The sequence below is a fragment of the Sturnira hondurensis genome, unplaced genomic scaffold (genome assembly GCF_014824575.4).
Source record: "Sturnira hondurensis isolate 20B ecotype Veracruz unplaced genomic scaffold, ASM1482457v3 Scaffold0006413, whole genome shotgun sequence".
Lineage (NCBI taxonomy): Eukaryota > Metazoa > Chordata > Mammalia > Chiroptera > Phyllostomidae > Sturnira > Sturnira hondurensis.
Window position 1 is genome coordinate 46441400 of NW_028079044.1, and position 72089 is coordinate 46513488.

Genomic DNA, 72089 nt, shown 5'->3' on the forward strand with positions numbered 1-72089 from the left:
ATGGCTGCAGAGACTGGATGACGGATGGGCCTATAAGCTGAGGAACATTAAGGGCTGCCAGCAACCACCAAAAGCTAGAAAAAATCAAGGAAGGCTCTACTATGGATTTCAGAAAGCACGAATTGGCTGAAACCTGTATTTTGATCTTGTAACCTTCTGAACTATGAGCTGATAAATAACAATTATTTTAAGCCACTCATTTTGAGGACATTTTTTAAAGATAGCATTAGAAAACTAATATACATACTGTACTTTCTCTCATTTGAACTACATCTATCTCTTAACTCTACTTGCTGAAAGCCTGTTTTCAAGGACTTTCTCATATATCATCCCAGCATCTTGCTTCATAGTAAACTACCTGATGAAGAACCAAGTATCATTGAGAATATATGTCTCCTTGTATTTTTTTGCATGAGAGTAATGAAAGGAAAATCAACATTCATGTAGTGCTTTCTAAATTATCTAATGTGATACACTTAGCAACCTTGTAAGGTTGAAAACACAGGTATTATCTTAATTGTGTAAGTGAGGAAATGGATGATCAGAGAAGTTAAGCCACCCAACTAAACACCCACAGCCAGTTTACATCCACAGGCAGATGGCAGAGAGAGGAAGGGCCACCACTTTGGATCTACAAATTTGGGTTTGGTATTCTTCCTGTGACATTTGCCAATCTTTGTTATCAAAAAGGCCTAGTCTTTTTCTCAGGCAGTATGTGGGCTCAGTGTAAACAGTCAAAATACTTTCTAACTATATGAACTTCAATGGATGTTTTCCTCCCAAGTTTCAGAAAGTGCTCATAAGCTCAGACTCAAAGAGAAGCAACATGCCTAGCCAATAATGTGCACTCAGGAAATGCCTATTGAGTGGATATGGTCCACTGACTTCAGCTCAGCAATTCCCAACACTTCTCACCAGGTTGGAATACTAGGCTTCTTCCAGTGGAGAGCCTGGGCACAATTCCATGTAAGCACAGAAAAGGGGGAGCAGAGGGATTCTGCATTATTACCCTTTTGAGAGAAATGCTGAACACCTCCCTGGCTCCTTTTAAGTCTGAGCAGTCTCACAGCATACATCATAGCTGATGAGCAGGTATGAGTCCACATCTGGGTGGTAACCTGCCTTCCCAGTAAGCCCCACCAAGTCAGGGAGGGGGAAGTGTGACTTCCACATTCCAGGGTGAAAAGGACCTTGAAGGTCTAGATTTATTCATGAACTGTTTCCTCTCCCTGTTATGAAACAAATGGAAAAGGATTAGGGTCCAAACAACGTTGTTTGTTGGCATAAATCACACAAGACACCTGCTATTAGAAATCTTTTATTTTAATTATTGTCCAAATACAATTTTCTGCCTTTTACCCCCATCCCAGCCCATTCTCAACCCTCCCCACCTCCTTCCCCTCCCTCCCATTTCCACTCCCTCTTGTTATTGTCCATGTGTCCTTTATACTTGTTCCTGCTATTAGCAATCTCATTGATGAATTGATGCCTTTTCCCAGTCTTCGACTCAAGTTAATCTCTCTCCCTCTTGCTCTCATTTTTAAAGTGTCATAACTTTATCTATAGAATAACTGAGGTTTTAAAAAGATGTCCTCACTCTGATTCCCATCTTTGGCATCATCAAATGCTCTCAGTCCATCCATTTGTCTGAGAGGCCCCTAAATAAAATCAAATCACAAGCCNCCACTCCCTCTTGTTATTGTCCATGTATCCTTTATACTTGTTCCTGCTATTAGCAATCTCATTGATGAATTGATGCCTTTTCCCAGTCTTCAACTCAAGTTAATCTCTCTCCCTCTTGCTCTCATTTTTAAAGTGTCATAACTTTATCTATAGAATAACTGAGGTTTTAAAAAGATGTCCTCACTCTGATTCCCATCTTTGGCATCATCAAATGCTCTCAGTCCATCCATTTGTCTGAGAGGCCCCTAAATAAAATCAAATCACAACCCCCTATGAGAACAATAGGTTTGTTCTCTCTCCCAGGGTCAGGCCAATCTGTATCTTTTGCTTTGTGCTTCATGGACATCTTTACAAACTGCTGAAAGCTTAGCTTGGAGCTGTTCCCAGCACATGCTGGTATCAATCTACGCATTTGCAGTACGCTCTTCTTGGGGCCTGCCGGACAGTTATTAACATGAGCAGAGGGTTGAATGCCTGGGAAGAAGTGAATTTCACCCTAGATTCCCCACATCAAATCTCAGATTGGCATGTTGCACCCTAAACACTCAGAAGGCAAGATCTTGATTTTTCCCAACAGAAACCACCATCTGTCTTCCTGTCAGGTAGGATATGAAATGAGGGAGTCTATTTGGGGTGACGATCTTGGTCAAATACTTTAAGGACCATTTGGGTACATGTCATTGTTTGAGAAGTAGTCTAAGGCAATGATTCCCAATATGCATAAAAATATTCATAAAGATAATTCAGATGAAACAGGCCACTGGCTAAGGGAACCTCAGCCCACTTGTAACCCACTACGGAATGTGTCAGTACCACTTTTGCTCTGCTGGGTCTATCAGTTGCTGGCAGAGCTGTGAAAACACCTCTATATATGAGCGTAGAATTGTTGAATCAATTTTGCCAGGATTTTGCTGTTCCTATTTTGTACTTATTATCAGATTTACTGATAGTTAGAATGTGGAATTGCTCCCTTTATCACGAGGCTGTGATCCCCTTTGTCACTGGGGATTTTGCAGGCAGGGAGAGAGGTGGTCAGTATCTGGGCTCTGTGGTGAGTGGGAGGCAGGAACAACAGAAGGGAATTCAGTGATCAATTTGGAGGCCAGGACAGTCACCTGGGAGGGAAACGATGGCTGCCCTAAAGAGGCAGACCTCAGATTTGCAATGTTTTGAGTTGACAGGATTTTCTGAATAACTGAAGGTGAATATGAAAAAAAGCCAGATCCAGGATAAAATTTTGATTTTGGGCTTGAAGAACTGACCGTGACTGTGTCCTTGTTTTCTGACGTGTAAAGATGCAGCACATGGTGTTCTCCCCAAATGGCTACAACCATGTTTTCATGCTCTCCTAGAGCCTTACCGCTCTCCCAGGTAGGGTCTACGGTTTCCTACCTTGATCCTGGTCAGGTCTTTGTGTCTTCCTTAGCCAATGGAGTATGGAACAACATTATAGAAATGACACTATTTAACTCCTGAGGTTAGGCCATAAAGGGTGGACAGAGCTTCTGCCTCATCCTCCTTGGGGTGATCCCCCTTGGAACTCAGCCACCATGTTGTAAGGAAGCACAGATCACCTGGGGAAACCCATGTGTAGAGGAACCAAGGTCCCTGGCCCTCAATACCCACTGGACTTAACAGCCAGCACCAACTTGCCAGTGGTGTGCACATGAGTCCCCCTGTAAGTGGACCATTCAATCTTCAGCAGAGTGGCCCGTCTGATGATGGATAAAGCAGAGACAGGCCTGCAAATTTGTGGGGGGAAGTTATCTCCCTTAGTCACCAACTCTTACAGTTGTTTTTTGCTTGGGGTTATTTCACACCACATGTAGACAAAGAGGCCTATATTTTATTTTATGCAGCAACAGACAACTGCATCAGACATATAGAAGACTACGTTGAAGAAAGAGTGTAGGGCATGGGAAGATAGCTCTCTTTTGGCTATGTTAATCTTGAGTCCCATATTAGACAACCCTTTGGAGATTTCAAATGAAAAATCAGATATAAAAGGCTGGAGTTCTACAGAGGGGTCAGAAGTTCTAAAGAAAATGTTGAAATTATTGACATGTAAACAATAGTTTAATCAATACAGCCAAATAAGTTTACAAAACAGAGCCCTTGATAAGGAATAAAATAAAATCATCGTGGTTCTGAGCTGCAGTCCAAAGGAACTACCTGGCATGCCTTATTCCTCAAGCCTTTGGAATGTTGGAACAGGCAAATTAACCTTCAGACTGGGCCCGAAGCAGCACTGTACCCCAAACAACTGTTTGAAAACATAAAAAGAAAAAAGACATTATGACTATGGGGCTGAAAACTGAAAACATTCTTTCGCATTAGCGTCACTGTTCATGTTTCAGCACCTATAGAAATGCCTTCCTTCTACTGATGTAATTGTTCCCCTTCCCTTTCTCATAAATGCCCCTTGCCTTTGTCTCCTAACTGGGACACTATTTGGGTTTCTGCCTGAATCAGTACTTCCTGAATGGCTATTCTTTTGGATCTCTAAGAGGTGCTTATAGCCTCTCACTTTGGCCTTTATTTTTAGGAAATACTATTTTATCTTTTCTTTTAGCATATTCCATAATATATAATCTTTCTCCTTTGGATTTCTGGATTTTTAGATCCAATTCCAACATGTGTATATTGTGGAGGCTGGGTGTTTCCCCACCAATAAGCAATACTGATATACTAGCAGGGTGCCTGAAAATTCAACTCAATTCTGAAACTATCTACCCAGCAACAGCATCAGATTCCACAGTTGAAAAGGCTCAGTCCCACAAGACCGACTGCCACTTCAGACACCTACCACAAGCCCAGGTTATTACCTGTGCTTCTGAGGAACTGGCTACAAAATGGACATTCAAACAACCTGCATTCAACACAGGATGCCAACCAAAAGTCCAGGTGGTCACCTGTACTTCTGACCAGCTGGCTCGAAATCACAGATTCCATGACCACCTCCCTGGGTTTGGTTAACTGGCTAGAGCAGTTCACAGAACCCAGAGAAACATTTTACTTATTAGATCACCAGTTCGTTATATACGGCTATAACTCAGCCAGATGAAACAGCTAAATACAGGCAAGGGAAGGGGGAGGGCATCGACCTTCCACGCTTTCTCCAGGGATGCCGCTCTCCCAGGTCTTCACCTGTTCACCAACCCAGAGAGTCTCTGAACCCCATCCTTTTCAGTTTTTACGGAGGCTTCATTCACGGCACGGCATGACGGATTACAGCATTGGTCACCAGAGACTGATTCAACCTCTAGCTACTCACTCTACCCTGTCAGGAGGTCAGGGGATGGGACTGAAAGTCTCGACCCTCTAATGACATGATCTGTTTTTCTGGCAACCAACCCCTATACTCAGGTGATCTAGAGACATTCCAAAACGAGGGGGCATTGACATGACAAACGACATCTTTATCATTCTCACCATTTAAGAAATTCCAAGGGTTTTAGGAACTCTGTGACAGAAATGGGGGTAAAGACCACATATTTCTTAGTATAAATCACAATATCACACCCTCTAAACTCCAGAATTTGACAATGATTTCATAAAATTGAACAGCAGTTCTTCAGGTTTTTAAAGTGGTAGTTATTTATTTAGCATTTATCATGCATTAAATTCTTCACACATATTCTCCCTTGCCCTAAGTAACCCTGCAATGTAGGAAGTGTTAACCTTATTTTTCAAATGTCAAATTTGGCACCCAAATACTGGAGCGAGGATTAAACAAAGAATTAAACAAAGAGCTCTAGAGCTTGGTGCTCACCCACTCAGTCACTCACTCTACTGTTGAGAAGGCAATGAGGGCACCTGGCATCTCAGCACCCTCACTCATTCTGTCAGGAAGAAACCAAGGAACACACAGAGATTGCTCCAAAGCTTGTAAATATTAGAACTAGCATTTGGATTTCGTTCCTTCTGGCTTCCAACCCAGAGCTCTGCCACCCCAGTCACCATTTTGTTCAAGCTTCATCACTGTAGTAAGGACATATATACACACACATATTTTCCTCTCAGCAATATCATGGCCTATAAATTAGGAGCTTCTGTCTTTCTCTCTACCTCTAATGTATTTGCCTTCATGAAAAAAAAAAAAGAGATTATGAAGAGTCACTTTTTGACTTTTTTCAGATCTTTTATGGGACCTGCCTTCCTGTAGGTTAGAGTCTCCTCTCTGAGGTAAGCTAACCAGTGCAGACTACAGCACATGTGGCTGGGACGGTGAGTTTAGTGCAGCCGGAAAGGAGAAGAAAGGTTTCTTTTGTGCAGGGCTCCAAGCTGTACTGCATACTCTGATCTTGCTTTGTCAGTAAGGAGGCAATTTTTTGAATCCCTGTTTTATTTCTATTTATGTGTTCCAGTAAATTCGGCATCCAGAGAGAGAAAGGTCATCCCAGTAGTAAAGCGAGGAACCTGGACGGTCATCAGCCATTCACCATTCTCAGAAACGCCCCTCCGAATATTACATACAACCCACAAGAAATTAATTTTCAAGACTCCCGCTCTCCTCTCCCAGGTGTGCTCCTAACTCCCTTCCAAATAGAAATCCTGGAGCTGTCGCTGGGGAGAAGGGTTAACTATTGAGACAGTCCTAGAAACTGCAATAATGAGAACCAATCGGATCCTATTAAAAACTCCAATACTCCTGGATTAGTTTAACAGATACAAAAGTGCCAGCTAAGATCAAGAGTGTATTGACTGTGGAGCCAATTTTTATCTACAAATCCTGCTGGTTCTGGAGCGGACATAATGGCCTGGACTTAAGTAGCTGCAGTAGCAGAGCAGGGTATGCAGGAAGAAAGTGTCAAGCATCCAGGGAGGCCCCATATTAATGCCATCACCACTCATTTTAATTTCCATGAAACAGTTGATTTCCTTCAAGCCCACATAATTCCTTGTAAGGCTGCTGAGCCTGAACAAATGGGCATGACCATCCCACTGTGAACATCCATCTGTCAAAAGAGAAGATGAGGAGCAAGTGAAATTAGACCATGGCTCTCTGGTTTCCCCTAAAAGCTGCCAATGAATGAGAGCATCAGCTGCACCAATTGGGCTAGCCAGGGCTCTCACCCTCAACTGAACACTCTACACCCAGGCAGTGAGGCATATCCTGTGAATAGGGATGACTCAGCCTCAACAGGTGTCTCATGGCTTTGCCAACCAACCGCCTGTTCCAGCAGACCGGAGCAGTAGCACATTCTTGATGGCATGCGAAGACTGTGATAAATAGCAGGCTTGTGTCTCCTCACAGAGGGCAGGGATTGGGTGAGAGCAGGTGTGAAGGGCAGAAGCAACCACATAAATGCACATTCTCAACCCCAGCGGTACGTACTGTCAATTGGCCCATCAGTAGACCTCTAGTTTTTGAAACACTCTTTTATGGTTCTCTTCTATGGAGCCTGCTAGTCAACATCAACCATCAATGGAAGTAGTTATAAGAATTTCTTACAAAGTTTTCAGGTTTTAAGTTTTCAAAATACTTTCTTATCTATTATCCTATAAACAACTTCATGCTGTGCAAGTGTTGATGTTACATTGTATGTAATACAGAGAAATAAACAAAAGCAAAAAGTGAAGCAAATAAGTGAATATAAGCAATAAGCAAAAAGTGAATTCTTGAAGTCACAAAGTTTGTTCAAGAAGGAACAGGGCAGAATCCAGGCCCTTGATTCCAGCTCTGTGTGTTTTCCAACCCTCTGTACTTGTGAAATATGCATGGCTTACATTTAATTCCATGATACTCCTGGGAGAAGAGTTGAATTATATTATTCTGAAATAGACTGGGCTGGAGGACAGTGTACATTCACTTACAATGTTTAAAAATATTTCTTCACTCATTCATTCAGTGAACTTAAAGAAAGAGGGATCAAGATAGTCTTGTACCCATGCAAATAGATTATTGTCCTGGATATTTTTATCCATAGGCATTTTCTCAGCCAGCTCTGTAGAAATCACTTGATTCCATGTTGCCAAGGTGATACCTATCAGTATGATCACATAACTTTTCCTTAACCTCAATTAGCAGTGACTTCAATAAAATATGACTACATTTCTCATACTCAGCTATAAATCCTGATAGAAGGTTCAGAACTGCTCTGGTGACTCCATAATCATCAGAGTCTCGGATTCCTTCTGTTTTTTCTGCTCTGCCATCCTCCAACTTATCAAACAAGTTTTTAATTTCATATTCAAGTTCATGATTCAGTTCCAGCCAAAACATTTACATGAATATTGACAAAATATTATAAAGGATACAGGGAGTAGAACACACCACTTACAGCCAAGATGGAGGTGTAGGTAGATACACTGTGCCTCCTCACAAAACCAAAACAAGGACAACAACAATTTAAAAACACAAAAACAACTAGTACTGACAGAAAATTGAACTATATGGAAGTCTGACAACCAAGGAGACACATTCATCCAGACCAGTTGGATGGGCAGAGTTGGGGAGCAGGGACACAGAGGGCTCCAGCAGGGTGGCCAGTGGACCCCAGGTGTGCACCCTGGGTGTGCAAAGCAGCAGCGGGCAGATCCAGTGAGGCTGCAGACTACAGAGGGGCACGTCGTGGCTGGTCCCACTTTCACGTGCAGATAAACCAGGCAAAACTGGGGGCTGAGACAGACCACACAACCCAGGATCCCAGCACAGGAAAATAAAGCCTCAAAATACCAATTGAAAACACCTGTGAGGGTTGAGGTGCTGGGAGAAACTCCCAACCTCACAGGAGAGTTCATCGGAGAGACCCACATGGTCCTAGAACATATTCACCCGCACAGGAAACAGCACCAGAAGAGTCCAATTTGCTTGTGGGAAGTGGGGGAAGTGACTGAAATCTGGCAGAGAGCAGAGCACAAGCCATTGTTCCCTCTCAGACCCCTGCCCAACATATAGCATCACAACCCAACAACTCGGTTGACCTACCCAAGTGAACACCTAAGGCTCCTCCCCTCACTACATAACAGGCACAGCAAGACAAAAAAAAATGGCCCAAATGAAAGAACAGATAAAAGCTCCAGAACAAATACAACTAAGCGATGAAGAGATAGCAAACCTATCAGATGCACAGTTCAAAACGCTGGTAATCAGGATGCTCACAGAATTGGTTGAATTTGGTCATAAATTAGATGAAAAAATGAAGGCTACACTAAGTGAAATAAAGGAAAATGTACAGGGAACCAATAGTGATGGGAAGGAAACTGGGATTCAAATCAATGGTGCAGACCAGAAGGAAGGAACATCCAATCAGAAAAAAATGAGGAAACAAGAATTCAAAAAAATGAGGAGAGGCTTAGGAACCTCCAGGACATCTTTAAGCATTCCCACATCTGAATTATAAAGATACCAGAAGGAGAAGAGGAAGAGCAACAAGTGGAAAAGTTATTTGAACAAATAATAAAGGAAAGCTTCCCCAATCTGGCAAAGGAAATAGACTTCCAGGAAGTCCAGGAAGCTCAGAGAGTCCCAAAGAAGTTGGATCCAAGGAAGCACACACCAAGGTACATCATAATTACAGTACCCAAGATTAAAGAGAAGGAGAGAATCTTAAAAGCAACAAGACAAAATGAGAGTTACCTACAAAGGAGTTCCCATAAGACTGTCACCTGATTTCTCAAAAGAGACCTCACAGGAAAGAAGGGGCTGGAAAGCATTCCAAGTCATGAAAGGCAAAGACCTACATCCAAGATTGCTCTATCCAGCAAAGCTTTCATTTAGAGTGGAAGGACAGATAAGGTGCTTCTCAGACAAGATCAAGTTAAAGGAGGTCATCATCACCAAGCCCTTATTATATGAAATGTTAAAGGGACTTATCTAGGAAAAAGAAGATAAAAAACATGTACAGTAAAATGACAGCAATCTCACAATAATTAACAACCACACTAAACCAAAAACAAAAACAAACTAAGCAAACAACTAGAACAGGAACAGAACCACAGAAATGGAGATCACATGGAGGGTTATCAACAGGGGAGTGGGAGAGCAGAGAGGGGGGAAAGGTAGAGAGAATAAGTAGCATAGATTTTAGGTAGAAAATAGACAAGAGGAGGGTAAGAACAGTATAGGAAATATAGAAGCTAAGAACTTATGAGACATGGACATGAACTAAAGGGAGGGAATGTAGGTGGGAGAGGGTGTGCAAGGTGGAGGGGAGTGAAGGGGGGAAATGGGACAACTGTAATAGCATAATCAATAAAATATATTTAAAAAAAAGGGAAAGGAACACACAACCTAGGAGTTATCCATACCGTTTCTTACATCCTATTGGGTAGCAGTTACATCACCATATAGATCTACAGGGGAGACTTAGAAATTCAGTTTACAATTTGGAAACCAAATGCCCAACCAACAATGGGAAGTTTTACAACTGGGGGAGTCTTGGAGTTTGGATTTTGGTGGACAATTAGCAGTGTAGCTGATCAGCACATGTGAAACTAAATAAAAAAGATAACACTGGAAAACATAGGAAAGAAGAAATGGACGATGAAAGACATTTCAAAATGCAGACATAACAAAGCTAATTTTTGCTGACTGCTTTCAAAGTATGACACTCCAAAATAAGTGTTTTATGGGTTGTTATGCTATTCTTTACAAAAACCCTAAGAGGTAGTTACTATTTTCACAACAATTTTACAGGTAAGGGACCAAAGACATAAGCAAGGTGAGTCAATTGCCCAAGATTTCACAGCAGTGACGTCGCAGAGCTGGGATCCTCATCATTGCCATCTGATTCCAAAGCCTTTGCAATTAACTACTGCCTTCTTTTGGCTCCCACACGACCACATTCAAGCCTCCCCACGGGAGAAGAGGTGTGTTTATGCTCACACAGCAAGTGGCCAAAAGGAGATTTTGATCCAATTCTTTCCATTGCTCCATGGTGCCTACAGATTCATATGTTAACAGGCTTAAAGTCAATTTATAAAGCAACCACTATGATTAAGAATGAGAGAGGGGAAAATGTCTGCACAGGGTCCTTCATTTGCTCATTCCTCAATGCAGCGATGGCTTTCATCACCTTCATTGTATTTGAGCAGAGTTCAATGGGTGGATCAATATGGTGCTGACATGCTTGTAGCCGATCAATTGTTTTGGGCTTGATTGATTATTCAATGATGGAACCATGAAGGGTCTGTTTGATTGACCTTATGTTACCAGGCAGAGAAAGAGATTAATTGGAACCACCTAAGTATTGTGGCATTATTCAAAGTATGATTCTCAATGATGCATGAGGAGAAACACATAAAATACAGTTCTGGAGCCGGTGGGAGTGCAAGGAGTTTGTAAAGGTAATTTATAAGAAGAGCTTCACTTTCACACCAAGTTAGCTCTTAAATTTAATTTTTTTTCAAATTTCAACTAACATTATATGTGACTTGAATGGTATTTTCTGATCTTAAAGGGAATCATGGATGTTTTTATCCATTCTTAAGAAAAAATAATGAATAACTAATAAAATATGGCTTTTGCTACTTGGTGACTGGAGGCCCATAACAACATAGTGTCTTTCAGTGAATTGTGTGTTCACGGTTACTTCCCAGTACATGGCCAAAAGAGAACTTGACACTCAAACAGCAGCAATTTGCAAAATGATCGTCTTTTGGAAAGACAAAGGGTAATGAGTACTACATATCACTGAGTGCCAACATTGTGTGTATGGTACTTTACATAACACTTGTACAACACTGCTTCATTTCAGTGTAAGAGTGGCCCTACAGCATAAACATTCTCATCCCCACTTCACAGATAAGGCTATGAAGCTTTAGAGGTGTTTTCAGTCTCACCTAACTTTTCCCATATGAACATTGTTTCCCAAGAAACCTCCAGGATAAGCACAAAGACTCTTATTTGATAATCTGAGACAGATAATTCATCAAGAAAATGGAAGGACATTATTGAACCAGAAATGGTAACACAAAGTATATAATAAAAAGATAAATATACAAAGGCAACACTACACCTTCAAGCTATTTATTATGGGAAGACATTTTAACTTTCACAGACACACCTCAAAGATATGTGGGTTCAGTGCTAAAAGTGGTGCTATAAAGCAAATACCACAATAAAGCAAATCAATGACTATTTTGGTTTCCACAGTATATATAAAAGTTATGTTCACATTATGCTGTGGTCTCATAAGTGTGCAGTAATACTATGTCTAAAGAAAACAATGCACATACCTTAGTTAAAGAATACTTCACTGTGCTTGGCTAATGTGGCTCAGTGGTCGAGTGCCGGCCCGTGAATCAGAGTTGCATGTTGGATTCCCAGTCAGGGCACATGCCTGGGTCGTGGGCCAGGTCCCCAGTAATGGGTATGCAAGAAGCAATCACACACTGATGCTTCTTTCCCTTTCTTTTTCCCTCCCTTCCCCTCTCTGAAAAATAAATACATTAGTTAATTTAAAAGATATTTCATTGCTAAAAAAGTGCTAATTATCATCTGAGCCTCAATCTTTTTTTCCTAATGGAGGGTCTTTCCTTCAATTCTACGAAATGCAGTATCTGCAAAGAACAATAAAAGGAAGCACAATAAAGCAAGGCATTCCTGTACAGTCATTGAAAATTACATATAGGCTTGTTTGGTAGGTACGTGGGTGTGACAGTTGGTGAAAGCATGACATAGAAGACAAATGTTTAGCTGACAAAGTACTTCCAGACAGGATGTTTGCAATATAATTTACATCTCTGTAATGCACTGGTTACAGATTAGTCTCTCCACTTTGTTAAAGTGCTAGCAAAACTGTGTCTAGTCATACAAGCCAGCTTCCTCTCCTATTCTGAGCACTATTGCATGGTGTATTTTAATTCAATTCATCAGGGACTATCAAATCCCTATTAGATACTAGGCCCTGCCCTATGTAGATAAGATTTGATCTCTGACTTCAAGGGGCTTCCAGTTATATTATCTGTGGTTGTTGCTGTTTTAAATATTGATGTTGAAAATTGTTGTTGAAATGTTACTTTTATTTTTTTATTACTCAAGTAGCCCATATTTAACATGGAGNTGTGTCTAGTCATACAAGCTAGCTTCCTCTCCTATTCTGAGCACTATTGCATGGTGTATTTTAATTCAATTCATCAGGGACTATCAAATCCCTATTAGATACTAGGCTCTGCCCTATGTAGATAAGATTTGATCTCTGACTTCAAGGGGCTTCCAGTTATATTATCTGTGGTTGTTGCTGTTTTAAATATTGATGTTGAAAATTGTTGTTGAAATGTTACTTTTATTTTTTTATTACTCAAGTAGCCCATATTTAACATGGAGAATAACACAAAATAAAGTTCTATGAAAATACCCACACACACCCCACCCTGAATTCTACCATAAAAGGATCATCACTGTAAGCATTATTAAAATTATTAGCATTCATATACATTTATTGAGTGCTACTTATGTCTAAATCAGTTTTTAAACCTCAGCGCTAATAATATTTGAGACCAAGAAAATTCTTTGTTGTGGGGTGCTCCTGTGCATCACAGGACTTTCAACAGCACCCCAACTTCTCCCCAACAGATGCTAAGAGCATACCTTCCTCCAGCTGTCACAAACAAAAATGTTGCTAGACACGGTTAATGTCACCTTGGGAGTCAAAACTGCCCCTGGTTATGCATTTAACACACCATTTCATCAGAATAGCACCAAGAGATAACTATTTTTTCCTTCCTTTTACAATCAAGGAAACTGATGGTCAGAAAAGCTAAATGATTTGGGCTAGTCTCTTCACTATGAAATGAAAAAGCAGAGATTTAAATGTAATGGTGCCTGCCTTCAACTCTCTCTGTCCCTCCCTTTCTCCATCCATCCCTCCTTCTCTCATTGAGAAGAATGAATGAAATAATAAAACGTACTGTCATGAACCTGCCCTTCTCAATGTTTAACAATAGGTAATGTGCATCTTTCCATGGAGGTCAATATTCATTTAAACCATTATTTTTAATAACGATGCCATAGTCACATATGGAAGTTCCCGATATTAATTTAGCCAGTTCTTCATTGCTGAACATGCGTGTCACTCCTCTCTCAAATACTACAAATAATATCCTTCTGTATCGACCGTGAATACGGCACTTCTTTTAAATGTCCCGTTAATTGGAATTTCAGCCAGAAATTTGTTATTGCAAATGTGGCTTTTCTGATTGGGAAAGGGGGTGCTACTAATACCTATACCAGGAAAGATAAGAGTCATAAACCAGGATCATTCCAGAAAAACTGATAGGGATTCTTATCTAAGTTTCAGTCACTTTTCCCAAATCAACACATATTTAGCAAGATGTTTACCTTGTTATTTGGATTTTTTTCCCCAAAGAGATGGCATATTTTCCTTAAATTCATTGAGGCCTTCCCAAGAAATAAAACAATTTCTACCCAAGTGAGGAATGTGGGGATCTAAACCAAAATATCAGACTCCAGGGCCATAGATGAGCCCATACATTTCTGAATAGTGCCTCCTTTCAGAAATATCCAGACTTCTTTTGTCTGGGACTGGGAGATGTTACATATTTTGCTTACCTATTTTTTAAATTGCCCTGGTTTGTCGGGACACAGAACTATATCTCTATTTTTCAGTTATTTATTTTATTCAAGTATTGAATACTCTATGCCAGACAGCATACTGGATGCTAAAGTTATAAATATGCCTAGGATTCACCAGGTCTTAGTAGTATGGGTATAAAATACAGATTTTTAAAACATAAAATATGAAGTGTTCCTACTGTTATGCCAGTCTATTCACCTAGGACCTCAGTTCACTGAGCTTCCATGCCTCAGTTGTCCCACTATCCATCCTTCCTCCCGCAAGTGATGTCCTGCTCTCCATGCTGTCCCCTCTGTCATCCACATGAAAAACTATGTCTCTTAATTCAAAATTAAGAGACATATCCCATGTAGATAAAGGATCCTATGTAGATCCTTTATCCACATAGGATCAGATCAAGCATCTCCTACTTTTTAAGTGAAACTGCAAATAAGGGGATATTACCATATACAGTAGGACCCTATTTAATGGTCCTTGAGTTTCAGAACAGTCTTTAGCCCCCACAGAAATTTTCAGTAACCACGTAAGAACTAAAGCAAAAGGTCCTTTGCATACTCCAGGTGCTTTCAAGAGAGAAAGGCCTTACCAGCAATCATCTTAGACATTTTAACCAACCCAGTGGTGGTCTGGAGTGAGTTTATATCGGCTTGCAAGAACAAATTGTTCAATATTGAGGAATTTTGTGTGCTACTTGTTAACATCTTGGTAGCTTGAAATTGGCCATACGGGAAGCATTTACAGCCCAGAAATTGGCAAACACTAAAAGCCACGCTTCACTCCCACTGCCCCACAGTTCCCTCGTCACACCACTAACTCCTGTAGTCCTGAGCCCCAGGCTCCAGCTTTCATAGCTAAATAAAGCATTGGTTGTAAATGTTTAGTTTCTCCTGCTCAAGAAGCCTCTTACAGTTAATGGCCAACAGTTTAGGGAAAAGGAAAGAAAAGAAACTCATTTGTGTAGTTAGGTTAATACCATTTGCACAACTTAGCAGATGAAGGGAAAGCACGTACATCTGTACCAAGAATCTCTTTGCAGGATAACTTACTTGTTGGCTCTGAGCTCCAGCCTCTCCATATGTGATTGGGACCAAATCTACTTCAGACACCTGCCTACGAGTATAAAACAAGACAATGTACAATAAGAAAATAACAACCATCTCTCGAACCTGTATCAGCATATATGAAGGATGCTGTTTCAGGACCCCCAATTCCTCATCTGAAGCCCATGGGGCCTGATGGTTTTGACTTTAGAGATTCTGAATTTTTAGGAAGATAATATAGTTGAAATACTGTGTGTATGTCTTCTTAACTACACCAGAGAGGTCTGGGACAACTCTTTGTAAACAAATGTATTAATTTCTCTGTAAGGAAATACACAAAGATTCACATTAAATAAAAGTAAGAACTTATTCTACATAGCCTCAAGTTAATTCAGGTCAGATATGGTCATCAAACGAGACTGCATCAAACTGCAAAAGTACTTGGTTTTTCGAGCCATTTAGATTTTGAACTGTGATTGCTGATTTGGACCTGTATCACTGATGTTGTTAGTTGGCCATGCCCAGGGGAATGATTTCCTAGTCAGTATTTTCTGGGGGATTCTCACTTCAAAGAGCCAAATATATTTTTTCCCAAACCTTCAACATGGTCCAGATACTTTGTCTCTCATACAGGCTTTCACATTCTGAAGTGATATAAACATTCTTTGTAAAATTCAAGAATGAAGGTAGTCACTCTCAATGGAAATCATCTTGATCTTTGATAGAACTTCGGCTGTAAAATGTTTTGCCAGCTTTTAGGGTATTTGGAAAAGCTATCATCAGCTTACACTCTCTCATAAGAAATCCCTCTTCCCTTTTAGATACTTTCTCTTTAAGGAACAAGTCATTACATTATGACCTTTCATCCCCTCAAAAGTATAAAACTATGGAACTGCATTTGTATTTTAATTCCACCAAAAGTTGAAGTGACTTTTTGTGGCTTTTTTTTTTTTTTTTTTTGATGAGAGACCATTTCATTGCTAGTCACAAACTTCGCTGAAGACACAGTAGCCCAAATTTCAACATTCTGACTCAATGAGGCATGACATTCTCTTTATGGCTTCTTAACAGGATAATGGCTTGGACATTTCTAGAGTGGATATGATTATGTTTGTTGATTGGGTTTGTTAAAGATGCACTCACATTTGGCTTCTGTGAACATGAGCATAAACTACATCACAGACATTAACGATTCCAGATAGTCTACCCATTAGGACATTAAGAAGCAGATCTGATTAAAGGGACGTGTACCCTATACCTTACAGGCAAAATCACTCATACTTCTTTGGATTATTGAATGTTAAAGACTACAGACATGAAGCTCTCCTCGGCAGAAGCTTTTCCCTTTAATTTGCTTGACTAAGAAGAAAAACAAGGGCAACAACAATGCCTAACTTTCTAGCCACTATTATTAGGTTGGCCAAAAAATCCTTGTGGTTTTCTTTCCATAAAATAGAAGACCCATTTTTCATTTTCACCAATAACTTTATTGATTTAGATATTTTGAGTATGTTGCTTATCTCCCACATGGTAAATGTTGACTGTTCTCAATTAATGTCTCGATTTGATTGCTACCAACTTCAAGTGGTCTACCTGACTGTGGAGCACCATCCAGTAAGAAATCCTCAGCACAAAACTTCGCAAACCACATTGGACATGTTTGATTAGTCATAGCACCTTTTCTATACACTGCACAAAACTGCACAAATATTTTTTGCATGTTTACCTTTCTTAAAATAATAAAGCATAATACGCCGAAAATGTTGCTTATTTTCTTGTATCTTCAATGTTAAAATGGCTACACAAAAATTCACTTACTTTGATATGTTTTTTTAAATGCACACTGATATGACAGCTGTCACAATATAAGCTAACAAAATTGTTTGGAATAAAGTTAAAGAAAACTAAGTGCTACTAGAATCATCTTACAGGAAAAAAAACTGAATGAACCTTCTGGCCAACCCACACTACAAAGATTTTCCCTGTTGATGTACCAAGTACTTGGTGAAGCAATTTACACATTCCTTTTTACAACTGGCTTGACAACTTAGAACTATTACTAGTTTTTTGCATAGATAAGGAAACTGAGGCTTAGCTAAATAAAAGCAGGAGACCTCTAAGCAAGTAAGTGTTTACTGAAATGAAAGAGAAACAGTAAAAGAGAATTAACATTAAATGGACAGTTAGTTTGTTCTACACATATTAAGAGTTGGTGTCAGCCCTGGCTGGTGTAGCTCAGTGGATTGAGCACGGACCTGTGAACCAGAGGATCTCGGTTCGATTCCCAGTCAGGGCACATGCCTGGGTTGCAGGCTGGTTCCCTGCAGGCCAACTCCCAGCAGGGGACGCAGGAGAGGCAACCAGACATTGATGTTTCTCTCCCTCTCTCCTTCCCCTCTAAAGATAAATAAATAAAAAAATAAATAAAAATAAAAATTAAAAAAAAAAGAGTTGGTGTCAAATGCATGCAAAGCAAAGCAGCTCAGAAAACAGGTAACCTTATTCCTGGATGCAAAAAAAAAAGAAGTTTAGAAACATTAAGTATATCAAAATCACATACTTAGGAAATGAGGAAAATCAGATTTAAATCCTTTAGTGTGACTCTAGGGTCTAGTGCTTTCCATTACATAATACCATCTCTCACTTGGGTACACTGGGGGCAAATAATAATCTCTGCCTCTCGTAGTTCACAGTTTATGTTGGGAAGCCATTTGTACAGACATGACTAAGACTAAAGTGAAGACAGAATTACTTAAAGCAAGTTCAAGACGTGTATTTGAGACTTTGGGGAAAGAGGCTTTTCCCCATTTCCTTCCATTTGTGGGAAGATCAGTTGACATAATACTCCTAGCCTCTCTCTACATTTTTACATCTGTTTGGTGAGCTTAGAAGTAAAAAGGAAAGGCAATTGTAGAGCAGACCAGTCTTGGTCTTAGTCTTTCTCATTTGGGAAATAAGTCTGTCCATAGAGCCAGCATTATATTCTGCACCCCCATTCATCTACTTCTGGAATTCAGGGTTTGGGTGCACATTTGGCCATGGACAGCAGCCCCGCCCCCCAATACCAACTTTATGAATCGCCATGGTGATATTTGGACTTAAAATCTAATTCACAGCCTCATCTTATTATACTTGATTTAGCACTATCAGGACATGCACTAGTTATTGGGTTCCTTTGAATCCAACTGGGACCATAAAACTCTCAGCAGCCACAAAAAATACAGTTCAGTTTTAAATAAAATAATTAGATACTGAGAACTCTGAACAGGCCTTGAGAAATAGGTGATGGAGGAAAACACCTGTTCTTTCCACTTTATAGAACATAGCAAAGCATGAACTCCATCAGAGACAAAGGAACATGACTTTGGAGGGCACAGACATATTCTTTTTTTTTTTAAAGATGTTATTTATTTATTTATCTTTAGAGGGGAAGGAGAGAGGGAGAGAAACATCAATGTATGGTTGCCTTTTGCGCGTCCCCTGCTGGGAGTTGGCCTGCAGGGAACCCGCCTGCAACCCAGGCATGTGCCCTGACTGGGAATCAAACCGCGATCCTCTGGTTCACAGGCCCGTGCTCAATCCACTGAGCTACACCAGCCAGGGCTCAGACATATTCTTAATGTTGGCTCAGACACGGCAATTAAGTTACGTATGCGAGAACTGTGTTTCAATTTGCTAACCTGTAAAATGAAATCATTCAATGTTTTAAAAAGTATGTATATATATATGCTATAAATACGATATTTATATTTAAAAGAATACATGTAAATATAAACAAATATATAGATGAAAAAATCCCTGGGACACAGTACCTCACCAACTATTCTTATAGTCCAACATGATGTGTTTTTTAAAAATGTAAACCTTATATTTTAGAATAATTTTAGATTTACAGAAAACTAACAAAGATATTAGAGAAGGTTCCCATAACCCCTTATCCAGTTTCTTCCTATATAACAACTGACTTCATCATGATACGTTTGGCAAAACTCATAAAATGTCATCAGTTACATTACCCTTGGCTAAACTCATCTAGACCTTATTGGGTTTTTACCTGTTTTTCATGACCTGGTCAGTCTTGAAAAGTGTGTCCCTTCTTTTTACCAGGCACTATATCACAGTTATTACAAGGAAAGAACTTGGAGTTAGACTAAGGCATTCATTATGATTGCATCAGTTATTAGTCATGTGACCCACAAAAAACCACCCTGACCTTTATTCCCTCAACTGTGAAATGGGAGTAAGAATGCCTAACTCATAGGGTTGTTATAAGGATTGTATGTATTAGTCATGATCCTCCAGAGAAACAGAACCAATAGCATGCTTACCTATACATGTTAGGAGAACCAGTTAATGCAGTTACAGACTCTGATAAGTCCCATGATATGCAGGGTGAGTTGGCAAACTGAAGACCCAAGAGAGCTGATGGTGTATTTCTTGTCCAAAGGCAGCAGGTTCGAAACCCAAGAAAAGTCCGTGTCTCAGTCTGAGTCCAAAGGCAGGAAAAAAGCCAATGTCCCAGTTCATACAAAGCCAGGCAGGGCCAATGCCCTCTTCTCAGGGGAGGGCCAGCCTTTTGATCTATTCAGGCCTTCTGTTGATTGGGCGATGCCCACCCTCATTAAAGTTGATTTCATCCCCAAACACCCTCACAGAAATAGCCAGAGTAAGACTTAACCAAATACCTGGACACCCCATAACCCAGTCAAGTTAATGCATAAAATTGACTGTTAGACTAAGTAAAACGCCACATATCCACAGAGCATTCCAGAAACAGTGGCTATTATGAGTAATATGCTAAGATGACTGCCCCAAACCCCTGAAGGCTCTTCTTCCCCTTTTCTGAAACTCCAGTCACGTACTGAAACAGGGCCTCGGACACTGCCGACAGGCTGCGACTTTCAAAAACAGTTTAAATCATCATGATAGGGAAAAATATAAAAAAGAGAAACCCCTAAATAAGCAAAATGTAAGAGACACCAAGGGCTATAAGCTGGCACCTGTGCCCTGAGATGCGGGCTGCTAGAATCTGCTTCCTTCTGGCTCCTCCCAGAGGTGGACAGGCAGTAACTGGACGGACAGAGCCTTGGCTGGTGAAAGGCTGATAACGCCCCTCCCTTCTCCACATTCCCACTCAAAGGAGAGGAAGTCTCTGGAACAGGTCACTCAGCGCACTGCTCATTCAATCTAAGGTGTCTGTTGCTGAAATGCCAAGAGAAATCTAATAACAGAATTAATAATAATAATAATAATAATAATAATAATACTTGAAGCATCATGATCTTATTTAATCTTGCTAGGTACCATTTTGAGAATTACGTCATTTAATCTTCAGGAATCACAACTGTGTGTAGATACTATTATTCTCTCCATTTGTACATAGGAAAACCAAGACTTAGAAAAGTAAGTTATACCATTTCAACTATAAATGAAGGACCATTAACATTTACTGAGTACTTTCTATAGATGAGACTTCTCAAATAATTTATATGAATTAACTCAGAATCTTTACAACAGGTTTGTTGGATATAAAGGCATTAATAAACTGTAATGTACAGATGAGAAACTTGAGTCTTAAGAGACATCTTGTCTAACATTGTAGCTTGAGTTTGTCTGACTTTGAGACTTTTGCTTTGCTCTGCATATCAGTGACCTGGCCTCCTCTATCTTTGCTTAGAAGATAGGTGGGAGAAATAACAAAGAGACAAGGGCCAGGAGACCTGGATTCTCAGGTTATATTTGGTATTAATATGTTGGTACACCTTGAATAAGTCACTTCCAGACTGGAACTCAGTTTCACCTTAGTAATATCTGCTCAATCCTCAGAATAGGAGGGTTGGAACAGATATTCCACTAGGTCTCTTTCTGCTTCTAACATGAGACAATGTAGTATAATGAAAAAACTGTGAAGTCTAAAGTCACTGGAAAGTTCTACTGTCTTGAGAAGTTTATTTAATTGACCTATTCTTTTCTTCAAAACTTTCATAAAACACAAGTTGAGCACTTATTTTGTGCTAGAGATACCATTACTCTAGGGTAAACACATGGTTCACACCCATGCTGCCATAGATTTTATGATCTAGTGGAAGGAAGAAATGTTCACTTTTTCTCTCAGCAGGGGAAGGGAACTGAGGCCCAGTAATACCTACACCATAGAGGAATTTACTAAGATTACATGATAATGAATGTCCAAAGCACACTGCCTAGTACCCAGCAGTTATATGGCCTTTCAAGCAACAGTTGAATGAGATCTCAGTGCATGTTGTCCAGAGACATGCTTGAAATTTATTCCTCAGCTCTTGCTTTCTATTGTGTGACCTGAAAGGGTTTTTGTCCAACAAACCCCCAGTTTTCATGAGTTGATCCCAGGCTGAGTTTATTCTCTTTATTTTCTTAGAATGGTTCCTGAGGCCCAGATGGACCTAGGGGTTGAAACAAAAGTGTTTTAGTCTCTACAGGTCAGGGCTATAAGTGCCACTTGAGGGCCTTGGGAAAGTTTGGATTATTATTATTTTTTTTTTTTTGGTCAAAGCAGGAAATACTCTATGCAAGGGCTGGAGCAAGAAGGGCAGCAAACAGGAGAATTGTGGTTAAATTTCACAGAGGGCTGGGAGGCAGGTGAACAGGATGATGAGAGCAAAAGATGATATGCTGGCTGGAGAATCTTGGGCAGATCACAGCCCCATGAGCTTTGCTGTCCTCATCTGTACCCCCACGCCTTCTGGCACTCTGAGAACTTGGTGCTCACTTGGTAGCACTTACCATTTTATGTTGTGTTTATTCTTTTCGGTTGGGTCTCTTCCATCCCTATCTGTGGTGTCCACCTTAGACCAACCATTGTCACTTCTGACCAAAACCACATTAATTCTTTCCTACACCAGACAACATATTTCTACCTTTGCCCTCTTTAATCTGTACTCTACACTATAGCCAGAGTTCTCATCTCAAATGGCAGATAGGATCTCATACCCCCTTATTTACCACCCTTTAGTACCTTCCCACTGTTCTTGAGATAATGGCCAAAATTCCTAGTGTGGCTTCTGAGACTTTTCCAGACTTACCATGCTCTAGTCTCCTTCCTCCCTAGACTACAGACACACCGGATTTCTCTTATTTCCTCCTGACTCCAGAGTCCATTCCTCCTAGGAACACCTTTTCTGATTCTCAATCTTGGCTAGTTTCCTTTCCCTCATTTTTGTATTTTAGCCCAGATGTCATTTCCTAAAGACCTTTTCTGATCCTTATGATTACATGAGGGTCCCTGCTTCCTTTAAATATTTACCATAGTTTGTCATTTTTATGTTCCTATTTTAAAAGTCTATCCCTCTTATTCGACTATTAGCTCCATGAGCACAAGGGGTCCATATTTTATTATTTTATCCTTATTATCTAGCACAGTGCCTATTAAATAGGCAACTGTCAAATGAATACTTACAGAATAAATAAATGAAGGAAGAAGTAAATGAACTTATCTATGCCCCCACTTGAAGACTGGGTATCAGGGCCTCATTATCACAGGCCTGTACTTAGTAAAGCACTTAGAATGAACAGGAAGGTTCTCCGTGTGCGTATTGAAAGAAGGCACTTTCCGAACTGTTGCACTGGATGACTTGAGTCTCGCCCAAACAACAGGTGTCCGTGACACTGAGTCTCATGTGCTCCCTCTCTCCAATGACAGTGAGTTGGCTGTGTCAGGTCATGCCTCTGCACCATCTACTCAAGATTAAACCAAAACCCCAAACTCTGGACAAAGCCCCTCTACTTTCAACAGACTAAGGTGTGAGATAGATCTCAACTGTGTCCTGCACCCTCACCATCATTTGTCTTGCTCAGCAATTGAAGACACACGACTGCTGACTTCATGGGGCCGCTAGTGCTCCCTGAGCTACCGGCATGAGAGAAAACCAGCGCTTGGCGAGGCTCAAAAAACTAATGATGGGGGTTGTGAAATGTTAATTGAAATAAAGCATATGCAAAGGGATGTTAAGTCCCACACAAGAGCAGAAGTAAACAGAGAGAGGATGGTCTCGGGTATTTTATAGGCTGCATGCCTGGGAAAGAAGTTCAGGAGTTCTAAGAAGGAAGGTTTAAAAAGAAGGTCTCGCCATTAGTTAATAATCTGAAATCAAGACAGCCTTCTGTTTTTCTCTTGGAAACTGCTGAAGTCAGTCCCAGCCCAGAGTCTCAGCGCAATTAATACCTGGTGTTTGCACTGTTGGTCCAAGATTTTAAAGAGCCTAGCGTGTGCATTTTCCTCAGCGAATCCCTGCAACACCATGATGATGATGTTACTTTTCCCATTTTATGTAACAGGAAACCTTGATAAGGGACAGGACCAATGTCAAGCTGCTACTAAGTGGAAGATCTGGGAACGACAGAACCAGATATGCTGCAGTACAAGCTAGTGTTTTATTTTATTGTTCTCCCCTTCAACTGTACACCACCTGCGCCAGGGCACCCCATTAATGGGAACTGTGAAAAAATCAAATGTACTCAGAGCGGCTGATGATTCTTTTGAAGACTTTGATTTGTGCTCTTAAGTTGGAGGAAATGAGAATAATATCCATATAGGAAGAGATCCATCTGAGGAATTTGTGGTTGTCCAATTTCACTTCTGCAGAGCAACACTGATCAGGGGCCTCTTCTCCGGGGTCCCTGCCACTGTCCCCATTCAGTCTCCAGCATGTGGCATCAGCATGACTTAAGACATCTCCTAGCTGGTGTCCCTGCCCCAGGCTTTGCCTCCCCCATCTCTGCTCACCTAGTTATGCCCTGCACAGGACAAACTGACACTGTTAAAATACAAATTTGGATCATACCATTTTCCTCAAAATTCTTTGTCAGTTTCCCTTTACCTCCAGGACAAAGTGCACTCTCACTGGTCGGGCAGTTACAGCTGTCCACAGCTTGTCTGTTCTGGCGTCATTCCTCCATTTACTAAACTAACATCTACAGAGAGCACTGGGGAAACACACATGACCAGGTCCCACATTCAAGGAGTCTCTGGTCTGGAAAGGGGTTGCAGATATTGTGTGTTTCATATGTGTCTTGGCCGCTGTGAGCCTCCTTCTTTCCAAATCTCTGTATAGGTTCATATTATTCCCACTCTAGAATACCTACTATAGAAACTCCCCTGATGTCTCCCCCAACCCCCAACCCTCAATTTCCTGCCTAGTGAACCCATCCATAAGGCTCACTCAATTGTTATCTTCATTACTCTGACAAGCCTTGATCAACTCTTAAGAAGTTAGTTTGTTCTGCTTTCTTTATCTTAATTATGGTACGCATCACCTTGTATCATCACTATTGTGTGAACTTCTCTGCTCCCAAAGCCACCTGGGAGGTAAGGACCCCACTTTCTCCACTCTCGATGCCCCGCAGAGAACAGGGCACCAGCTGCAAGGTACTGAGCTCCTCAGTCACACAGTTTGCCTGGCTTCTTGCCCCGTGAATGAAGCATTGTTCTGGCTGCACCGGCTGTGCCCACTCCACCCCCTTGCCCTGATTTCTCTTCAGCCTTCCTCTGCATATCTGACACTTGGGTTTATGTTCCAGAACAATCTGTGGCCATCTGTCCTTCCTCATTTTTCCAAGGCAATCTTTCCAAGGAAGTATTGCTTTGCTCTGCGTAGTGTTCACTGGCACCCTGCCCACTGCCAGCCCACAGCAAGATCTCAAGGGACAGCTGCTGCTTCAGGAAAATAATGACAACTTGTTGTTAAAATTGTGGGAATGGGCAATGAGCACTCTTTGTAGTATGTGTGTGTGTGTGTGTGCGCGTGCGTAATAAACTTTATTATATGTATATAATAAATGATATATATAATAAAGTTTATGTATGGCATGTGTATTATATACTATAATATATAAAGTCTATGTAATGCAATGCATATATACTATATATTACTCATATAGTATCTGTGTATCTTACAAATCTGTGTTACAAAAATATATATTATTAAGTGTAGTCCTTAATTTTTCAGTGCATCACTGTTAGAAAAGGAAAGCTACTGTTACTAATTTTTACTGGTAAAATTAATTAAACTGAAGATTTTGTAGGGCAAGGAATATGTTGATGCATATTTATATTTTTAGCCTCTGGCAGACACCTTATCTGTAGCCACTGCAAAATAAATGTATTGTATGAATGAGTGAATAATGATGATGTGTGCCCTGTACTGAATTGGTACCACATGCACAGTAACTTAAGTGCTTTGCATCTATAGGTTTTCATTTAATCCATAAAGTAACCCTGTGAGGTGGTTATTATATTCACTTTACAGATGAGGAGTCTAAAGCTTGGCAAGTCCAGGTAAATTAGCCCCGGTGGCACGCCACGTAAGGGGAAGAGTGCAATTCCAGAATAGATCCGAGCAGCCCCAAGTGTCCAGGCTCTTGGGTTCCGTACGATGCTTAAGAGGCAGGAAACTTCAATCATGAAAATAGGGTTTTCTGGCAGGATTTGAGCAGTTTTTTTCTCTATGAAGACAAACAAAATAACAGCTCTGTGCCACTCCTCTGAGTATGGCTCAGACTCAGTTTCCCTATTCTGTAGTCCGCCCCCAACTCATGCAGGTAAGGGGACCAACTAACCCAGTTTGTGTAAAACTAGGGAATTCCTGGGATATGGGACAGTCACTGTGAAAACTGAGCTGAGGTCACCCTAAATTCAGGGCTGATAACAGCATTTAAATGCTCAAGATAAAAATTCATCTTGTCACCTGCTTTATACCAGGGTGTGGTGATGGTGGTGTGTAAATATGCAATAATATGTTAATACCTTTGAATCCAACAGGAACTTGAGCATGCATATGTATGATCTGTCTCATTAATGAATATGTATGTCATGTTTTCAAAATAGGAAACCACACAGACTCATGATGCAGTGCTGACTTCCTATCCATTGTGCCACCTGATTTCCCAAAGCATTTTCATTGATGTTAACCTATCTTCCCAAAATGTGATACCCAGTTACAGCCGGAGGTGTAAGGTATATGCAGATTCACATACATAAATATGCATGTTGGTTTATTACACTTTTCTCTTATACTCATGTACACCCATACATGTATGTGGGCATACACATACATACAATATAGAGTCAGGTCAATTGCTTAAATCCTTCTCTGTAAGAAGGCACGGTAGAAAAACAAACTTTAAGAAATATAAATAAGTGAATAAATGAATAGATAGAGAGGTACATAGGTAAATAAATAACTATAGCAGACACACAGACATAAAAGGTATACATTTACTTGAACACTATCTTACATATATCCTCATCTAGGACACATAAGTATTTTCTACCTGTGTGTCCTCAGTTGAATATATAAGACCCATATGCAAAAAGAATCAAAGAACCCCTGCTCAGATAATTCTTTGTTCTCCCCACTCCCCACTTTAGAGCAGGTGCCTCAAATACCATAAAGCCAGGGATCTGCTGATTCTTCTTTGCATCATCTTCAGTGAAAACAGGGGGATTATTCCGAGGCTACTTGCACACAAGGCTTTGTAAGGTGCCCCTGCCAGGGAACTCCCCCATCCTAGGCAAGTTCGGGAGAAAACTGACCATGGAATGTTTTTTTTACTCAGCCAAAATGAGCCGGCTGCTTTGAACACAGACTTTCTGCTCCGAGCCCCTAATGCACTCCACATTTGGCCATTAAATCCTAATTGGAGGCCTGCTGGGGAAGGTATGGGGCCCAGCCTGCCAGCATTTCCTGGGTCACATCCCTGCAAGACCCGTGTTGACCCCATGCCCTTGTATGACCTGCCCTTTTGAACTCTTAATCCTACTAACTGGTCACAAAGAACTAGGAGCTCAGTTTACTCCTGACCACAGGAATGCCCCCTTTGGTCTTCCTCTTCTCATCTGCCACCCCTCTCCCCACGCCCACCCATCCCACACATGTACACACTGTGTTATTCTTTCCTTTTGCCCTCCTTGGTAAGGAAGCAGAATGTTTTGTGGGTGCTTAATTGAAAGGCTCCAAAAAGCCTGAGACTTTTATGATGAAACCATTGTCCTTGGTAAATGTCAGGCCTTGGACTTGATGATACATATGACCTTTTTTCCCATTAGTCTGCCCTTTTCCTGAGATATTATGATGCTGCCACTGTCCACCTAACCAGGCCAGTAAGTTCTGTGTGGATGAGAAGAATCTTGCCTTCTCTGGCCCAGTCTGGGTGAGTATCTCACCAGGTACCCAGAAGTAACCAGAGAACTAAGGACTGCATAGCCCTGAAATGGTCACTTTGGAGGGCCTGGATGATTTTGGAGGGAGAGCTAACCTTAGCTCTGCCACTTCACTCCATACTAACTTGTATACGCCACTCAGTCCTTCAGTCTTTAGTATTCTCACCTAGACACTGCTGGGAGTAATGCCTACCCTGCGAGGATCACTGTGAGGATCAAATGAATGAACAGAGCAAAGAGTGCTTTGAACAAGTGAAGCATTAATCAGATATCATTCATATTACTGAAATAATAAAGGGATCCCTCTTCATCAATGGGAGCTTCAAGGTAGACTAAGAAATAGAGACAATAATTGCCCTGAAATCTGATGAAAACCACTTATCATGTGGTCAACGGCTACAAACTACAGAAGGCAAATTCGGGTTCTACGAAATTACTTCCCATGGGTCAGGGCAGTAAGAGGATGAAATGAGATGACTTGCAGGTAACAGTTTTTCCTGCTATCAGTGGTTTTTACTTCTTACCGCCTGAGAGGTCAGTCTCTGCCTTGTTTTTCTTGCTCCAATTTTACTTTTTCAGAGATAAAGCCTCCAGCAGACCAAAGACTTCTCAGCTACCAAGCCATCCCAGAGAAGGTCAGGACATAAGCCAGTAGCCCTGGATTTCCCTGTCTCAAAGAGCTTGGAATAAAAGCAGCTGTCTAGACCTGAACCCTGGAGTCTCCACCTTGACTGCTGAGCATAATTTGTCTTAAAGACAGCATGGTAGGTTAAGAACACAGGTGCTGGCATCAGGCTCATGACTTCAAATCCCTGCTGTACCCCTTTCCCAACTTTAAGACATTAAACAACTTAATGGCATTCTCTGAGCCTCAGTTTTCCTATCTTTAAAACAGGGATAATGATAATGCCTGAATTATCATATAAATTCACCGTGGGATTAAAGGAAGTAATCCATTTGATGTATGTGGCCCGTCTTCTGGTATGAAGAAAGCTTTCAGGAATGTTAGCTTTGGCCATGATAACGATGGTGCTAATGGAGGAGTTGCTGTTCATGATTTGAAGTTGAATTTCCTCTGAATCATAACAGACCTAGGAGCCAATTTTATGGGGAAAGAACTCAATTTAAGCTTGTAACCTGCAGTCACAGTGGGGGGAAAAAGAGTATGCTATAGGAAAACAGCTAATTGAATGAAGCAGGATCTCTTTTTAGGTTGAGCCAGGAATGGCTGTTTTGAAGAACTAACATTTAAACTTAGCTCTGAAGGATGAATAGAAGTTATTCAGGTGTAAATTGGAGACAACAGCATTCCAGGTAAGAAAAGAACATGAGCAAAGAAGCTGATGCATGAAAATGTTTGGTCAATTGAAGTAACAGAAAAAAGACTAATGTGCCTGGAGAATGCTAAGTGGTGCTGTGTGAGTTTGGTCAAAGGATGAGTCCTACCCAGATTTTTATGCCAGGGCATGGAGTCGCTAAAGGAAGGATCTTAACAGAAGAGTGGCAGGGTCAGATTTATACAAGGTCACATGCTACTAAGTCACAGAGTAGGATTGAAATAAGCAGGGCCATACTATAGCCTAGAAGTAGTACTGTTAGCCCTTTGCTCAATTAATAAAGAAAGGAAGGTTGACCAGTCACAGTTGCTGATTGCTGGAGTATTTTATGGCATCATTAGGAGACAGTATTAAAAGTCACATGTGAGCACTAGTGCTCAGCAGAAGCTCTTGCCCATCACTAGAATCTACAAAGTCTGATTCCATTATTATGTGGCATCACATTCCCACATTTAATGTGTGGTACTCAATAAAATTTTTGAACTAAATGAATCAGACCTAAGGACAACCTAACCCAGCATTACCAGTGGTGGCTTCTTCAGCGCTTGAACTCTTCTAAAATACCGGTCCTCACGTCTTTTTAGTACACAGCAAAGTGCATTTGAGTCCCAGCATCAACCTCAGACATTCAAGGTCTGTTCAGAAGGTATCCAGCCATGTAATATGAAAGAGAGAGACATTTATAGACATTCATTGAAGAAGATACAAGATACAAGAAACACTGTATATAGGACGACACCACAGTCCTTTTCAAAGTAGGCACCTTGGGACCTCACACAGTTCTCCCAATCGCCATCAACTGCCCCATCTTATTTTCCTGAATCTCAGTGATGGTCTGAAATCTCTTTCCTCTCAAAGGTGATTTTAGTTTTGGGAAAAGCCAGAAGTTTCAGGGCACCAAATCTGGGCTGACTCACCAGTCTGAGTCAGCTGGGTGATCTGATGTTTTACCAAAAAGCTCTGCATGAGACGTGATACACGAAGGGGTGTGTTGTGATGATGAAGCTGCCAATTACCATATCTGCAGTCTTCTGAGTCATCCCAGCAGTTTCCATGGAGGAATGCTCAAGCTTAACACAAAATTTGATGCAGGTTTTTGCTTTACTCACTCAGTCATTTTTTATTCAATGGCCACAAGGTACACATGCTCACTCAACAGCATCTACCACCCCCACTGACTAGTACAATGAAGTTGTCATTGTTCATGTATGTTCATTCCAGTCCCCTCTTCTTGACTGCCAGGTTACATGGATGTCGCACAAACCATTCTCATTATATTAACAATGGCTGGCCTTTCTCCAGACCTCATATTCTTGATATTCTATGATATTCTTCATATCATATTTATATGATAATTCAGGCATTATCATTATCATATTCTTGGCTGCCCGTTTTTGAGAAATCTTGGCCACAAGCTAACACTCTCCTTAACACTTTCCTGCAATCTCAGCAGACATTTGACCTGTCTTCCTTGGGGACCAATAGGTGGGAGAAGTATGGGCAAGAAGACATTATGTTTTTGGCTTCTTTCAGTTTTCCATAATATTCCACAATGGGTGAGGTAATATTAAGAATTTAAATTTAACCTTTATCATCATACCTGTGTGAATATTTTTGGTACCACCATGATAAAAAAAAAAAACAACAGTATTTCCAGCTGAAGAACTTGCTATAAAAAAAAAACAATTGCAAGAAAGACAATAACACAAAATACATTTTCATGTTGCCTTTTCCCCTGCATTATGAAGAAAGTTAAATGTATTCTCTATCATCGGTTGTTTTTGATAGGAAATAATAGTTCTAGTAAATGGTTGTTTGTTTAATGTATTTAGGTATGAAGATAAAAAGTTTCCAAAATTGCTTAGATTACATTTTCTGAATCTCCAGAATCCTAAAATTTGGGATCCATAATAATAAAGGAAGGTGCCAGAATAATAGAGGAAAACCTCAGGGATCCATGTGGACCAGGCTTTGACTATGAGATCTCACAACTGTGCAAGTGGAATTTGTATGTATGTTATGCTTTCTAGAATAAATACTTAAAATTTCTCCACCATGATGAGGTATAATGCTAGTTATCCATAGCTAATAAGTGAAAAGAGATGAGATTCAGAGTTAGTTTTTTTCTAGATTCAAATCCCATCTTCTTAGCCATTGTATATGCTACCATAGCTCAAAAAATATTCTTAGTGGAAGGAAAAGACACCTTAATACCAGATAAATCTGAATCTGAAGTCTGATTTTGTCAATTGCCATTGTTGGTAGATTTTATTTTATTTTCCCTAAGTGTCTTAGTCAGCTCAGGCTGCTATAACAGAGTATCACAGATTGAAGGGCTTAATAAAGCACAAAAATTTATTTCTAACAATTCTGGGAAGTTAAGGTCTGATGGCAAGGTGCCAGCACAGTTGGATTCTGGTGAGGACCTCCTTCTGGGCTGCAGACTGTCCTTTCTCCTTGTACACTCACGTGGCAGAAAACACTTCTGAAGAGCTCTCTGAGGCCTCTTTTATAAATGCACTAATCTTATTCATAGGGGCTCTGCCCTCGAGATATATATATATATAATTATCTCCCAAAGTTGCCACCTCTTAATACCACCACGCTGGCAACTGGATTTCAACATAGGAACTTTGGAGGGACACGCACAGGCCATAACAACTAGTGTTCCTACTATCATCCCCATAAAGGTGATTTCATGAACACTCTCACCCCTTGCCGGTGGGAGGAGAGCAGATGGGATGGCCTAGCAGAGATTTAAATGCCACCGTGTGGTTTACTTGTGGCCTCTCCCATACTCCTACTTAAGAGTCTCCTCTTTTAGCTTTGGTTCCACAGCATGAAGACATAGGAGACAGAGCCAAAGCTGATCCAGAAAAAACAAACATTTATTGTTATAAGACTCTGAAAGAGTTTTGGTTGTTCATTTCTGCCTCTAAACTTGCAAAATCTGACTAATGTAATATTTATTTGATGTTGGCCACTAAACCACTTCAAGCCTCTTTCTCATCTGTAAAATGGGGATAATACATACCTACTTTATAAAGTAAATATGGGGATTATATGAAAAAACAGAGTAGCTACATTGTGCCAGACTTATAACAGTCTCCAGGGTCTTCATTCATTTGAAATCTTTTCAAGCTCATGCTGTCTTAGAGTGTGTGTCTGTCCTTCCTTCCTTCCTTCCTTCCTTCCTATCCATTCCAGTTCAAGTCAACTGTATTTATCACACATCTATCACGGGCAACATTCTGCAGCAGGCGTTGAACCCCAAGGCAATGCTTTTGTCATTCGTTCTTTCCAGCTGAAGACCAAACAATTGAGAAAAACAGTGTGTGTAGGGCAGCACCTAGGTTTCTGGCCACAAACAAATACCTGCCCCAGAGAGAACTCTGGTTCCCACCAGTGCTTTTAATTAAGAGGTTTAAATATTTTATGAGAGTTCACAGAATCAAAGCCAATTAATAAGCCAGAGATACACCAATGCAGATATTCAGATGGCAGAAGAGTTGTTTCACACTGGTATCAATGCTGAAATGTGCAGAAAAGGTACATGATATCATGGAAGTAGAAAATTGGCAGTGAAAGAGAAGTGAATTAAAAATCTTGTAAAATATATCTTGGCAGAAAAGTTAGTACTTCTCAAAGCGCAGAACCACCTCAGGGGGTCTAATTAATAGGCAGACTCCTTGGCTTAGCTTAGACTTACCTGGTTAGAATCCCTGGTTGGCCAGGTTAAAAAATATTTGTAATTTCCTCTAGGTTTGTTTTAGAATCTTACATTTTCAACACTATTATTTTACATAATTTTGAGATATTTATATACACACACATTTACTCTGGTACATATAATTTATACAAAATAAAATGTACAATCATTAAGTGTTGAGCCTGATAAGAGTTTTAGTAGTTTGACTTAGTCATGACCAAAAACATAATACAAAACATTTTCATCACCTGGAAACTCGCTTCGTGTCCCTTCCTAGTCCCCCACCTCTGTCCAGAGATAACCTCTTTCTCACTGCTATCACCACAGGTTATACATCCCCAGTCTTGGGATTTACATAAATGGAATTACTCTGTGTGTGTGTGTGTGTGTGTGTGTGTGTGTGTGGCCTGCTCTTCACATTATATTTTTGACATTCGGCCATGTTATAGGCATCCGTAGTTTGTGTCCCTGAATAGTATTCCAGAGCGTGAACATACTAAAATTTTTATCCATTCTTCTCTTCATGAATGTACTGATTGTTTCAAGTTTGGAGCTGTTATGAATTAGGATGCTATGAACATTCTTATATTACTTTCGTGGGCACATGGGTTTTTTTCTTGTGTATAAATATCTAGGAGTTGAAGTGGTGGGTCATATAATAAGTACATATTTGAATTTATCTGACACTGCCAAAGAGTGTTTATATTTCTACTAGCAATATGTGAGTTTCAGTTGCTGCACAACTTTACCAACACTTAGTATTTACAGTACTTTTGATCTTTGTCCTACTAGTGAGCATGTAGTGGTATAACAGGATGGGATTTATTTGCATATCCCTGGAGAGTAATTAAATTGATGACTAGTGATATAACACTGGCTATTTATAGATCTTCTTTCGTGAAATTCAAGCCATTTACTCCCATGGTTTCCATGCCGAACACATTTGGAGAACCACAGTTCTGGAGATAAGTGTCCTGACCTCACAACCAAAAGCCTTGGATTTTGACTTACTGTGCCATGAATCAGCTATGCGAATTTGGGTCAAGTTGGTTTATTTGCTTCTTCATCTATAGAATGCTGCCTTACCAAAGTCATTCATTCAATTATTTCACTTTGTGTGGAAGGAAAAAATCAAAAGGGGAAATAAGAGAGTGAGCATCTTTTTCCTAGGAAGGAAGAACCCATCCTCGGAGAGGTCTGAAAAACCACATAATTGTCAAACCTGCATTAACATATAAAAAGTCAATAATTTAAGGCTATTTTTTAGTAACTGCAGAAGCAGATATAGTGAGAATATTGTTGAAGTCACAGTTTTCTTCACCTTCACCCTACCCTCACTTCACCCCACATAGGTAACAAGCCCTAGCTTCCATGGATGGGGAATTAAGGAGAGTACAGACGGCGAGGTTCCCTGAGATTCTGAATCCTTTTCAGTCACATTTGTGAAAGAGATAAAAGATCAAGATAGGTTTATGGAAGCAGAGCTGTGCAAATGCATGTTTGGCTTATTGGTTGATGCTCTAGGGTCATAAGAAGAAACCAGAAGATAGGTAGCTGTGTATTTGGGAAGACTTGATAAACTCCCCAAATTATTCTACCCTTTGCCAAGGCACAGAATCAGTCAACTCTCTGTATACACCCAAGACTTAAGAGGATTTGTAGATAAGACAACAAGGAGGAGCTCATTAAATATTAAATAAGATCAGCCACCACGAGATACTGCAATGTCCTTGCTAATCCAAAACCCACCCACAGGGAAATGTGACCTGATGCTCTTAACTGACCTAGTTTTCTCTTTCCATCTACAACTGCTTATGGACTTGAAATAATATAGAAATTGAGTTAATATACTTAAAAAGAAAAGGTATATTTATTTCTCATATGGTGTTATGGGTGGAAATTCCTGCTCACCACAAACAACTTTTACGAAGTATCCTAAAGCAACAGCACGTCCAGCCCAAGTAAGATGCCAAGCAGCTCATGCAACATGAACCCAGAGAAACATGCCTCAGTCAAAACAGCCAAAAAGGACCCCCAACCTCCACTTATTCACACAATCATCATTTCTTAAGTAAGCACAACTGGAGATTGGGGTGATAGTCTATTGTGGATCCTCTATTAGTTTTGTATAAAAGTATGTAATAAAGACTTACCTGATCATAGCATTCATTCTCAACAAATCCTTTTGCTATTTTTGGAAACTCCTAAATGAAAGAATATCTGCAGGCATGTATGTGTGTATGCATGCATGTACACATGTATGCACATGCATATATACATATGTGTGTGTGTGTGTAATCTAAATCATTTTAGCAAACATGTGGCACACTGTGCCACTCCTCTGCTGGGGGCAAGCATCACAAATCAATCATGGCACTCTTTCTCAAGGAATCTGGAGGTTGCTCAGGATCCTTCATAATTCAGATCTATTGGTAGCCACTGCTAATCAATCTGAATCATGATAAAAATGGAAAATTCCCGGCTGTCCCTTCCATAAACACTTAGTCAAGGGGGCTGGAATCTGTCTCTTTCAATGAAGAATATTATACCCAGAATGGATAAACTTGGTTAAATCCCATGATGACATTTACTCTTTCTTTACACTATTATTTTTTACATTAGGCTTAGGGACCTTCACAATTCTTCCCCTCTCCAACTTCCCCTCTCCAGCTTTCACTAGGAGTGCTCCTCTCTTCCCACCATGCTTTCAAGCAAAAGACATCATATCCTCAACTCATCACACTCTTTCTCAATTCTTAACTTTATATACACTCTTTTGTCTCATGGTATCTTTCTGTGGCACCTCTTCTCACCATCACTTCCACCACTACTTAAAAAATGTCTTATGGGAATACGAACTTGATGATCAAGCTACTTACGTAGTTACATGAGCCTTTGGTAGATAGTTTCTGTCGCCCATGAGTTTCAGAGTCATTGTTCCCATCCCTCCTCACTGCTCCTTGGGCTAGATATCTATAACCACATCTGCAAGCCACCCTTACAATGGGCTTCTTGATAATTTATGCTATTGAGAGGCGCTAATGGGAGTCTGGAAAGTGGGAGGAAGGAAAAACATGTTTTTCCCATTCTTTGGTGGCCCCTGCAGCAGTGGGGCAGCTGTGCTGGTTGGCGGGGGTGCAGCCCTAGGCTCCCACTCAGGCAGCTAGATGCCAAAAACTTCAACATCAGTGGTGCAGCAAGTGGGAACTCTGAGGAACATCGTTCTCTGTTTCTTCTGCAGCATTAGGCGTAGTCTTAATAGTTTCCCGCAGTAACTGCCTTGTGACCTCATTTGTGTCCCTCTGGTCCTTCAAACAGTTTTGTAAATAACTGTAAATAACAACTTTGTTTCATTATTTTATATTTCGAACTACCCAGAGGGGATTCTGTTTTCCTAACGCACAGCATGAAGCACAAACAGCAATACGCATGAGTTGTCTTCAAGGGTCTCTAAGAAGCTGAAATCATTATTATGCATCATATCCTGGAAGCAAACTCCACCAGGTTCTCTCTCTCAACCTTCACCATTATTTCAACTTTAAGCATGTAATCAGTCTCCAGAACAGGGGTCAGCACACACTTATTTGTAAAGAAATAGACAGTAAACATCGTATGGTGATGGATCCTGTAGCCTGGGTTGTAAGGGCCCCACTCTGTTACCACAGCATGAGAGCAGCCACAGACAATTCATAAAAGAGGCGCAAGGCTGTGTTCCAGCGAAACTTTCCCTAAAAAGTAAGCTGCGAAAGCCAGATTTGGCCCAGGAGTGAAAGGTGAAAATGTTAGAAGACAAGGTAGAAATAATCAGCACTAAAAGGAGATGATCATGGTTTCAATTATCCACTGTTATTCATTTCTTCCATTCTCAATTTATATATCAGTTATTTAGTGATGCTGCTGCTCTGGGTAACTGGGAGAAAATGGCAATTAATGTATACACATTTCAAAGAAGGAATTTTTGAATTTGTTAGATTAAAGTACAAGAAAATTTAAATTTCAATAAGTCTGGAAATGTCCTTCAAACTCAAAAGGCCAAGTCTCTTTCACTTTGGCTTCTCCCCATCATAGGCGGGCTGCCACCTGTTTTAGCATAATCCGGTCACCGCTCTTAACTCCTCCTTAAGAAGAAGTCCTTCTTTCATGCACTGAAAGGACATTCATTACACAGATGAGCATTAGCTTTCCAGCCCAAGTGCAAGGCTTTAATCAGCCCTGAGAAACACTTAAAACACACAGAGCCTCTAAATTGCATTATCCTCTGGGGAAAAAAAAAAACGCATCCGCTCCCCCATACACAAAACAATTCCCTTGTTCTTATCATGGAAAAAACAAAAGATACCAACAGAATGCTTTCATGTATCCCCTAAATTATGCCTATAATTAAATGTATCATGTACGTGATCGAATAAAGTTTCATTTGCTTTCCAGCTTCCTCTAAATAACACCATGATTTAGAAGATCAAAGCAACAGGCCATTTTGAGCTTTTGAGATTTTTTTCCCAAGCACTAGCATTAATCTATCAAGAACACGCGTATCTTCCTCTATTCTGAATATAACAATGGTAACTAAAGTCTCTCCCAACTCATATGAAATCTAACTTTCAATTCAAATCCTTTTTAGAACTTTTCTTCCTGTCACAACATGGAGTTATTTCCAGAATTCGAGTTGTTAATTATCTTCCCCTATTTTTTTTACTCACTATTGGAAACAATTTCAAAGCTAAAAAAAAAAAAGAAAAGTTGTAAGACGAGTACAAAGGACTGCTGTCTCTCCCTTTACCTTGAGACCCCATTCTGTCCCAATAATGTTCTTTAAGGCAAAAAAAGACCCAATCGGGTATCGCAAGTTGGTTGAGTTGTCATGTTTCTCTGATCTCCTTTCACCTGGATCAGTGCCTCAGTCTTTTCTTGACTTTTATGATCTTGGTATTTTTGAACATTATAGACCAGTTATCTGGACAATCTCTTCCTTTGTGTCCAAAGTTTTCCACAATGAGACCCAGGCTATGCATTTGGGGCCAGAATATCACAACTATGTTCTCACTGCCTCCCATCCAGTGGTACAAGATACCAATATTTTCCATTACTGGTGATACTAATTTTGATCACATGGTTTGAGCTAGTCTTCTCTATCTTAAAATTATATATTTTTAACCTTTGTAAATAAGTAGATATCTTATGAGAAGATTCTTTAAGACCACACAAAATCTTGTTTTACATTTCATTTCTATTCTTAAGTTTTAGCATCCACTGATATTTCTTATTTAAATTATTTCCATAATTATCGAATGGCTTTCTAACTCAATCATCTTATTTATATTATTGTTATGATAACACAGAGCCTTTAATCTCTTCATTTATTTATTCATTTATATAACTGAAGACACCTGGATTCCTATTTTATTAAATGAGCTGTAATTCTTTACTATCATTAATTACATTGCTGTGCAAATTATCCAAGATTTGGCCAGCCCCTTTCAAGATGTTAGGTACCCTACTCACAGTCACATGGTTGTTAAGTGCTGGGACCAGAAACAAAACTTATGTTTCCCATCACATTGATTTTTAAAATATATTTAGGCTTTTTAGAATAACAAAGCAAACATTTCATGCCCATGGACATATTCAGAATTAAGCATTCTGTATTATGTTCTCTCCAACTAAGGAAATAGCTAGGCTTTTGTTAGGTGAGCAAAAGCTATTATTTCAAATCACATATTATTTGTAGGAACTGAATGGTTGTGTCCCACCCCTCCACCAATGCGCATGTGGGAGCCCTAACCTCAATGTGCCGTATCTGGAGGTGAGACCTTTGGAAGATAATTAGTATTAAATAAGGTCACGAGGGCAGGACCTCCATGATGAGATTAGGGTCCTCAGAAGAAGAAAAAAAAAGGGACCAGAGCGTTCTCTCCTTGGGTTTCTACCATGTGAGGACAGAATGAGAAGGTGGCTTTCTGTCAGCCAGGAAGATTCCCTCCCCAGGAACCAAACCTACGAGTACCTTGGTCTTGGACATCCAGATTCAAAACTATGAAAAGTGTGTTTCTCGTCTGAGCCACTTAGTCTATGGTATTTTGTTACATAACCCAAGCCGACTAAAATACTATGTTAACGCAATTAAGAATGGCATAATAAAAATAGATTTAAAATAATTAATTAAGGTAATAAGAAAGAACCACTCTTATTTCTTGATAAAAAATTAGATAAAAAATGGTTCTTGATAAGAACCATTTCTTGATAAAAAATCATCAAGAAATCCCATGTACGTATTTCTAAAGCAATGACAATACAGTTCTCAGAAGTTTACAAAATATTTTCTGGCACATGGTCTTACTTTAGAAGGATGGAAATTGATAACATTTGTCTATTTCCCTCACAGCTTAGGAATTCCAGGTTTTCATAAAGAAAGTCTCCCTCTCCAATCATATGTCTCCAGGCATATGCCCGAAAGGAAGAATCAGAAAATAATGGCTACAATGAGGAAGTTACAAAGTATTAGTAACTTCCTCAGTTCTGCTACCCTAAACAAATCAAATCCCACCTGTACTTAATAAAAGTTGAACTGCTGTTTGGGCAACTGCATTCGAGTGAGCCGTTTCATGGAGAGCAGGAGAGCCTGGCCATGGTTACTGGAGGTTACCAGGAGACTCTGGGTGAGGTGGCCGCTTGCTCTGGTTTCCAGCTTCCTGGGTTGTCAGGGTCCTCTTGTCCCGCATATCTGTACGCTCAGTTCCTGTTGCTGGTCAAAGTCTCAGATTTCTTCTCCGGTGACAGCAGGGACAACTGAGGACCGCAGTCAATGGTTACCACTCTGAAATCTTGCTAAAAGGCGGCAGTGGAAAGAGCACAATCTGGCATCACCCAAGTCTGTCCACAGCCCAAATCTGCCACCTCCTTTCCTGATGTCTTGGGTGAGTTCTTTAATCAGTTCAACTTTCATTTTTCTGATTAGCTTCTGAAAAGGTGCACAATGCGGAACATAGTTATGATTATATCATACATTACATGTAAAATGACTCATACATAACTGACGCTGGATAACCGAGACAGAGTTTCCTCCAGACCTTAAAATATGTGAAAACGTTGGAGGAGGCAAGTTATATATTGTAGTATACTGGAATATTTAAAATTAAAATTATTCTAAATAATAAAATGGTTCAAGAATCCAGAGGAGAAAGGACTGGGTGGATAAGAGAACTGTTCTCAGCCCTCGTGGCTGGGTAGGATTTGAATGACTGCTGAATAAGGGGTGGAGGAAGCAATAGAACGTTCTAGGCATTTTCAGCTTTATTTACAGAAAATCACTTCACTGTCTACTAAGTGTCAAAAATTATGTTGACCCTCTAAATTATATTAAATATGAAAACAGACTCTTATTTATATTACTTTCCTGATATGGTATGATATGATATATGATATGATATATTAGTTTCCGAGGCTACTACAACAAAGCACCAGAGATGGGGTAGCTTACACAGAAACTGATTCTCTCACAGTCCTGGAGGTTGAAAGTGTGAAAACAAGAAGGTGGCATGGCTTCATTCTCCTTCAAGGCTGTAGGAAAGAACTTCCCTGCCTCTTCCTATCTTCGGGTTGTTGCCGGCAACCTTTGGCACTCCTGGGCTTACAGCTGAACCACCCACTCTCTGCCTTACTTGTGCACGGCCATCTTCTCCCTGTGTGCCTCTCCTCTTCTGAGAAGGACACCTGTGATATTGGATGAAGGGCCTACTTTACTTCAGCATGACCTCATCTTAACTTACATCTTAATTATATTTTCAAAATCCCTATTTTCAAATAAGCTCTCCTTCACAGATACCAGGGCTAGGGCTTTAATTTACCTTTCAGGTAGAGACATGGTTTGAGTTGTAATGCCACAGTAACCTCCCTCCCCTTTAGGAGTCCACAGTGGAAGGCACAGACATGAAAAAAAGATAATTTCAATGTCATTTGAAATATGCTATAATTGGGATCCCTTCACAGTGCTATAAAATGGTGTAAGAAGAGTTTAATGAGACAGAAGCTGGAGGGAGCTGTCAAGAAGACTTCCTATGCCAATGTATCAACTGAATTCTGAAGACGAGGGACAGTGAGTTAGATGAAGAAGTGGAGGTAGGTCAACCCAAGCGAAAGGTCCAGAACAAATAAATTTAGAGAAACGTGAAATACTTTGTGTAAGAAGAAAACTGTGAGCAAAACTTCAATGTTAACATAGTTATGGGAGTCAAAGAGAGAAAATAAAGCTGAGGACCTAGGTTGAGCCAGAACAGAGAATGCTTTGTCTATCATGTTGGGAAGCTTAGACTTTTGCTCAGTCTTCCCTCACAGTTTCATTGAGCATCTACTAGAATAGAGTGCACCGCAGTGTGGTCAGGTCATTGGTTGAGCTGAATGGCATATAACTCCCTTGATTATAACGGGCAAGCACATAACCTCACAGACTTCCAATGAAAAATATAAATGAAAAATAAAATATTACCAAACTGCAAATGGATTCTAAATTGAATTTCCAATTCATGTAAGCCTAACAAGATTGTTTGAGAAATTCAAGGTAGACATTCTGATTTTCGGATACTCACTGATACAGAAGATCAGGAATAAAAAAAAAGAATTTATAGCAACATACATCTTCATATCAATCATAACTGTAAACATTTAAATTACAAGTTGTAAGAGGCTAGAAATTTTTACTTGCAATAAAAATATGCTATTTAAAATAAAACAAGTATAACAGCCTCTGTTCACAAAGATTTTAACAAATGAATTCCAAAATGTGTTTCAGGAGCTATTCAATACATATAAGAATATATTGCCTTTATCACAGAAACCATTTCTTCCTGCCCAGTGCTCCTCCTTTTCAGACAAGAGAAGCATTCCAGAGATGTTTCAATTAATAGCTTTCATACAAGCCCTTCCTCTAAACAAAGCGCACTGTTCCTTTGCCATCCACAGCTGGCTTCCTGAGCTGCATCACTTGTAAATAGAGGAGGACCCTAAACGCGGGAGACTATGCTTGCTTGTGAGCTTGGTGTCAGGAAAGGGCAACTCTGCTTTCCTACAGCAGGACCCTCATGCCCCCATGAGGGCTGGAGAAGGGGGCTGGGAAGGGCCTGGAGCGAGGGAAGGATGAGTGGGCACTTGCAGTGCTGGAATCCACCTCCCCAAACACCAGTTAGAGAGGGAAGTCTTTTTGGCTTCCTGCCCTTCTCCAGTTTCATTTCCACTGAAGAGTGGCTTGAACTCTGTGACCTTTTCCATCATCACTTGAGACTAAAATTGAATTGTGGAGTCCTGGAGAAGAATGAGCTCAAGCCTGTTCTAAAAGTCCACTCAGCCATCCTGATGGCATGTCTTTTACCAAGAAGGAAGGAGACAGAAACTCCCTTAAAGGGGCTGTGCATCTGGAAGGGAAACAGAAATGTACATGAACTTGAGGATGATGCAGGATCCGAGTACGAATGAGCTGTGTTCTCAAAGAGCTTCAGTTCCAGTGGGGCGTCTGAGACTTGTACACGGAGTCCATTACAGAGTGTTCATTACAAAGGGAGTTAATGGAGTGGCTAAAAACAAGGGTACTAATAACTCAGTCTTCATTTACCAACTCCTTTTACGTGCTTCATCTTAGAATGCATCTTACAATGCTCTATGCATTGTTAAGATGGTACATATGGCCCATTATTTTCCCATTTGACAGTTAGAGAAACTGAGACCCAGGTAAGCAAACTGAAAGTGTCTAGAAGTGGTTACGTCTCTTCTTTGTATCAAAACACTGTGCCATCACGCCAAATCAAATTCTATTCCAAAATGAGAAGGAAGCACTGAATTCTGCCTGGTAACAGGCAGTGGTGATTTGATGGTTACAAGTAAATTCCGTGGGCTGGATCGTGAAACCTGTAACATTTATGATATGTATTTAATCATCTATCTACAGTATAGACAGACTATTCATTAACACAAGATATGTTTCCAAATGGTTGGTAAGATTAACCTTCTTCTCCATATACTCATATGTTTACTTATAATTCTTCCCAGTCATTTCTTTCTCAAATGCTTCTCCATTCCCTACATCCACTGCTTATACAACTCAAGATACGTTTGACATGATGCGTCACTGGGAATTCCCTTTATTCCAATCAGGAGCCTGAGCCAAAGGAAGGCAAACCCCTTGGTTGGGCATATTCCAGAATGTTGAAGTAAACATCAAATTCCAAGATGGAAGAAGTCTCCTTTTTAATCAAATACTATGACTAACTTCCTGGAAATAATGACAAACTCTCTTATAGAAAGAGCCAGGGATTTTTTGTGTCATTGTTTATCAGGACTGAAAATGCTCCACCCACTTTTTCATCCCTGAGTGAAGCTTAAGTCCATAATCTACACCATGGGATAAGAAACCCCATCACCTCCTCAGAAGGAGGGTGTTCGATCTCTCTCTCCACTATGAGTGTGTATTACATAAAAAGGGATAAGTAATTATTTGTTGGATAAATGAATGTCAAGGAACAAGTACTTTGTTTGATGCTGTTTAAACTGCTTACAAATATGAGCTATGAAGCCCAGAGTCAGTGGAAATGTCACTTGTAATGCTTCCAGTACCTGCCCTGCACCAGGAAACTCAGCAGGACATACACGTCAGAGGGCTGAACTGCTATTGGAAGGCACATATTCAAGCTCGGCTCAGCCACTGACCTTGAAAAAACATGTTAATTTTTCTGGACCTTGGTTGTGACCCATATAAAATTTCCCCGCAATAATAGAGGAAGTTCGAATAAGAAATTTCTAAGATCCTTTCCAGCTTTAAACACCTATTAACCTACTTCATGGTTTGTAGTAGAAGATTGACAATTTGATCTATTTTGACAATAATTCCCAAGTGTTTTCTCTTTGCAAAAAATTACTGATTATCCCAAATAAACATACTTTTGTAATTGGGCCCACAGTGCTTCCTGGTGAGTCAGTCGAGTCTGTAGAAAACTTATGCTCAGGTAGTTCACTGGAACTGGCTTCCTGCTTGAAACGTGGCTCATTGTCACACCTTTTCCCATGTCCTAGCAGAGTGTCACTATTGAATTTCCACATCTCACTCAAAGAGGGGTAGTGTTGGAAGAAGTGAGAGCAACCTCAGAATTAAGTGAACATGAGCTGCGTGATCTCTGGCACTTTTGTTCCATAAGGTGGCTTAGCACAAAGCAATCAGAGTGAGTTCTTGTCTCTGTGATTTGTGGACTAGATTATTTCCTTTTTTTCCTTGAGAAGTCACTGGATCCCTGGGAGGTGGGCAGGGAAACAAAGCAACCACTTGGCCAGATAAAAGGCAATTGGGCAGTAAGCTAATATCACATGAACAGAATTGTCCATGTTAAGGAAGAAGTGCTTTATCGTTTGGTGTCATTTACACTGCATAGAAATGCGAGATGAAGAGTAAGTGGAAATGCCATTTGGATGCTTCCAACAACTGACTTGCATCAGAAAAATCAGTGTGACATACATGACAAAGAGCTGAACCGGTGTTAGAAGGCATGGGTTCACGCTTGGCTCAACCACTGTCATTGCCACAACATTGTCACCTGTCTGGGCCTCAGTTTCCAATGCCAATGTGGAATTAGAGTGGGAAGGAAACAACTTTGTGGAGTTCTTCTAGTATGTGGCAAGCATTTATCATGCTTATGTCATTTCATCCCCTCTAAAAATTATCATGAAGGACTTGCTGCCCCTTATTTACTCATAAGGAAACTAGGGGTAGGAAGGATGCAGTAACTTCTCCAAGTTATTACTAGTTGAGGTAGAGATGGCTTTGAACTCCAGTCTTCCTGACTTGTGACTCTTTCTATAGCAGTATGCTACCCCTTAAATTTAAGAAAAGTTGCTTTAAAAACACGAAATTTTTCCAATCTCAGAATAAAGTGAGGACCAGAAAAAAAGGATAAAACTACATTTAGGACCTTGAGGCTTTTGGGGCAAGTGGGACATTTTCAGGGGTAGGAGGAAGAAGGTTGTGAAATTAGTAAAATTGATAGCAAACCTATGTACAATTAAACCAGAAAATGTACATATTATCAATGCAATGTGTTTCTTCTCATTTTAAAACTATAATGTCTACTATGGAAAACTTAGGATAAAATAACAAAACAAAATAAGATACGCCCATATCATCAACACTTGGATATTTTTATTACTCACCTGGAGTGAGCACATTTTTCTCTCTCGATATGGATGTTTTCACGGTGAGATCTCATGTATTTGGACTGCAGTGACTCAAACCTGCTGATGAACTAGGATAGTCTAGACTACATGCAGCTTATACCAGAAGGTGAACATTTGTTGCATGTTTACATGAATGCTGTAATTATACAATTTGTGAAAATGGAGGATTTACAAGTCATTAGATGATATTCAACATATAGGTCAAATGCCCATTGGTTTAAGATCCATCTCAAACCACAGAAAACATAAAAATAAGATTAAGGATAAGGATGTCAAAAAACTTGAATTACAAAAACTCTACGAAGAAATAGAATATAAAACAAGCTATAAAGTGGATTCAAATACATCATAGTTGGGTAAAAAATGTAACTAAACACTTTCAGGAATGCTTACACTACTCAGTGCCAATAAATACAAAAAAACTTAGATATGTGTTCAATGAATCAATTACAATTAACCCTTTGATCCTTCTACAAAGATGGCATCAGGTTTACCTATTTAAAGACAGTCTTCAGAGAATAAGAAACTAGTGCAGACTTCTGCAGTCTCTTTGAGTTTTTCTGTATTGTCTTTCTCACAGGCAAATTTGGTCTCCCTGATTTGGGGCTCACTTTCTTCTGCTGTTAAATAGAATACTTGAAGGACAAAAGATGCTTCAAGAACATGCCTTAGAGTCAGAAGCCTCCTCACTTTCCAATTCTTGGCTTGCTGCTTACCACATCATGTGATAAGACACAGAACTAAAGTTTAGGTGGCTAGACCTAAATTTTGTTTTGCAAAATTGTTTTGCAGACTACAGACATTTAGGCACTATATTCTCAATTTGCCAAACTCAGGGGTCACCCAAGCACCAAGCCTACGGTTTCTATGTACCTGGTGGTCAGAGCACTAGATACCTCGCCCTCCACAGCAGATACCTGTTCAGTGACTGGTTTGATGCTTTAGTCACATATATATGACAAAATATATTTGTATGTACCAAAATAAAAAGTAGCCAATTAAACAAGCATGTGATTGAGTAAATGCGTGCAAGGGTAAGTGGGACACAGGGAACGGATGAACACACACAAATGAACTAGTGAACAAATAACGGGATTTCCCATGTGTTTTCAAGGATTAAGTAGTTCCCACCGAATGCCAAGTGCAAGTCCTAGTCTCACACAGCACAGGGATGCTGGCATGCTAAAGAAAAAGAAAAAACTACACCGTTTTATTTAGAGGAACAGCTGTTGATCATGAGCAGTAAATTTTTTCCTAATGTAATGGCTATTGAAAGGAAGCTCTCATAAGTCACAGAATCAAGGGGTGCCAACATGGCTGTGATCCTCTCAGGGACTAATGTGACCAGCCTTTCAAACAAGGATGCATAAGTGTTTAGAAGAATAGCCTATACACTCTCAAATAGAAAACCTTGGTGGGCTGGACCATATGAATGCCAACACACACACACACACACACACACACACACACACACCCCTACCTGCTTAACTAACCTCTTAAGAAAAGGACTCTCAAATTAAAACACAAAAGGCAAGGCTATAAACCAAAAAGAATCACTTACAATTTATTCTCATAATAAAAATTAAGATAATTTATTAAGAGATTCATCTTGTACCCCTACTTCACTCTCTAGAGATTAGGCAGGACAATGAGCCACTGGTGAGAGAGTTTGGTATTTTACATTTGTCATCAACAGCCAGGTCAGCAGCAACAGATGAGGGGTGGTCAGGCTTCCATGCAAGAGTCCTGAGAAGAAAGAGTTAATTCCTCTGCCTGGCATCGTCTTGATCCCTGTGTCCTGAGTGGAGCTCAGGCAGGTAACCATTTTCATTGGAGACTTTTTCTTAATTATGAAGACTGCCAGAGGCAGCAGGGTCCATGGAAGGAACACAGAATTTAGAGTGCTGTGAGTGACATGTGAAATCAGCTATGGGAAATTCGAAAACAGTGACCTGTCACACTGACAAGCTGGGATCAAGTGTTGTTATTTACTATCTGCCTCTTCCTGTGAGCAAATCAGCTTCACCAGGAGAAGCAGGAGAACAGAGCCTGTAAATTCTTTACAGTTCTAGTTCTAGGGAAATGGCCAGCTTGCAGGCTGCAAAAACACCATTTCCCTGAATTTGACTTTGATTTCTGTCAGTCCTATTAGGTTATACCTTCCAAGAAGAGCTGTTTGTTTTTGAAAACAAGTTGTACTCTGTGTTCTGCTCCTACTTAACTCACCAGCACCATCTGCTCTGCCGTTATGCCCAATTTGAGTCAGGAGGAACAGGATTCATTCTATTTGAGCATCCCGAGGAATACAGGCTCTGAGAAAATTCAAGAAGGCAGAGGATATCTGTGGCTGGTGGACTGGGTGACTTTTGTCTGAGGTCCCATTTTGACAAGTCCAGATGAGGACGGCCATTGGCCTGGAGCCAGGGATGGGTCAAGCTCTCAGACTCTGGCTGTGGTGCTGCCTGGATGGGCAATGCCATCCTAGGAAACATACTGAGCAGATGATGACGATGTTTGGCTGCTAGAGGAGTCCTCTGGATTCCAAAGCAAAAGCAACATACCTCACATCACAACAGTCACAAGTGTTTCGCCTTTGGAAATGTGTCAAATTTGGCCCATCTGTCCATCGTGTTGATCAGCAATTTACCTCTATAATCTTTGGTGCATGTATTAGAGAGAGGGGAAAGAGAGAGAAACAGAGAGAGACACAGAGAGAGAGAGATGTGTGACTTTGTGCTGGGTGTGGCTACTAAGTCTGTTTGCCTGTGCAGTAAATGAGGCAGAATGGAAGGAGCAGACAGTAGGGAAGAATACATGCATAAAATTACAAACCAACCAACAAGGCAGAGTGCTTTCCAAATATTCCAAAGCCAGACTATGGTTGAAGCACTATGCTTTAGTCGCCAAAAAAGGATTTATTTCTTGGAAACTAGCAATGCAATAAAGCCGACCCTCAATTTCCTATAATAACGACAAGCTTCAACTCTGGCATCCGTATCACCAGAGACAAGTTGTGCCAAGCAACCAATGGAGTCAGAACCAGCACCCACAGAAGCTGTTCTCAATTCAGCAAGAGACGTTCTTCTCAAGTGACTGAACTCTTAGCTCCCTGCTGGCTTCCATCCTGCCCACCCACTGAGCAGCTTTGCTTAGTTCTCCAAGGAGCTCCTTCTGTTCGCCCTCTTTCTTTCTGCTGGGGCCAGGGAGAAGGTGACTCGTTCCCACAGAAACTCCCAAGGAAGTCAATTCCACTGCCAGGTGAACTGTCATGTTTATTGGGGATGTGCCTGGGGCTGAAAATGAGCACCCCTTTCCAGTATGGAGTAGCATAGCCTGACTGTGCCTATCCCAGTGGTGACTGTGGTAATGGGAGACAGGCTGGGGGATGTCCGAATGGGTACAGACCTCCTCTGGCAGGTGCCTCTGATGACTCTCGGGGATGACTTAAGCTTCTTCCATCAGAGAAGTGATTTATTATCAACTGTGGAAGTGCTACTTTTTCCTCTAGAGAAACTAAAGTTTATCAACACTGTACTTGTTCTCAGGTGTTGTATTACATAAAAAGAACTGTATTAACAATTACACCACTTCTCTATCACCTGTGTCCTGACCTATATTTAATACCTGATGGGAATGATCCTTCCTTCTCCAGTGCTGAGTTGCCAAGCTGTCCTCCGTGCACATGACTTTATTCTCACCTTAGCACTTTGAGGAGGACGACTTCAGAGCAAGGAACAAAGACATCCTTAGGGTACCCTAGACGATGGGGGTTTACTTTGGGATACATGAGGTGACACCAGAGTAGTCCTAATGGCTGAAGAATGAGGCCTCATGGGGGGAATTAGGATAACACTAATGGCATCATCATTGATGTAGTAGACCCGAGTCAACTCCTTTGGTCTGTGACTCAGTTACTCCTCATCTCTGCTACTGCCTTACATACAATTAGTTCCCCTCAAGAGACTCTAACTGGGCGGACTGTCACAATCCAAAAAAGAGTGACCTTTTTGGTAGAGTTTTTGTTCCAGGTTTCCTTAGGTTATTTGCCAGTCTAAACTCTCAACTCAAATCCTACTCTCCTGTCCAGTCTATGGTGGTCAGCATAATTCAGCTCCTGTAGAACAAATTGTGGTGACTTATAGTTGAAGAACTTCCTACAATTGGTTTGTTTGGTTATTAGCTTGTTTGTTTTCTGGAGAGGTTCTTGAAGGCTTATCACATAGCCTTCCAAAGGCCATTTTTTCAAGTGAAGAAATGCAGGCTCATAAATTTAAATAACTCATCCAAGGTCACAAAGCTGGTCAGCAGCAGTACTACGTCCAGATTTGAACCTAGGTTCATTGGTTTCCCAGCTCTGTGGTTACCAGTGTTTTCTTGTCTTTCTGATTTCACCATGGTTACTCATTAAAACATTGTTATCCCCATGTTTCTGATTCTTAATTCAGCAAATAGTGCTAGCAGCTGGGGTCCCCCATCATTAGTTTACATGAAGTGAATCCTGATAAAGAGAACATCAAAAATGTACAGCAAAATAATGGTGAATTGGAGGGGCCTGAGAGAAAGAAATTTGTAAATTATCTGAAAAAAATTTCCTGGAGCCTAGAAGTGACTGATCCGTCTGGTAAGGAAAGAGAGACATTCACCAACACGTCCAGAAGCAGCTAGGAAAGGACAGTTAATGTCGAGTTGAAAGTCAGTGATGATGACTTGGCTAAAAGAGCTATTAAACATTTACAAATTTGATGGGATAAAGAGGAAAGTCAATGTACCAATTTACCCACCATTTACTAAATTACTGATTTGTTTTTAAATTAAATAAATTATATCCTTGTATAGTAAACACATGTGCCCTCTATTTCAGATATTCTCTGGGAGCCTTGGGGATGGTGTAAAGTACATAATATTCTGTATTAGTTAAGTTTCTTTTGCTGTAAGTTGGAAAAGCAAACCAAACAAAAAATGAGAGCTAGGTAAGGATACAAGTACAGAAAAATTTTTGAAGGACATCAAGCTATTTCAAAAAATACGACTTGAACTACCAGGCCAGGATTCTAAGTCGGCTCCCAACTCCTGACCCCCGGCATACATGCTCGAGGTAATTCCCTCCTACTGAGGGTGGTCCAGACCTGCGAATATGCTAGTGACTCCATAATTACACTACATGGTGTAAGACTCTGTCATAGCGGGCTAGGGAGAAATTTTCCCGCTGGCCTCAAAGAAGCTGTTGTGTTGGGAGAGAGCCACGTGGTCAGGAGCTGAGTGAAGCTGCTAGGATTCCTGGTCAACAGCCAACAAGAAAAATGGGGTTCTGGTCTGCAATCACAAAAAAACTGGTTTTGCCAACAACCTGCATGGTCTTGGGAAGAACTCTTAGCCTCAGATTGCACCTGCAGCTGACATCATAATTTTAGTTGTGTAAAACCTTGCGCTGGGAACCTGGGCAACCAATGCCAACACCCTTGATGTACAGAAAATTGAGATAATAACTTTGCATTGTTTTAAGCCCTTAAGTTTGTAGTAGTTTGTTGTATAACACTAAAAATCAAATACTCCCTGGGAAGGGCAGAACTCAGAAAATTTAGGACTTCAGTGGCAGCTATTTGAAAATATTCACTCTGAATATTATTGCCAGTAATTCTTGATTCTAACTGAACTCAATCTCTCTTTCTCAGATTTGTAAGAGAAAATCTAATTTATGAAGTTAGGATCAGATGATAATACATAGACCAGTCAGCTATGGCTAGGAGGACTTAAGGGAGATTCCCATAGAACAGGTCACACTCCTAAATGAACTAGCCCTGTGTGTGGAGGATGGCTTCCAGCAAAGAAGGATATGTGAGCTGAGAAGATCCTCAAGCAATGTTTGCTACACAGAAAACTTGTGTGCCAAGTATATTCTGAATATTAAAGTAAGGTACTTTTAAACAGAAAGGGACCTGAAAAATGATCACCAACCAAAAGATTTCTACCATTGGTGATTACCATGGAATAGTGTTATTTATCTCACAATACACAATACTCCTGTTTAAAAAAAAAAAACTGTGATCACCGAACTCCATTTATGAAAGACTAATATTTTACTTTTCCTTTTACGTGATTTAAAGTGCTCAATGGTGTCAATATTTTTAAATAATCACACTTTTAAAAATAGTTATAATATTTTTAAATACTGAAACATAATTCATGACACTTGCATGTTAATAACTAATAGAACATTTTAAGTTTAAAAAATACCAGGTTGAAAACCATTAACCTAATCCAGTCTCCTTATTTCATAGTTGTAAAAATTGTAAGAAATCTGATTTTTTCCTTAACCTGTTCAATTCATACCCCCAAATTCACCCTTTCTTTTCATCAAAAATCAAACAAACAAATGTAAAAACTCCATTTCCTTCAATACTAACAATGGAGGAAGAATTATCACATGTGCAGAAACAGCCAGGTATCAGAAATCCAATCATACAACACCGGCGAAATTTATAAATGTATAATAAGCTTAGTTCTTGGTGTCAGGAAATTAACATGGTGGCTATTTGAGAGTACTTCCCAAACCATAGTTCTACCACTGAGTAAGGTGGTTATGCACGCCAGGAAGGTAAATATGACAGGTTCAAGCATCACTTAAGTAGTTAAAACTACTGACTGTCTTACAAAAGTATTGCACTGGTGGTGAAGAATACCAAGAAGCTGTGGGTGGTGCATAAAAGCCCATCACTACCACTTGGAAAAAGATACAGCATGGGTGACATCAGCTTTCTACACCAAGAACTGAACATAAAAACATAAGTCCAATTGTCCATTGATGGCACAGGCATTTAATTAGGAACATGTATATGACTGGAGGTCCTGATTTCTGAACAAATGCCAATTGCATTTCCAGGATTTAATTACAATTTCCAGGGTTTTAATAACAGAGACTCCAAAGGTTTGTTAGACTTCAAATGTCCTTAAAAAGTTTTTGATGACTTAAGTGTAAACAAGTAAAAAACATATGCATTCAGTTTCCCTTGGAATACATGCGGGTTTAAAAATTAAGGGAGAAAAGACTTGGCAAACATTGACTTTGAGACCTGCCAAAAACAAGGCATTTGAAAGAAATAGCTCAAGACATTTAGAGAATCCCAAAGTCTCATAGGGTTTGTTCCTCCTTTTAAGAACAAATGATACTTAAAATAACTTTTTTTAATGTTTAAGCATGAACATTCTTGCTAAAATATTGAGTGTATATAAATATCTATCTATTTTTACATGCATAGTCATACACATATACACATACCAATATACTTTGGCTTGGTATAAGTTCAAACTTCAGTGAAAATAAACCTTACCCATCTTTTCTTAATATTAATAACACAAACAAACAAAAAATACACAAATGCTGAAACACATAGCATAGCACAATTTTTGATACGGTAGGACTATTCAGCACTAACAACTCTTATTGAGTTGCTATTTCTATTAAACTCTTTAATGATTTCTCATTACCCATCCCAGACACATCAAAACCCTTAGTTTTCTATACTTTCTATACATTTTCCCAGACTAATCTACTTTTGAAAGCTTTATTTCACAACTCTTTCCCATATACAAGGCCTGTCCAGAAAAAGCCCAGCCACTGCTAATATAATGTAATATTATAATGTAATATAATATTTATGTCACATCGATGTAACCTGGCAGCCAAGGAGAGTGGACTGGAATGTGCATGTGTGAACAATGACAACTTCACTGTACTAGTCAGTAGGGTAGGTAGACACCCTGGAGTGAGCATGTGTACTGTGTGGCTGTCACAGTCAAAATGACTGGGAGAGTAGAGCAATGGATCTGCATCAAATTTTGCATCAAGCTTGAACATTCCTCCATAGACACTATTTGGATAATTCAGAAGGCCAAGGCTATGGACAACTGGTAATTGGCAGGTTCATCACAACAATGCACCCCTTCGTGCATCACGTCTCATGCAGAGTTTTTTAGCAAAACATCAAATCACCCAGGTGACTCAGCCCCTGTACAACCTGTACAACCAAGATTTGGTGCCCCTTGACTTCTAGCTTTTCTCAAAACTAAAATCACCTTTGAAAGGGAAGAGATTTCAGACTTTCAACAAGATTCAGGAAAATAAAACAAGGCAGCTGATGGTGATTAGGAGAACTGTGTGAGGTCCCAAGGTGCCTACTTTGAAGGGGACTGAGGCATCATTGTCCTATGTTCAATGTTTCTTGTATCTTGTACCTTCTTCAATAAATGTCTCTATTTTTCATATTACATGGCTGGATATCTTCTGGACAGACCTCATATACTCATTTTCCAGCAATTTGACACTAATTCCCAGCTCGTTGCCTGCAAACATTCATTATTTCCATCTTTCCTTATCAGTCCTTTCTGTGTACAATGCCACTCTATCTCCACTTGCCAATGTCTGGGTTGTTCCAAGTGAAAATTCAAATGATTCTTCAGGACCTCTATCACTACCTGTGTAGGTTTGACAAATTTCACCAGTTTGGGTGCCTCTTAAAAATTTTCCCAAATCTCTATATTGCCCAGAGTCATAGTTCAAATCTCTTAGCATTACAAGGGTGAGGGGATTCAGGAGAAGTCTTAGCATCATTCTTCACTCTTACTTGTTCTAAGCAATTTGAGAAATAGGCCCAAGAAGCCAGGGAGAAATCAAACACAGTATTAAGTTCACCACAGCCACATCTGCAATGGTGAGACTAGCACAGCTTGTTCCCCTTCCAAAGCCAAGTTTGTAAAGAATCCATTAATAGGCAGCAAAGATGAAATACAGGCAGAAACTTGGAAATAGTGAGTCAAGTTGCCAACAATGCTATGCACATATTGGGGCAAATGCATAGGATCAAATCAAATCATTTCTGTCCCATTTTGATACAATACCCCCTACTTATCTCCTAATCAATAAAGTACAATGAATAGGAGAGTGGAAAGAGAGCCTGGGTGAGTTTTCCCAGCACTTGTAGGGAGTGGAGAATACCTTTTGTTGATATACAAAGATCAACAGCTACTAGTTTTTCCCCAGCCAATTCAGGGCTACCATACTGGGGATCCTGCCTGCCTTTTAGCTCTGTTCCTTACTGCTCTCCATACACATGCTCTGACCCAACCATAGGCTTGTGAATTCTGGAATATATCCTATTTGCCCTTGCCTCTGTGCTTTGAAATGTTGCTCTCCATAAATTTTTGAAGGTTCATCTTCTCTACCTGGTATAGCTATTCATACCTGGAAAATTGGCTTAGAATTTCTCTTTTGTAAACATTCACTGAGTTGACTCATTTTGCCATCTATTCCACTGGTCGCTTGCCATAGTTTTTGATAATAAATAATGTACTGACTTGTAGTTTCTATCTATAATTCTTCACCCTCAGAGAATGTGTACTTCTTGAGGATAGGGATTACCAGAATATATTTATTATTTCTATCATGTGGGTTTGCTACTCACATTTAAATAAAACCTTTTTCTAAATGTGAGTAAGACTATTTGTTACACTGGCTTCTCTAATCAGGGCTGCACTGAGAATTACCTGGGCTGACCCAGCAGGTGAATAACTTGGGGTGAGGGGGGATGGACAGGGTCCGGAATGTGAAAAAGATAACACTGGGCTCACTGGCTGCATATTTTACTTTTGAACCTAGGTTTAGGTAGGCCACTTCCACCTTTCTCTCGTTCACTGAGAATGGAAATAGAGTAGGAAATGGTCATAGCAGTTAATAGTTCTAGCACTTTGAGTTCAACCTGTGTTCAAATATTGGTTCATTTTTGTGACCTTGGATGTGTTCCTAAATTAGGCTGTGGATCAAAGAGGCATAAACAGGAAGCAAAAATCAAGATGAGAACCAAATCATCCAGAAATAGGGAAGTTGGGAATAATCTGGTGCCAATGATTAGTTAGGGACAAATGTCCTGAGTACTTCAAATACCTAGAAGCCACTGATCTAGAAAAAAATTGGGTACACATATAAAAATAATGACTATTTACTGAGTACCTACTACATCCCTGGCTTTGCATTAGGTACTTTACATTTTGTCTACTCCAGTGAAATTTGATTCTTCCATTAACTATAACTTTGTCACATAATACATCTTTAACTACTAATATTTTCTCAATATTATGGAAAAAGTTATTTTGAAACATAGCTCTGAATGATTCAAAAATTATTTGCTTTGTCTTACCCACTATATCATATATGCAAAATTCATTCGTGAATGGTCTGTTATTACTTTTAACAAATCCTATGCATATATTCATCATGAAAAAATAGAAGCAGCAACAAAATAAGCACTTACTACGGTCCACACATCATTTCATTCAGTTCTCCCTGGCTCACAGCGAAGTAGATGACTCCTACTCCCCATCTCTCCTTTACTGACAGGGAAACTTCAGGCTAAGAGAAACTAAGTAATGTATTAAAGGTCGGACTCTAAAGATTGTATAAATGTTATTACATCAAATTGTCAACCCCTCTGATAAAATAGTCTACCAATTGATTAGTGCATCATCAACTTGACTCTCATACTATAAAAAGGGGCTCAATGTGGTTGGGTAATCTAGCATTCTCTCTTCGGTCTACCAGCTGTACATACTGACTTAAGTTAACAGACAGGTAGAGGACACTACAGTTATAAGTCAAAACATTTTTCTTACTGCTGCTCTCCAGTGTGCACCTTGGTGTGTGTGCATCACTGACTGATAACTGATAATAGTTGCCACTTATATAAGTTCCTCTGTACGCTCACATTTTTTTAGCAATAGACATCTCATGAACAAGAAGTCTTTACCTCCATTCATTTCTATTTTTGCTGACATCTGGTCAGTTTAAAGGCTTTCCTAGAACTCAAAAAGTGAAGTGTTACTTTTAATTCTAGTAACAAGTTTTAGAATTGCATGTCTATTTATTTCAGTCAATTTCCTTAATATTGAATTGATCTCAGGGGGAGGACATGTTTTGTTTCACTCACTTACTGGAAAGGTAACTAGTAGATCAGAGAGGTGAGACACCCTGAACGGAGAGTTTCTTCCAGGACTTAATGACACTCTGGAGAACAAAAGCAGCTCCCAAGAAACTCATTTTTGTAGAGTGCTTAGATTTAAGGGGAATTGGGTTCATAATTAATTCTCTCCATTCCTATGAGGGATCTAGAAATTTCTCTTTCTCCACAGTGAATTCATTTTTCACCTGAGAGGTACACTGTCACTGGAAGAACCCAGGCAGAGTTTTACGACAGGGGAAAGGTGGCAGATGACCTGGGAGCCGGACAGACCTGCGTGAAAGCTCCAGTTCTGTCACCGGGTACATTTGGACAGTACACACTGACACTCCTTGAGCATCAGTTTCCCAATTTGTCAAATGAGAGTAAGACAACCAAGCTCACAAGGCAGTAGGGATTACATGAAACAGGGCATGCCAAACACTTCCGGACAGAGCTAGAAAGGAGCTCTCCAAGGCAGGAGGGCTGAGAGGTGACGGCACAGAGGGGATGTTGGAAATGTGCTGACGTAACTGCGTGTCTCCTACCTCGATGGACTCACGACAGCGGAGACCACTTTCAGTGGAAAACGAAGTGATCCACTACTTTCCATCTGGCTGATGTTTCATTGTCGGGGTTAGTTAGTACTCTTTCTTCCTTTAAAGGTACAATAGGGATGGATTTGTGACTCTTGCTGTAAGTGCCAGTGACATAACCTTAGTGTATTACTGTCTGTTGTTAACTTCAGTCCTAGAACAGATCCAATAACTCGTTTTGGCCAGCACTGTAATGTTATTAGGATAAGATAGTTATATTCCTCATAGATTAACAGGTCTAAGTAATAGGACCACTGCAGTGGGCATGGTGGGGCCCTGCCCAGACGTCCTTTCAGGACTGAAGCACTTACTCCCCCAACTGCTATGTATGGTGAGCACCAATGACTCACAGACTAGTCCCTTTCTGGAAACTGCCCTGTGCTGGGTAAGCTGCTTTACTCAAAGTTAAACTCACCTTCCGTGGCAGTTTGGGGTACAGCTATAGAAAGGCCTGGCCCTTTCCTCAACCAGGAAATGTAATCTGTTAAGACTTGGGTTTGCTGTCACCTTTGTTCATGTGCTTGTAAGAAAACCCCTCTTGTACTCTATTCATGAAAATACACTGATAACCCCTAAAATCCTTGAAAACTGTGAACTGGGCAAAGATTGGTCTGCGAGTTCAAGAGGCTGGGCCATAGATTCAGGAATTGCCCAAACAGGAAGACTGATGGCACCTGGGAGAGCTTCCCGGCCACCATGTCAAGTACTGCATTTCAATTACTTAATTCAGGTATTTAAATTCTCCATGCCAAGTATCATTTCCTTGCACCCCATCTCTCAGCAGTGTTCTTGCAAGCCCCTTCACTGGGATAACCTGTACTTATTTTTAAAAATCCTCACATGAGTCACTTCCTCCAGGGAGTCTTCCATGACTCCAAAGACTGTATTAATTTCTCCTGCTTTATGGTATTTATGAGAAATAGGCCTAATGCCTTTGATACATTGACTTCATTTTATTACCATTCCAACCCTTCTAGAAATGAGTTCTTACAGTCAGAAGCCTTTATCTCCCAAGTCTGGCAGTTATACCTACATGTAATATACACTCAATCAATATTTGTTAAATCGAACTAAAATATGAAAAGGTCCATTTTTATTATCATTTCAAGTTTGAACTGGCTGGAATGAAAAAAGTATCATTTCTGGCCTTACCAAATAGCAAGGAGTTGAAATTTTTTTAAAAATCTCTGCAATCTTGGGTTGCCATTCCAAGAGTATACTTCAGATAAATGAAATGCATACTTAAGGTGTTAAAGAGAAAAAGAATTTCTCTACTCATAGATACAGAAAAAAATAATCTGCTCAGCTGAACAGCTCTCACCTTCACAATTCTGGAGTGAAGCACAGATATACGTGATCCTTCTGAAAACTGTTTTATGAAACTATGAGCCAATATAAGCTTAAAACTTTATCACTTCATATTATAAAAAGTAAACCACCAGTTTTCCCATAAAAATGGTCACTTACTCAACTCTTTAAAACATTTACATTTTTTTCTGTCTTAAACATTCTCAGGTCATTCTGTATATTATTCATTTCAATTATGCTGAATTTTAAAAAATCTGGCCTTGCTTATCCAGCTCAGGCCTTCCATCACAAGTCTCTCTGTGAGAGTGGGCACTTTAAAATAATCTTATTATGGAAAAGAATGGGTTGAATGGTCTGAATTACAACTTCCCAACAGATTTCTAGTTCAAATAAAACTGTCTTTGATTTTTTTATGTGGTTCTTTTGGTGCTATAGCAGGAAATAAAAATAGACACATTTTAGAGCTAAATATGGTAGCTCAAAACCCACAACATTTTGGAGAGACATATTAGTGCAACTGATTTATCTTTAGATCAAGAGACTAAAGTTAAAGTAGTAAAGTACAGTCATCCCCCCTTATCCATGGTTTCACTTTCAGTGGTTTCAGTTACCTGTGGTCAACCCTGGTCTGAAAACATTAAGTGGAAAATTCCAGAAATAAGCAATTCAAAAGAGTCTTTGAGAGACACCACATTCACAAAATACTTTATTATAATATATTGTCATAATTGTCTTCTTTGATTAGTTATTATTTTATATCTCTTACTATACCTCATTTATAAATTAAACTTTATCGTAGGTATGTACATATAGGTATGTACATAAAACCTGCTATATATAGGGTTTGGTACGATCTGAAGTTTAAGGAATACACTGGGGGTCTTGGAATGCATCCTCCATGAATAAAGGGGGGACTACNAATAAGCAATTCAAAAGAGTCTTTGAGAGAGACCACATTCACAAAATACTTTATTATAATATATTGTTATAATTGTCTTCTTTGATTAGTTATTATTTTATATCTCTTACTATACCTCATTTATAAATTAAACTTTATCGTAGGTATGTACATATAGGTATGTACATAAAACCTGCTATATATAGGGTTTGGTACGATCTGAAGTTTAAGGAATACACTGGGGGTCTTGGAATGCATCCTCCATGAATAAAGGGGGGGACTACTGTTATTAGCCCAAGGTCATATGCCTAATTAATAGCAGAAATATGACCAGACCTGAAATATTATTATTTTACTTGAAAGCAGCAACTGCAATTAAATAGAAACTTAAGAGTGTTTTTTCCAAGGTCAGAAAATCCTGATTCAAATTCTGGCTTTGCTGAGATACAATACTTGCAGAAACTTGGGATCGCTTAGTTTCTCATCTACTACATGTGGCTCTCATACCCATTTCAAAGAGCAAAATAAATGAAATAAAGATTTAGTGAATCTGATACTGGCTCTTATAAGGGTGGCTTTGCTGAAATCAAATTTTGAGATTTCTTTTAAGACATCTTGTACTCAAAGACAGTAAGGAGAATGCATATTGTTTAAGTCACTAGATAAAGTTGAGAAGTATCAGAACTTTGTGCTCCTAGTCAACTGATATAAGCCAGTGAACCTCAATAATCACTGGCTTTTGGTTGCAGCATGATCCAAACTTTTTTTATGAGAAAACAAAACTTGAGGTTCTCCCAAGTGCAAAGTCAATACATACCTACATACATTCTGTCAAATCGTGAAATAATTTTCTCATCAGCAAAAATAACTCAGAACAATGGGAATTGTTCTTTGTAAGATATTCCTAAAGCCAGAGTCAAGCTGTACTGTGTGTCTGTCTAGGAGGATCATAGAAATGCTACTTTCTTAAAGTAAATCCAAAAATCTGTGGATGATTTTTATTGAGTTAGTGCAAGAGTTTGTGGCTTGAAGCAGATCACAAAACACTGCCTCTGTCCTTGGAGGCTTCTCACAAGCCCGCTGCTCCGGGGCCAACAACAACTGCCTGTGTGCTCGCGGGCTGCAGCACGGGGGGACATCTCCTTAGTTAACCACTTCAGGCAGAAGCAACCTGCTTCTGTTTCTGGTATTGTATTTGAGAATTTAAGGCCAGTTGTGCTCCTTCACTGGAAGAACAGTCCACTGTTTCATGTTACGTTACTCTAAATATAGCTCAATCTGGAGTCTTTTGGGAGGCTTGGGGAAGGGGGCAGATTGAAAGAAAGAAGGAAGAGAAAGAGAGAATTCCCTTGTTCAATTAAACTTCACAGGTCCCCAGTTTACTAGGACGTAGTCACCAATTTTTTTATTAGGTACATACACTCATGTCTATACATTTCAAGAGTGCACTTTGATGGCTTTGTGCACATCTACATCTGTGGAGCCGCTCCTCAGACCGAGACAAAGATTCCCCGTATCTAAGGAGCCCCTGCCTTTTCCTGGTCACATGCTCCTCCTACCCTCTTGCCCACACGTGCACGTAAGATCCTACAGGGTCTCACTCCGGTGTGGGAACTTACAGCAAACAAACCTGAGAGTCACTGTTCCTACTGTAGTCTTACCGAGTGTCTTACTTGCAGAGTGTCTTACCCACATGTGGCCCAGGACGGCTATGAATGCAGCCCAACACAAAATCATAAATTTACTTAAGACATTATGAGATTATTTTGTGATTACGTGTAGCAATGTATTTAATGTGTGGCCCAAGACAACTCTTCTTCTGCTGTGGCCCAGACACGCCAAAAGGTTGGACACCCGTGGAAAGCACTGGTCAGCAGCCTTTCCCTGTGAAGGGCCAGACCACTAACACAGTTGGCTGCCCAGTCCGCTCTAGGTTCCTCAGGTTTCCCCGCGCGGGCAGCCACTTGCCTCTACTGACTATGTTCCAATAAAACTTTATTTACAAAAAAAACAGGCAGTCTGCCATACTTACTAACTCCTAGTGCAAAACATCTAAAGAACAAAATCATGCTGGTCTGACCAGTTGTAACTTTGGCTAAAAAAAATTAAATTCACTAGGGAAAGAAAGAGAAGGGTCAAGTCAAGGAACATGTATAAGGGATCCAAGGACAAGGGTAACAGGGGAAGGACTGAATGTTGGGGGGATGGGCAGTGGGCAGGAAGGGGGAAAATAATGGAAAAGGGGGGGACAACTATAATTGAACAATAAAAACATTTTTAAAAATTAAATTCATTATGTCATCAACTATTTAACACAACTTAACTATCTTATTGTACTTGTTATATTTAGGGCCTGTCTTTCCTCCCTCTCTCCCTCCCTCCCTTCCTTCCTTCCTTCTCCAAATATTTTGCTTTCAGTCATTTTTCTCCTTTAGAATTATGTCCGTGGGATAGATACGTAGTAGTGAGATTACTGTTAAAGGGTGTGGACATCTTTATAGATATCTATAAAATTATATTTTCACTTGAAGCATCTTCAATGAATCTCCATGCTCTTTCCATTCTTCCCCCTCACACCTACATATTGATATTTATAATTATTTTGCCTCAAAAATTCTCAACAGAATGTTTTGAATGCAGAACCAATGAAATACTAACTTCCACAAGTAAAAAGTTACCAGATGAAAGAGCAGAAGACAGGTGCTGGAGCAGAAAATGTTTGAGGACAAGTCACTGAAGTTTGGCATGAACACTACAGACTTCTCTACTTGTCCTCCGTCTTCGGACCGATTCTCCTGGAAAGCATTGAGACAAACTTGTCCACAGCCAATTCTGCCACTGTCAATCATGCAGCCTCTCTTTGGATGAACAAATTTAAACCCAAAGGCAACAATTTCAGTGTTCATTTGATTTTCCTGACTTTTTAGGGTAAGAAGTAGAGTGATGAAAAAACTTCTTCCAACTAAAGAGTATTTTATAACAGGTCTCAAGTAATAACAAATGATAAATGCTACAGACTATCTAAGAAAATACATCAGATTGATTGATGACCAGCTTGTCCCTTCCATTTTGCAAGTGTCTTCCAAATGCATGTCTTTCTCTCTGTGCTCACCCTCTTCATTAAGGTTTTCTTCTCAAGAGACTATTATAGGAACTTCTTATATGTTCTCTTTGCCTTGAGTTGTTTCAAATCTAACCATTCCTCCACCCCCAATCACACCAGATTTGTGTTGCTAAAACTCTCACCTGCTGAGGGTGCACCTCCACCTGAAAACTGTACTGGTCCCTCAGGGCCTGTGAGACAGTCTAATCCCCACCCCTTCTCTTCAGCCGCCCCCTCAATAACTTTACAGGACGTCTTCCCTGTTCTTGAACACCCCTGGCCCTTCACAAACAAGCATGAGCGCACAGCGCGTCACTCCAAAGTAGCTTGCCAAGGAGCGAGTCAAGAATCCTGAGTGACTTTTTAAAAACTGAAGCTACCAGACACACTCCAGATCGCTTAAATCAGAATCTAAGGTTAGGGATTAGGACTTTATTTTATAACAAGTTCTTCTGATAATTCACTTATTCATTCAGTTTGGCAATCACACTACCTGTGTTGACCCATGTTTTGGAAATTCATTTTCACACTCCTGTCAAGTTTCAGGTCATTCTTCAAAATCCCACTTAAATTGTACTTCCTTTGGGAAGACTCCTCTACTACCCCAAACACAAAATCAAGTTTCTTCCATCAGAGCAACCTTTTTCTTACCTTTATTATCCTACGTATTGCATGTTAATGTTCTTGTCCCCTTTGTTCTCGATGAGAACGCACTCCGACATGCCCTCTGCGTCACTAATGGTATACAGGCAAGGAGAATGGCATGCAGAAAATGGGATGAATTTAGCTGGGGAGCTGCCACCTGCCATTTCGGACCCAGACATTACGGAGAATTCCCAGGAAGCTTCAGGATGAGGCAGACCCTCCCCTCGAGGACCCTGCAAGTTCCTTAGCAAAGTAGTTTTCTGTTCTTCTGGGGGGTCCACCCTGGGCCTGTGGCCACCGCGTCCTGGCATACAACGCCATTTTACTGCACTTAGATAAATTCTTAGTTGACTCTTCTGGGGAAGCATATGTTTTCCAAGGGCAAAGTCTGTATCTACTTCATCTCTGTATCTGTATCTCGTATAGAATGCCTGATTCTCTTGAATTTTTATATTTTATAATCTCTAGGATTTGAGATATTCATCACAGTAACACAGTGCTTAACAAAATCAACTTTCAAGTTAGAGGGTTGAGTTCAAATTCCAGGCACTGGGCACTATGATTTTAAGCTATTAACTTATGTCGGTGCTTCAGTTTCCTCTTCAACAAAATTAGAAAAATATTGGGTTAGTCAAAAAGCCCATTTGGTTTTTTCCATAAGATGGCTCTAGTGGCACTTAGTCATCTTTAACTTTATTCAAAGCAACTGTGATAGATTGTATTGTGACAGCTGTCATATCAGCGTGCATTTTAAAAAACATCAAAATTGATGAATTTTTGTCTAGCCATTTTAATATTGAAGATGGAAGAAAATAAGCAACATTTTCAGCATATTATGATTCATTATTTCAAGAAAGGTAAAAACACACACACACACACAAAAGAGTTGTGTTTTGTACGAAGAAGGTGCTATGACTGATCAAATCTGTCAAAAGTGGTTTGCAACATTTCATGCTGGAAATGTCTCTCTGGACAATGCTCAATGGTCAATAGGCCAGTTGGAGTTGGTAGTGATCAAATCAAGACATTAATTCAGGACAGTCAACATTATACTACATGAGGGGTAGCTGACATATTCAAATATGCAAACCAATAGTTACTAAGGAAAATGAAAAAATGTGTCTTTTATTTTACAAATAAAACAAACAGACTTTTCGGCCGACCCAATAATAACACATAAGTTTTCATCAGGATCAAACAGGTATGGGCATACCTACCTCTCATCATACAGTAGACAGCTAGTGAATGCTGGCTCTTATTAACACAATGGCTAGTAATTTCTCCCTGAGGGGTTCCTCAAGTCTCCTACGATGTCAGTCTTCAGACTCCTGTGTTCCCTGGAACTGCAATGCCCACTCACCACTGCTATGTCCACCCACAGGCATCTGCCCTGTTCTGAAACACAGGACTCAGCAAGATCCCAATACCCTCTTTCCCTTGCCCTCCTGCTCCACGCAGCCCCAGGAGTGCCATTCAGAGAACTGTTAAATCTTGCTGAGTTGTGATAAAAGTCCTCTGTATACACACCATTGTGCAAACGTAAGCTATTGCTATTATTTGTCTTCTTGACTGGGCTTTAAATTCTTTGTTGGCAGAGATCATTGTGCCGCACACACTCAACCTACTCTTCTTGACTTTCAGAGCCTCACAAAAAAATGGACAATAAAGTACTTTTGCAAAGAGGTGAGCATAAAATCTCTTGCCTTGAACTGCAAACTTTTCTGGACTAGCACAAATCATGCTGAGAAAACAAGAACAAATGTGTGATGAAGACCTAAGTGCTGTGCTGTGGTTTACTGAGGACACTCTGCCCTACGACCTGAAGCTGCCTCTGAATTAACTATCTTCTTCAGAAAAGGCACAGCACCCTCTCCATACAACTTTAAGGTGTGCACTTTTTCTCAGTGTGGTTCAAACAGTGATTCCAACTTTATGTGAGGCAAGTCGTTGAACTTTGCCTTGAAAAAAAATTGTCCTGTCTAAATCAAATGAAAATAAGATATAATTTTTTAAAAAGGGTCAAAATGCAAAATTCCTAACCAAGTTGAGTGAGAGCCTCAACTACAAGAATCAAAAAAAAAAATGAGCCATAGGGCTTCAAGTGAATTTCCTACCTCTCTGAGCACGCAGAAGAATTGAGAGTATCTCTCATATGGGAATTGCTTTATTGTTTACTGTTAAGTCTTGTTTTTGCACTTGTCTTAGTCTGGGTCTTGGTCAGTTCAGACTGCTTTAACAAATTATTATAGATTAAGTGTTTGCAAAGCAGAGATGATTTCTCATAGTTCTGGAGACTGAACATTCAAGATCAAGGTACCAGAATGGTCAGATTCTACTGAAAGCCCTCTGGTTGCAGACTGTCAGATAGTCTCACTATGTTCTTATGGGATAGGAAGAGGGAAGAGAGCTCCCTGCAGTTCCTTTTAAAAGGGCACTAATCTCATTCATGAGGGTCCCACCCACAGGACTTTATTGCCCCCAAAGATCCCCCATACTGATACCATCACATTGAGGGGATAGAAATGTTCAGTCTACTGCAGCCTGCTCGAATTTTATGAATTCCATAAGGTGAGAGAATGTGTCTCATTTACATTTTATTTCCTGAAGAGATTTATTAGCACAGTCTCTTTCACCTGAGGCACCACAAATAAATATTTGTTTAATAGAAGACTATGGTCAAAGACAAACTAGCTCTGGATTTCAACATTTAACATAAAAACAACAATCATTATGCATATGTTTTGGGGAGAATTAAATGAGAAATTTTTATGGAAGTACCTGACTGCCTTCCTTCGTCCACTTCTTTCCACTCTTCTCCTATTCTTCTTTTGTTCACATTACCTTTCCTTCATGGCTAAGTCTTCTCTGGTGGATTTAAAAAGCAAAGGAAGAGTCAGGTGAATGCATTTTCCAGCATTGCTTCTACCATGCACATTCACCTCCCCTACCCCAATGCACATTTACATGAAACCAAATGGCCAAATGAAAGAATTATTTCCTCTATGCCATATATTTTAGATTTGCATTCTCTACCTCATTAAGTCTTTAGAACAAGCTAGTAAAAGAGACATTGTTTTTACCCTTTAGAGATGAAAATACTGAGTTTCAGAAAAATGCAAGATCTTGTTCAAATATAACCAGTTCTATGCAGCAGAATTAAAACTTTATCCCAGGTCTTTCAGGAGAACTTCAGAGTCCTCTGTTCTCCCTGGCACATTATGCCCTAAGCAAGGCTCTTGTGGTTCCAACTGTCTAGGCTTTTATGTATAAACTGAAGGTGTCAAGGTTCCAGAAACAGGCCATCCATCAGTGGGTGCCATTGGTAGGGCTACATCCCAGCGAGCAATACCCAGTCCCGAATGAGAAACTCCAGTCCTCCAAACCCATTAACTCCTCTGGCCCAGTCTTCTCTATAACCCTAGAACTGTTTCTACAGAGCTCCATTTTGCGCCCCGGAGCAGGGCGTGTCAGCAGGGGTGGGGAGTAAAACCAAAGGTCCGGCTTCTCTTGGCAGAGTTTTTAGAGTGACCCTTTATTAGCTAGAAGAAGTTCCTTCTACTTGCAGATTACTGAGAGCTCGTATCATGAATGAGTTGTTGAATTTTGTCAAATGTCATTTAGACTTCTGTTGAAATGATCATGTTTTTTTCTCTTTTATTCTGTTATGACTGTGCATTGTAGTGAATGGTTTTAAAATGCTATATCGGGGCTGGGAATACAAAACAGAAAACTGTACTTGAATAAGAATTAAATTTAAAAAAGTATGCCTTCAAAAAAATGCTATATCATTTGCATAATTAAGATAAACCTTACTGACCATGATATATTACTCTTTTTATAGATTTATTAAGTCAGTTTGCAACTATTTTTACATTCATGATCGTGAGAAAGATTTGTCTATAGTTTTGCTTTTGTCTGATTGAGTATTAAGGTTATGCAGGTTTTATAACACAAGTAATGAAAGGTCCTTCTATTTTCTGAAAAACTTTAAGATTCATATCTTTCTTACTAACATGTTTGAGTTAACTGACCAACAAAGCTATTGGAATCTGAAGTTTCTATGTGTGTGTGTCTTTTATCAGATATAAAGTTACTCAGATTTTTTTATTTCTTAGTCAGTTTTGGTAAAGTGAATTTTCCAAGGTATTTGTCCACTTGATCTTAGTTGTCAAATTCATTGGCATAAAATTACTAACAATAATATCTCATTCTATTAATATGTCTGTAATGTATAGTGCTATCTCTCTTTCATTCTGAAAAATGTTATTCTTTTTGCATTAGTTTATCTAAATTTTTATTAATTTTGATGATTTCTTTCAAAGCATTACACCTTGGATTTTTTCTACTCTATTGCTTGGTTAGTTTTTATTTTATTTATTTCTGCTCTTGTCTTTATTGTTCATGTTCATTTTCTTAGTGACTTTACTCTTTTTTTCCCCCTAATTTCCTGGGGTGGAATCTCAGCTCATTGTTTTAGAATATTTACTTTTCTAAGGTACACATTAAAATCTATACATTTCTCACCATTCATTGCTTTATTTTTATCACATATGATTTAGTGTGTGATATATTTTGTAATTTCCCTTGTGCTTTCTTCTTTGATGGACTGCCTAAATTTATTTTAATTGACAAATAGTTAGGGTTCCCTAGACACCTTACTTTTATTGACTTTAAATTATATTAGATTGTTCTCTAAGAATAAGACTCTCTTATTTTTACATTTATAGAGACCTGTTTTATGGCCACACATACATCCTTTAATTGTGAATGTTTCTTGTGCACCCATGGTAAAACAGTGCCCTTTAGGATTAACTTAGGTCATGGTGGTTGATGGTGTTGTTCAAATCACCTGTTCATTGACTTTTTTCCAGCTGTTCTATCAATTGCCAATATTGGGGTATTAAAATCTCCTTTGACTGCAGAATTATTCTGCAATATACTTTCATCAGTGCTTGCTTGAGGTATTTCAAGGCTCTGTGACTTGGGGTGGGGCTGTCATTGTTATATCCTTCTGATGAATCGATCCTTTTATCATTAGGAAATGATTTTCTTCATCTCTGTTATAACTTAGCCCTGATTTTATCTGTGTTCTAATTCTTTTCTACTTTATGTATTGCTAACATAGCCACTCCAGCCTTCTCAAGCTTACTTTGCAATAATTATAAATTGTTGTGAAACCAATTACTTCAAAATCTATTAGCTTGAAACAACAAACATGTGTCACCTCACAGTTCCATGGCTCAGGAATTAACCAAGTGGTTTAGCTGAGTAATTCTGCTCCAAGTTCTCTCGTGAAGCTCTTGGCCAAGGTGGCAATCATCTCAAGGCTCCACTTAGGCTGAAAAACCCACTTCTGAACTCACTCGCATAGTTGTTAGTAGGTCTCAGCTCTTCATGGCCCACTGAACTGAGGGCCTCAGTCTCTTCCATGTGGGCTTTTAATAGGCTTATCTGACTGTCCTTAAAAAATGGCACATTGGTAGCTTCCCCCAGAGCGGGAGAAGAGAGAGAGAGATTGAGAAAGAGTCCACAAGGGAAGCCACAGATTTTTATGAGCTAACCTTGGAGGTGTCATCCTATTATTTCTGCCATATTATATTCACCAGAAGCAAGTCAGTAATTCTAGCCTACTCTCAAGGTGGAGAGATCCCACAAGGCACCAACACCAGGAGACAAGGATCTCTGGCAACCTTCTTAGAGACTATATGCCACATTGTTTTATAGGATATCCTTTCTTAGGTCTATTGACTTGCAACCAATCTGTGTCTTTTTATTGAGAGTGATTCTCCTATAGACAGTATAGAATGGAGCCTTGCATTTTAATCCATCCTAAAAATCTTGTTCTTTCACTAAAGTGTTCACATTTTAACATTTAATGTCATTATTGATATGGCTGAATTAAGTCTATCATTTGCTCTTCTTTTGCACCAGCTTTCATTGGTATGGCTATTTTTCCTCTTTCCTGACTACTTTTGAGTTATTCAATATTTTTTATAATTTAATTTTATTGTATGTATTGGATTTTAGCTTCATCTCTATTCATTGTTTTCTTAGTGATTGCTCTACAGATGACATAGCTTTAACATTTCACATTCTACCTACTGTTAATACGGTGCCCCTTGACATAAAATGTAGAAACCTTGCAATCACATGTCTATTCTCCATCCCCTTTCATTTCTATGTACTATACTTGCCATTATTATTATATACTATATACAAGTTCAAACAAAAGAATCTTATAACTTTGCTTTACTTAGTCATTACTAAATTAAATAGTTTAAAAGGGAAATGGTCTTTCATTTTTACCCAAGTATTTACTTCTTCCAATGCCATTCATTTCCTTTTTAAGATCCAAGTGTCTATCTGGTCTTATTTCCTTCCAGCCTAAAGAACCTCCTTTAGTATTCCTGGCAGTGCAGGTTTCCTGGGGACGCATTTCTTCAGTTCTCCTTTATCTGAAATTATTTTTATTTCACTGTCTTCTGGTTTCCATGGTTTCTGAAGTACAGTCTGTGTTAATTCAAATCACGATTTCCTTGAATGTAGTGTTTAATTTTTGTCTGGCTTTTAAAAAAATTTCTCCTTATGTGTGGTTTTCAACATTTGACTATGCTATGTGGTGGTGAGATACCTAGGTGTAACCAGCCCATAATGATCAAGTGAAGAGTCAAAAAAACTGATTTAGATCATAAACTAAAAGCAGATGTAAGCTACTGGGGGGGGGGGTGGCTAACATGAATTTGGCTTCCACAATCACACACAGCTCAATGGCCTTGCTAGAAACATCTACCATGTAATCTATTGGGCAAATGGAATCTCTATATGCAGGGTAAGAAATGTGACTTCCAATGTATTTGTGGTTTATTATTTCAAAGTGAAGTTACTCTCAGTAGAAATTTATGAAAGGGAAATATAATCAAAGGGGGCTTAGACCTTGGATCCCATTCCAGCACTAATTCCATCAACAGGGGCGAGCCACACTCCCTCACTGGGCTGCCAATTTCTACGCATGAATCTGGGGGCTCTTTTCTTTCTATGTTTCCAAGATTCTTTAAGTCTGCAAAGGACTTGACAGTGGAAAACGACTGGGTACATTTTGCCAACACCTCTTATAAAAAACCCACATCGCTGCATTGTGCTCTTAGCTGATGAAGGAGAATGGAGATTTTTATCTTTAAACCAAACATAAAATTAAGCCATCTCTTCACTGAACCCCTTGACCATGTTACTCCTGAAATTAAAGGGTCTATCATATCCCGTCTCTCCAGATGGATTTGTGGGTTTCGGTTTTCCCCCCTTAGTGAAGTACAAGCTGTCCCTATGTCTTATTTTTTTAAAATGGTTAAAGATGTGTTCTTTGTGTAAACAAACTGTTGTAGCCTTAGTAACAGGAAACACGGCGACCCAGGCAGTGAGGAGCATGGGAGATCTTTTTTCTCTGAGTGGATCTATACTCTCACTGTTTTGGTTAGGTTTAATTTCTGCAGCAACTTTTGACCCATCTTAGACAAAGATGTAGACTGGTAGACCCACAGACTGTTATTACAAGTTTAAACTTCTTGAAAATCAGGTGAATTAAAAAGTTTAAAGTTGCCTCAGAGATCAATTCCTCTAATTTACTGGAGTAAGTGAAGCTCATAATACTAAAATGAGTATATTAAGGAAAGGGGGTAAAAAGGCAGAATTTACTCACGGCTTGCCAAGTGCCAGGGCCTTTACATTAGGCCTTGAAACCGTCTGCCCTGTCCAAAACACTATGGAGACATTTGGTCCATGGCTAAAATGTCCTTGAAATTTAGTACTGTCCAGAATGTCCATGGAGACATGTCATTCTAATAATCAAGTTAGGCTCAGACTCAGTTTCTGAATAGTATAATTCAAAAGTGCATACACAGAACCCTGCATATTATGTAATAGATCTTCAATACAGTTGAATGGGTGCTCTAATTATGACTTTCTCACAGTGATGGTCCTTTCTAAGTGCTGTTTAATTTTGCTTACTACTATTCTGCTGATGATTTTTTTATCTATATTCATCAGAGATACTAACCTAGAGTTTTCTTTTCTTATACTGTCTTTTTCCAGCTTAGTTATCAGAGTAATGCCGGCTTCACAAATGAATTTGAAAGGGTTCCCTCCTCTCCAATTTGGTATTAATGAGAGGTCATGAATTTAAACTATGAGCTTCCCCCAAGCAATTCAAATGGTAAAAGCAGACACAGTTATTATATTTATGAATGGAAGATAAAGTCCTAAACTTAGAAACAAAGGGCCATTCTTAATTTTGCTTCTGAATAGTTGTGTTACCTTGGGTATGTAATGCAATCCCTACTGACTCTCATTTTCTCATTTGCAAATTAGATATGAGGTTCCCTTTGCCCTATGAGTGCAGTGCACACCAAGAAAGACGTTTGGGAGAGGATCTGTCCAATGCTGGCTCAGAGCAGGCATCAGCAGGTGTTTGTGAATGCGATGCCCGGTAAAGTTGAGAGATTTATCTCCAGCAAACCCCTAACATCTTATTTCTGTCTCCTGCGTGATTCACAGTACTTGTGTCCTATGTTCTACAGCACGCCACACTCACAAACAGACACCATGGCACAAATATTATACAAAAAACACTTGGACCTCAAATTTGGATTGGAGATGCTGGCATTGGCCTTCTCATTTAAACTCCATTCATTTTCACAGTTCAGCTGGCTAAAGGTTCACTGGTGTAGCCTCTACTTTACCATCATATTCCCTACCTTAGTAGTTGCTGAGTGGCTGACATATCCCCTACCTTGGCCTCTTGCTCAAATTTACCTATTCCAGAGCTTCCACCTCCAAAGCCTGACCATACATAAATACTCACCAGCTCACAAAGCAGGCTGGCAATGAGTGGTTGCTAAGGGCATGATCACAGTTGTTTTTTATTATAATCTACTTTATCATAGCTAGAAGAAGCTGTTTCCCACCGAGGTTCTTCTTCCTCATACAAACACACCATGCCCTCCTCTAACAGCAGCATTTAAAGTAGTAGGAGGAATTAAAAGTCATATAGCTCTTATAGATCTTATTACTGTTCACCTTTTATGTGAGCCTTAACTTACTTCACCCCCACACCACCCCACCTTGATATAATTGGCTTCTACTTCTCCTCCTTGCCCCCCATTAAACCCTGTACAATTTCAACCCTAGGTTCATCTAAACACTGAGAGTAGGAACTATGTCTATTCATTGTGTATCTTGGCATCTAGTATCTAGTATAATTCCTAACATATAGGATGATGTTGCGATAAAGAGAGAAGAGAAAAAGAAAAAGATAGAAAAAAATTAATGAATGCTTGAGTTGCAAGATGCCTGGCTTAAAATCATAGTAAAGTTCATGAGTAAAGGGCCAAAACAGACTCAGGTCATTTAGTTCTGAACTACTTAATGTGAACCTGAGTTCTGATATACGTCCCTCCAGGTGTAGGGAATTTTTATAGGAAGGTTTAGATCCTGAGAGAATTTCCTCCTGGATAGAGTCTATACTCAACTCAGCAAACTCTGAACATGTCCTTGCTCCAGACAAGGTACTTAGCTCTGGGAATACACAGGTGACAAAGACACTGTCCCAGCCTCTGGGAGGTTATTGCTGTTGAAGATCATGTAAACCCACACACATTGTTAGTAAAATGTGCAAGATGCAAAAAAAGATATTGTGTGTGTCCGATACAGAGTTCACTCCGTGGAAGAGATTTAGTCTATCATGAGGAGACCATGAAAGTAGGGCATGTTGGAGCTGTGGTGGAAAGGGTCACTGAAGTCTATCTAAGACGGTAAGGGCAGTGGGGAGGCAGCAAGGAGTCCTGCTGG